The 63,395-nt window shown below is 43.5% G+C and overlaps 1 protein-coding gene and 2 long non-coding RNA genes across 3 annotated transcripts; all 3 read left to right on the top strand.

The window, feature by feature from the left end:
* The first annotated feature begins 14,203 nt into the window (after positions 1 to 14,203).
* Positions 14,204 to 27,248, top strand: LOC129380341 (uncharacterized). Its single transcript, XR_011891366.1, has 5 exons — positions 14,204 to 14,326; positions 19,496 to 19,604; positions 22,028 to 22,168; positions 24,227 to 24,633; positions 26,965 to 27,248. It is a non-coding gene; the product is annotated as an uncharacterized lncRNA (long non-coding RNA).
* A 6,192-nt stretch (positions 27,249 to 33,440) lies between these two features.
* On the top strand, positions 33,441 to 36,225 carry LOC140214434 (uncharacterized). The gene is made up of 4 exons (XR_011891368.1): positions 33,441 to 33,657; positions 35,106 to 35,302; positions 35,481 to 35,576; positions 35,669 to 36,225. It is a non-coding gene; the product is annotated as an uncharacterized lncRNA (long non-coding RNA).
* A 1,718-nt stretch (positions 36,226 to 37,943) lies between these two features.
* LOC140214448 (snake venom metalloproteinase trimerelysin-2-like) lies at positions 37,944 to 55,194 on the top strand. The gene is made up of 9 exons (XM_072285805.1): positions 37,944 to 37,995; positions 39,980 to 40,051; positions 42,212 to 42,339; positions 44,470 to 44,519; positions 46,795 to 46,903; positions 48,307 to 48,447; positions 51,056 to 51,212; positions 53,221 to 53,343; positions 55,041 to 55,194. The coding sequence occupies exons 2-9, from the start codon at positions 39,992 to 39,994 to the stop codon at positions 55,071 to 55,073; spliced, it is 801 nt and encodes a 266-aa protein (XP_072141906.1). The 5' UTR covers positions 37,944 to 37,995; positions 39,980 to 39,991; the 3' UTR covers positions 55,074 to 55,194.
* The last annotated feature ends 8,201 nt before the right edge of the window (positions 55,195 to 63,395 follow it).

Raw genomic sequence — 63,395 nt, 5'->3', positions numbered from 1 at the left:
ATAAATTATAACATGAACTGCCACAAGTGCCCGAGCTGTGATCTGGTTGACGTTTTCGCTTCTATTGTTTAGACTAGTGCTTGACAGAATAAACCATTATTTTCGCTGCAATAGAAGTGTCAAAGCAGATTTGCGACCATGATGAACGGAAGGCTGAAAAATGTTTAGTCAGTATCCACAACTACACTCGCACGCGGTTTCAGCGAACGGTCTAATGCGCTAAATATTTGCCGCCTGTAGCGAAATGAAACGAATTTCTCTGATGCTTTCGTTCAATGCGGATGCGTTATCTTCACTGGAGGAAGGAAGGAAGGATTCTGCCTCCTGAAAACAAAACTGCGGGTATAGTAGGCAGTAATTTTCGCCTGTAAACCGAACTGTCTCAGCGCCCGTCAAAATTACGTTCTTGATGATTGAGACTGTGTAGACCTCCAATCAATTTCTCTAAAGGCCGGGGGAGCACGGGCGCGCATCACATTCACCGCAGATAGTGCTCAAAATATAAAAGAATCAGAAAAAGTAAAATAAAAAACGAATCAATAAGATCAACTTACCTGAACTTCGCGGCATGATGTGTCTTTATGGCAGCGGACACCCCGAATTCAATTCCCACAACCTACAGTTTCTCATGAGGGACCTAATTTTGTTTTCCCTCTTTCCCATTCCCCCGGTGTAGCGTAGCCAACCGGACGTTATTCTGGTTAAACTCCCTGCCTTCTACTTATCTCTTTCCCTCCCACCTATTTTACGTGAGTATCGCTCAGTAAGTTTCGCGTGCTAGATATAGAGAATAATTTGCTCCATCGGGGTCCGTTATATTCGGGTTCGAATATGTGACAAATACTACTTCTGGCAGCCAAGAATGTTGAAGATCACGCGCACAGGAGGCGAGTCATGCAAAGCGGATGGAACAAAGGCAGAGAAAGCTTTTCCGCCACAAATGTCACGAAATTGAAGAAAGCTTGAAGGCAAAGCAAGAGGAAAACGCCTAAAATAAGATCAAGTTGAGAAAAAGCTGAGGACAGGGGAGGACAGCTTGGACAGTTGGCTGAACAGCTTGAAAATTTCAGCCATGCTGAAGTTTCTATGCGGCCTCCCTCCTCCATCCCCCCCCCCCCCCCCCTAAGGTTTTTTGGAATGATTTCTGTCAGGCCACTTGCACCTGCCGTTGCTGCTGTCACCTACACTAGCTGCCATTATCGATGTAGTGATGCATGCCCCGTTGTTAGGCGATTTATTATGTAAAAAAATGTGTAAACTTTTTTCAACATTCTCGATGGCAGTGCATGCGCAATAACGTTCCTGGCGGTTTGTCTCTGAAAGTATACTTAGTTGCAAATGAGCGTCTTTCCTGTCCACGTCTCCTTTTTCTGCAAAGCTGCGCTGGCAAACTTTTATTCTGTCTCAGACGTCAATGTCATTACACTCGAATTGTGTCTTGAAGCAGGAGCAATGAAAATAAATGCTTCTTGCCACTATGTCATTAAAAATTAAATTATGAGGTTTTACGTGCCAAAACCACTTTCTGATTATGAGGCACGCCGCAGTGGAGGACTCCGGGAATTTCGACCACCTGGGGATCTTTAACGTGCACCTAAATCTAAGTACACGGGTGTTTTCGCATTTCGCCCCCATCGAGATGCGGCCGCCGTGGCCGGGATTCGATCCCGCGACCTCGTGCTCAGCAGCCTAACACCATAGCCACTGAGCAACCACGGCGGGTGTAGCCATCGCTAGGTTTGTTATTTAGACGAAGGGCATAATTACCGTTCCCTACTTTCTTTTGGGGCGTTATCTCCAATACTTGCGCATATATTCACCTTTATAATCACCCTATTTTTTCGCAGTAATTTCTACTGCAGCCGCTCTTTATCACGGAAGTTTCCCTCCCTTCTGTAGAATTGTAGAGACAAGCACCTCCTAGCAGCTAAATGCCAAGTGCAGCGGCCTATTGGGCAAAATACGCACCTTTTCTATTATTGTTTGTTTCACTCCCAAAAAAGTTTTCCCAAATATGACGTACTTGCAATGCTGCCAACTGGGGTATATACCGATTGACCGTGTGCTGTTCTTTTCGGGCTTACGCCAAGAACATTTGCACAAGCTGACTTTTGGCGAATGAAAATGTCAGCCTTTCCTAATAATGATTACAGTAATGCTCTAGAGGTCATTTGCGTGCGATGAAAAGTCACGGCCAAGTTATCTGCGACATTTCGTGTTCTTGATGGTGCAAATTTAGGGGCTCTAATAGTGGTACAAAAGCACCTTTGTTAAGCTCGTGAGCACTCAAACCAAAGAATGCCAAATGAATTTAGGTAATTGTTGCTAAACTACAAGAAAACATTATGTGAACTCAAATTGATAGACTAATGCCCAAGAACGTCAATTTTACCGATAACACACGGCTTCTGGGCAAGAAAACGAAACACACTTCCGCTACCTCTGTGACAAGAAGAGGTTCGCGATGACACGATGTGAAGTTTATATTTTGTCGACGGTGCGCAACCACTGATGATTAAAAAAAAAAGAGATAATTGAATTTCATTCAAACCAGGAAGAAATACGCAGCTCGCCAATTTTAGTTTTTGTTTTCTACACAAGGACTCATTGATATGCTACCTGTTAGAAGGATTTGTTGGCAACCTTAGCTGTCCAATGGCACCGTCTTCTTGATCCCTATAGTGCGGTAGCTCACGGCAGACGATGACATGCGAGATCATCACAGCGACGCAAACTATTAGTGCTGCTTTGAGCAAAAGCCGGATATTACTACAGAAGTCGGGAGTGTTGTTGTCTATATGCCATAGTAGTGCAACTGGCCACCCTATGTGCCTTTATTTTTGTTTTTCATCAGAGTGAACATTAACGCTGCTTACTGTCCATGCTAGCAAAAAAAAAAAAAGAAGACTAGCAGATGTACTGTCTTTTGTGTGTTCAATAATATGCCCGCGAGGAAACGTACGTATTTATTCTCAATTTTCATTCGACACTGGAACTTTGGTGTTGTTGAAGAGAATTGGGCCATTCAGAGCAAACCGACGGCGTGGCTTTATGGATATGGCGTTCTGCCGCTAAGCACAAGGTCACGGGTTCGTTTCGGAGCAGCGGCGGCTGCATTCCTCTGAGGGTGAAATGCAAGAACTCTCGTAACTTCACGTGCACTAGTGAACATACGAAGGAAGCCAGTAGGTAATTTGGCGCTTAATCTTGCCGGCGTCTTCTTTACTGTTCAATGAAAGCCGAGCACTCGTTGACACATGGACTAACAATAAATTTCACAGACACGAGCCTTCCTCTTTACGTTCACTTGTTACACGTGTTCGCGTCCCTCACTATTAAACATAAGCAGTGTACTTTACTGTATATTTAGGATGACATTAAAGAACCTTAGGCAGTCAAAATATTGCGTTGCGCCTTCCAATACGACGTCTGTCGTAACCCATTATGGAGTTTGGGATGTTGAACACATAATTTTTGTGTAGCGTCTTGCTGCACTTTGGACGTAAACAATCCAACGTCTACCGACTGCACAGCTGCACGCTGACGTCACAACGCCGCGCCCCCACAACTCATGAAAACTGCACCGCGACATATATCCAATGGCTGGTTATGATCCCAGTTCCCTTATAGCGGGGAAGCCTGATGATTTAGCAATTAGGCCATGGCTGCATGCCTAAAAAGACGGTATGAAACACCCCTACGAAGTTCCCTCGTGCAAGCAAGCGCTGTGAGGCGCTTGACGCGTCAGTCGCGTCGCACAGCAACAATTAATGTATAAGAAACAGCGCGCGCCTCTCATAGGCCTTTTCAACGAGAACGCCGAGGCCGATGCCACAACGCCTTCTGAGCTATGATAATCGTGCGTGAACACCCGTACCTGAGCATTGCAGATGCATGCCGCGCGTGCCTGTGTGCTACCGCGCCCCAGTCAGCCCAGGAGATTATGATAGCAATCTAAAAAAGGAAATGACGCTTGATTCTGCAACCTCTGAGAGAGCATGGCGAAGTGCCGAAAGTAGGTTATCGCTCTCACCGATAAAAACGACACGCAGGAAGATAGCTATTGTGAAGAGGAAGAGCTAGCACTATCTTCTATAACATGAAAACGACAGCTAAGATAGAAGTTTTGAGTGATAGCGTTCTCTCTCGACTGTGGCACCGGATTACACAGGCACGCGCGGCAGCGTCTGCAATGCTTTGGTGCGGGTGTCCACACGCGATTATCACAGCTCAGAAGGCATTGTGGGGACACTCGCGTCGTTACCGTTGAAAAGCTCTATAGAAGTTACTGGACGCGTTCCGTACCAAAAATTTGCCATGCTTCTTTCATTGTGCTGTACTACTGTGGTGTGTTTATCCATGGTCGAGCATGTAGTGTATAATGATTCACCACCGTTTTAATACAGGAGAAAACTTCCGCTTGCTCTTACAAGGCCCACCACGGCGGCTGAGGGAAGCGTTGATCGCTGAAATCTGCAGTGCGCCTCATGTCGTAATGCACCATTTTGTCTTACGGGCTCACGAAAGTCTCGTGTCCAGGAATTTTGTACGTTGGCCGTTCGGACACCGCTCAAACTTTACCGCAGCACATCAGCGTAACCCATTGGGCACCATAAAAAAACGTATTTGAGGAGGCCGGCCGAATTTCAAAAACTTTCAGTTAGTAACATCGAGAGGATACTAGCGTGCGTATTTACGGCACTTTGTCATAGCGTCTTTGCTGCGCTATAGCAGCGTTTTGGTCAGGATTGAACACTCCTATAACGCAGCGTGACCCTCACGAATAAGTGCCGTAAGTACGCTTCTTATTAGCAGGGCGTACCTTCTCGACATTGCAAGTTGAAAGCTGATGAAATTACCGTGCCTTTTGAACTATATATATTCAAAAGGGTGCCCATTCAGTTACGCAGGTGCGTTGCGTAGAAGTTTGACAGCTGACCACAGGGGCCATGTCGAAAATTCACCAATATGCGCATACGCCAATTTGCAGAGTGCATGGGTTCTGCATATCTCAATTTTTTTTTCAGAGGGTGAGTGCATTGGCAGTCGTTCTGTGGCTGTTCATTTACGCAAACTGGAAGGAAAAATGGTATTGGACTCGAGTAGCGGCAATTATTAGCCCTATCTTAAGAGAAGGTTCCTGTCGGAATTTAGGCGGGTGTTCGGGGTTCTGTTACTAAGGCATTTCAGGCCCTCTCGTGGTAAACGGCACCGACAAATAGAACAGAAAAAAAGTCATGAAAAGGCAGCCCATGCGTAACCGTGAGTGGTATCTCGGCAAGGTCGTACTGGCAAACAAAACAAAATAATGTACTCACACTGTATACAGATTGTTTGCGACCTGGAATAATGCGATATTTCGACAAACATGTGGCGGATGTGTCGCGTCCACCGAGTGCGACATTCTGGTCCACGTATATAAAATACCAGGGAAAAAACAACATAGCGCGTCGTGAAGATGGCACGACAAGACAAATGGCGTTGTTGCCGTTTTTTTTTGCACTTGAAAGGTGGTATGGGGCATTGTCTTTTCAGGCTATTCCCAAAAAATATACACTGGATGCAATTTATAAACGGATCTCATGGCTTCCGCCTTTATGTGTCAGTGCAGTATTGCTGCCTTGTTTTACCAAGAAGATGCGACTGCCCGCAGTTCACTCAAATGTCTTAAGGACTTCCCCAAAACGTTCTTCGAAAGAAGCTCTGGCTACAAAAATTGGAAAATATTTTTTCAAGGTTCTCGTTTGGAGCGTTCCTTTGGGTGACTACCATTTTAGTCTCATTTTTGCTTTCCAGTCTTTTACTGTCTGCTTTTATTTTTGTAACGTAATATTGGACATGGACAGTTACATTCTCAGCACCTGTCCAAGATAATGACTTTTCGTCTAACATGTGCAACTGAGTTTGACAGAGGCAACTAACCAGACTTGAAATACCCGACTTTAATTTTTACATGAGAAGGGCCTGTGAGAATTGATTTACCTAGCTTTAAATGCCGCATAGGTATTGTTTAGAACAAACAAACCAACAAACCAAACAAACAATCAACAAACAATCGAACAAACTAATAGACATGCGTTAAACGTTTAACGAGTCATAGTCAGCGCCTCGCATAAACGCAAACGACTCGCATAAACAGACAGGACGACAAGCGTTTGCCATGCATGTGCTCACCATCAAACCATCGAGAGCAGCTGTACTACTACTACTACTACTACTACTACTACTACTACTACTACTACTAATAATAATAATAATAATAATAATAACGAACATCCCGTTTCATGTATGTATATTACGAGGGCCTTTTCCATGGATTGCCGAGTACCCTTGTATTGCGCCAGTTGATAATATATTATGCCTATAAACTTTTTAAATATTTTCACGTTTCGGTCACTGTAAATAATAAGGCGCTGCTAATGAAGTGACGTAGGAAGTCACCTTTTTAATAGGTGCATTTGTGCCCATAAAAACACGTAACACTCAGCACGCAACAATAGCGGCTAGCACAATCGTCGGTCTTGGAAATCTGATCGATGTGGTGAAACGTCCGTCAAGCTTTGATGCATGATTAGTCGTAGATCCCCGCGCAATCACTGGTGATCGCGTGGGTTCTAGAACGTGCACGACTTTTTGCTTCGCGCGTGCGATCTATTTAGACAAGTTTGCTTCATGATGAGAGAGAGAATGGTTTAATGATACAAAATCCAGAGTGGTCGGCCTGAGGTACATTCCTGTAGCGAGCTACTCTGCGTTTGGGGAAGGGGAAGAGGGAAAGAAAGAGGGAAGAAAAAGGCGCATGATGGGTGAAGATGATGAGGAAAAATATAAAGCACACAGTAGGCTGTTTGGACAGCTTAAAGGCTACAGTCCAGGCCCGTGCTCTTCAAAAAATCAAGTAAGACCCGGATAGCCTCAAAACTCGGTTTAAAGTCTGACCCAGGGCCTAAAATACCGCCCTCCGACAGAGGTGGCCGGCCGAGGTGCGTAAGGACAATGTTCAACTTTTGACGCTCTTCCATGCACTGAGGGCAGCCACACGGCACGCGACCTACTCTTTCACACTGCACAGCTCACAGTCTGGAGACTCGCTGCGACAACATTCGCGAAAGTTCCCATATATGCAAGCGCGCCTTGCCCTGCACGTTAACTTTAACATTCGTTAGGAGGAGGAAAACGGTCACCGGAAGAAGTGTGCATATAATATGCACGTGTCAGTGCTCCTCTCTGAAAAAGCATCGTCCCGCTGCTGCAAAAAGAACACAGAATAAGAGAACAAGACAACAAAATCCGCAATAAAGAAAATTTGAGAGTTAGTTGGCGCGCGTAAAATGATTTAAGGCGCACAATATGGCTGACTTTAAGTCAAGAGCGGGCCCACTGTGATTGCGCAAATGCCATTGGGCACGACCAGATAGTCCAGCGCACTAATACATCGTAGTACCTTGCACGGTCCGAAATTTTCGCTGTCAGTTTCTCGCCAAGTCCACGTAGGCGTATTGAGTGCCCAACGCTAAACACTGTCACCGGGCAGGCATTCCGTGCAGCGCCGTCGAGAGTAATCGTGACGGTTGTGGATTTCCTGTTGGTCCATGATGCGCACGCGGGCGAGCTGTCGGGATTTTTGGGCGAGCTGGAGATAGGCGCGACGTCGAGGTTGTCTGCGTCGGTCACGCGCGTTAAGGCGCACTCACACTAGGCCATCCCGACACCAATTTCGGTCTGCCGACTGTCGGCGACACTGTTTTTTACCTTCGTGTGGGCGTCTCTGTTACATTGTGCCGACATCGAGCTCTCCGCCGATTTGTCGGCGTCGGTACAGTGAGACAGAGGCGCCGACGCGAAGGAAAAGAACACTGTCAGCGACACAGTCGGCAGACCGAAATCGGTGTCGGGTCGGCCTAGGGGGAGTAAGCCTTCAGCATGGCGTCTAGCGTACTCGCGGTGTTATCTTTGTAAACGAGCTCGAATGGGCGCCTTCTGAGCTGTGATGATGACGATATGACAACGCAGAGACAGGGACAGAGTACAGACGGTGAAAGGATTACGATAGCATAACAACAAAGCAATGATGACAATGCCACGAAGGCGATGAAATGACGACAGAATGATGACGATGGCGTGTTGGTAAGTGGAAACCGCAATGAAATATACGTACAATACAAAATGGAAAATTATGAAATATAAAAAAATATCATGAAAAATAGTAAAACAGAACTGTCCACCCACGAGGACCTCATGAGTAAAGCAATTTTTGACACATGGAACCTATCTGCCCGTGTTATTTACGTTATGTGCAGTTCGACGACAGAAAGTCAATGTTTTAAATTCATAATTAGCATGTAGGCGTGGAATCGACACGTTCAATATGTCGGCTAAGGTATGATATAGAATTGTTTTGCTTAAATTCGCAACATTTTGCAGGGATGTACCTTTATTTACGAGAGCTTATACCAGAATACGTATTTATATCGTTGAATTGTTAATAATGCAGTTGCCTGCATCCACGAAGAACTAGTTGAGAACAGCATTGAAGTCATCCCTCAAGTTTACGAAGGCAGGCAAGACGAACCCGAAAAAATGCTTATAGTTGAACATGGCCACTCCCTGAACCTAAGAAAGGCTTCTGTGCTAGCTAAGAACCTTCTGCTTCGAGACATAACTGAAGAAGGTGTTCACGACAAATATGTAAGTAAATTTCGCTCAACTTCACTTTTGTTTACTTGTTTTCTGCTTTTGTGTTTTAATTGAGTGCTAATCATTGACTCTGTAAGAACAACTAAAGGATGTAAGCAGTGAAGCGTTCATTTCAGATTTCAGCTTGATTCCACTTTGACGTAGCTTAGTTCTGTCTTTCAAATTGCGCGTTATCGTATACATTCGTCGACTTTTGTACACTATATGCAGTTAGCTTTTTCCTTCAATCCAATCAACTAGGTACTCAGGGTTAAATGAGTGACTAACGGGCATACAGTACAGCTGAAAATGTGTAGTAGTGATAGCTCAAAGAAAACTGAGTCATTGTGACACAACTCACTCTACTGCCGCCCTGATAAACAACCAAGGTACACTAGTCTGTGAAGCTCGGTTATAAGGCTTAAGGCTCTTTTTCCATTAAAATATAATGGCTTCCAACGAGTTCCCAGCCATATCTTAGGCCACTAAGAACGCGAGTAACGCAAGGGCCCTCGTCAGGTATGATCGTTAACACGTTAATAACGCATTTTACCCCTTTAACCAACATTTTTAACTTTTTCTCCCCTTAGAACAGCATCTGTCTGCAACCAGCTGTTAAAATTTCACTAAACATCACAGGAGATCTTTTAGAGTGTGATGATGCTTCACTTGCAACTGTACTTCTGTTCATGCCATCATGTCACGTGCGCCTTCAAGATTACGTACGCTTTGTCTGGGTCGTCTCTAAAAAAAAAAAAAAATATTTCAAGCACCACCACTCCACCACTCGCACCACCACTCACGACCTTTCTCAAGCCCGAGCTTGAGAATGGTCGCGAGTGTTGAATATGAATAAATAAATAAATAAATAAATAAATAAATAAATAAATAAATAAATATTGCGGAAGATGCTATTTCGAAAAATGTGTTATTTGACCTACACTGGGTCGTACTATCATCTTCTGAAAAGGGCGTATCCATTAGTTAAGAAGTGGTGCTTGTTTGATGTGTTATATTTTTATGTGCACCGCTAATTCAGTACGCTGGCTCGTGGTTATCGTCAGGAAGAAGAAACAAACTTCCATGAGAGTAACATAGTGGTGGAGGGCGGGAAAGCAGCGGTGTAAGGCACAGTTAAAAAGACACCTAAAGTGGTGATTGCTCGTGCGCGTCACGTAACGGCGACTTATTTGTGCCACTGTCGCAGTTATGGCACTACGCACGACATAGTGTTTAGCGGGTATGGTACTTCGGTGTCGTTATAGCGGTGCGGTGTTCGTGTGTGAATTGTGTGGCGTGTGTGCACGGGAGTGAAACGGTTTCATTCAGATAAAGGTGTGTGGTTTTGTGTGTGTGCATGCGTGCGTGTGTTGCAAGGAATGGCTCATGAAAAAGCGCACTTCGTGAACTTTTTTTTTCACGAAAGGTTGATGGCGCCCTCTATGAAGCGAATTTATACGAAGATACAAGCAAGAAAGCTTCGTTGCTCATTGAACCTCTTCCAGATGGAGATTATCATATTGTGAGTTAGATCGTTGGCATTGACGAATTGATAAATACTTGTACGAGACAAATTGTTCAGTTGTGCCAGTTTCACTTTATGCAACCATTTTTTTACAGGTTGGCCTACTGAATTATACTCACCGAATCGAACCTCTAGCCCGCATGGAAAGATCTGGCAGAACCGTACACAGGGTCTCGCAGCTTGCTAGCAACAATGGAGCATGCGATGCCATTGACGTAGTTGGTGAGGATGCGACTGTGATGTGGTATACGTTGCACGGGTGTTTTTTATACGTGCACAAATGAGTCGCTTCGTACGCAACCCTTGTAATCTGGAGTTGCATACCAGGCGCATTACCACGCAAATAACACCATAGTCCATCAAAGAATGTATCTCTCTCTCTCTCTCCAGACTGAGTTAATACCATCTATATTATTCTACCACTAGGCGAATTCCTTAGAAAATAAATTAATGGTGCTTGAAAAGAAGTAATATTTCTCCCCGAGCTGACGACAGGGCGGTCGACATGTCTAAGACGTATAGCCATATGTACGCTGATCTTATAGACGTGCTGGTGTCATATGATATAATGTAAACTGAGCCTATCACAGATATGATGAAATTATTGACCTGACCGATCCAGAAGACACGCGTCTGAGTATAAACTGAGCCGTTACCGGAGACAGTATAATCCGCGGTCGTTTGGGTCACGTGGTTCGCGAGTCTAGGCAAGAAGTGGCGCCTCGCAGGGCCGACAGGTATTCGCGATTAGGGCTGTGCGGACAAAAACGTTAGAGGCCAAGTTAAATGCGAATCAACCAGTGGCAAAAGTGAATCGATTCGAATCAAATATCGTAAAGCTTTTCGAATAATGAACTGCCCTTCTCAACAGCGGTCTTGACATCCTAACACATTTACAGGGTTAGCAAGTTTCTGTCATTAAACTTCATGTTATGAAGCATTGCTCATTAAAAGCACAAGTGGAGCATTAGGAGTAAACAAGCGGCTTTTAGCCAAGTTAGGACTCATTCCTGAGTGCGAATGTTGGCGGTTTAGCCTGAACAGGCTGGCTCCCTGAGTGACACGAAATATTACACTTTAGTTGTATAAATAGCTTATAGTTGTGGCGTGCGGCAACCGAGAAGCCGCACTCCAGAAAACGATGGTGGCCGGTGCAGAACAAAGAATCAGCCTTTATTGCTTTGGGCAGGCTTTTTTATAGGCAGCGGTTGCTTATCCGCTGCTGATATCAGTGCCAGTGATGACGAAGTGGCACGGCATGCACTTCACCTTACGTCATCAGAATAGTAACAACAGATTATTTCGTGAACAAAGCTGCAGGAAGTGACTAAGCCCAGAGGAAATGGGGGCTACCAGATCCTTTTTGAAGGCTTTTTCAATATATCTAATTTTTTGTTTTGTCTAGGAGGCCGGCTTTATGAGGAGGCCTACCCTGGCACAGGTGCGTAACGAGGAAACCTATTCTTAGGAAACAAAAGGAAAAAGGAACTATCGACAACTGTTGCTTTTATTACAGAAGCCAGCACTCTGTCTGAAGGCTTTGCTATAGAATTGTACCTCATGACTGACTACGTGCACACAAGGCCATTTGGAAAACGAGATGAACAGAGAGTTCAGTATGCAGCAGCACTCATTCACTCGGCAAGTATGGACGCGTCATTACGCGGAATTGATAGAGAGGTGCGCTTGAGATGTTTGCCCGAAAGAGAGAGAGAGAGAGCAAGGAGAGGAAACGGTGGGAGAGGTTGACTAGACGAGCGTCCGTTCTGCTATCCTGCGCCGGCGATAAGGCAAAAGATAGGTTTACTTCGGTCTGCTTCTGTTTTTTTTTTTGTTACAAACCGAAGAAAGGAGGAAAACTGTGTTACACCACGAAACACCCAGCCTTCCCGTAAAAAAAGAAAAAAAGAGAGAAAGAAATCAAGCCGAATAGGTCTCTTGTAGCGGTGCTGCTTGCATCAATCCAAAAATAAATTTATTGACTGCAGTGCAGCGTACAAGACCCCCCATGCAAGGCAAAGTACATAAACTACGAACGAGAGCTGAAGATAAATGAAACAGCAAGTAAAAAACACGCAGGCAAGCCATTAATTCTTGACGGCTAATGGTGCACTGCGCAAGCAAAGGACAGAAATAACACGAAGGGAACGAGGGCACGGTGCCGCCTTCCTGTCTTGCGTCCTCGTTGCCCTCGTGTTTCTTCTGTCAATTGTTCGCGTAGTGCACTATTCGGCATCATGACTGACCTGTTCCAACTTGCCCGATTTACAACCCCGTTACGACGAACCACATTAAAACTAAAGCTCTTAATTACAATGCCATGAAGACACTTCTTAAAACGATGTATACGGATTGTAGTTTTTATGTGCGAGTTGTGTATTTTAAGTGCGAGTCTTTATATACTGTACCACGTTTGTGGTCTGTACGGTTGACGATATGTGTATCGAAAGCTGTAGGCAACGTGCACGACTATGTACTTTTGTACAAACACTGTTTTCTCTTTATTACATAAAAATATTGTACGAATAATTAGCTTCGTTTTATGTGTATGACGTACGTCCGACTGGTACTGCTTGAATACATGTCTACCACTCTTACTAGAACTTATGTCTTCAACTGCATGTAGCACCCGTTGCTGCAGACTATAAATGAGCCAATGGTTAGTAGCAGCACAAGTGGTTTCAAAAACTAATAGGTGACACTGCATGCAAGAGTAAACGAGGGTGTAATGTAGCTGCATTTTTACTAAAGACGATGTGGAATTTTTGAAATTGTTCATTATAACTACCGAATATGCTATTTTTGTGCGTAAATAATAAATGTGTTGAAACCACAATCAATGTTCCTCGAGAACTACTAAAATGTCATTGCATTTCCTTGAACGAGTGAAGTGTCGAAATGAAAGGCTGAAACTGCCATTAGCAGACATGTTCTTGGGCATGAATTTAACAGATTATTTTGTTTGCGACGTTGATTCTGCCTCATCCTTAGCAAGAACACTAAAAAAGATATTTCCGAGTTTTACGTGCCAAAACAAAAATCTAATTATAAGGCACGCCAGAGTGTTTGACTGCGGATTAATCTAGTTTCACATGTGGTTCTTTAACATCCCCCTAAATTTATGTACATGAGAATTTTCTGGCAATCAGCATTCTTAGCATTAGCAATAGATAAGCATTCTTCATGTACTTTCCTCTGTCCATCTGTCGGTCCGTCTGTTATTTGTTCTCGCTTCTCGCTTTAAAACGGCGATTCAAGCATCATTTACCGTAAGTAAAAAAAATCTGGCTCTGCCATAATTGAGAGTAGACGCAAGCATGAAATGGCTGCGGGCAAAGGAGATTGGTTGGAGAGGATACTACAGCCACAATCTTAAAATGGGTCTGGTACACGTTCGCAACGGCAAACCGCCCCATCCCACACCGCTCCACAGTGCAACACGCCATACCGTGCATTGACCCATATGAACGCAATAGTTTCCTGTCACAGACAGAACCTCATTGCAAGTCTCGTCGCCGTAAAACAGCCATTCGCGAAGCGCCTGACGCTGCCGGCGCGCCGGACGCGCCGTGGAACTCACGGACCGCTGGCGTTGAAAAGAGCACTAAGCGACAAAAAATGGCAATCAAGTGCATAATGCACCGTATCGGCCTTTTGAACGACGCAATTGGAAATGACAAATAAAACTTCGGCGTACTAGAAATTGCAGCTTGAGTGATATTGTGAAGAAAAATTAGGGAAAACTCGGAAGCAATATTTTTGTAACTTGTTTGGGAAGTAACTAGCGTATGTAATGTGGTCGTGTCTGGTTGCCCGGATGATCTTGCTTTGTTCTCGCAACTTGCCCTGACGATGTCGTTTGAGTGCCCGGATAACGGCTCTGGCTTTTGGCTCAGGGTCACTTGAAGGTCATCGACGACGGAAGCTAAAAAAATTTCATGCAAAAAACGGGGGGAGGTGGGGCATACTCCGCGTCTGAGCAAATTTTTATTTTCAGATGAGGGAACCCTACGTGCAGTTGCTTGCAAAAGACCTCGTCGGCTCGAATACAACAAAGTTGTTACAACAGCATATTCAGACTAGCCAAGCAATGCTGCAGTCGGACATGGTGTTTATGCTGACCGGGTAAGTGGATACTTTTCACTGCACCTCGCATAACATAGTCTGACAGCGCGTGCAGCCTGGAAGCTGAAGTTGGGCTACTGCTGCCGCAGAAGCATTACGGCGTGCTTGCGCATGTATAAAAACATATGTGCAAAGCCTAATGTTCAAGTGTGCTTAGCAGACTGTCACGCTCGTCGCTTTTCAGAAAATTACGAGTCATTAACGTTCAGCATATTTGACGTTTTCTGCGAGCTGTGTGCCCTCATTTATACGGTGTCACTGTTTGACAAATCGCTTCGGCTATATCTAACCGCTTACCTTTAGCTTGCCGTAGCCTGGCATACAACTTGACCCCCTTTTCTGCCTGAAATCTGACATAAGATGTAAAAAAATATGCACTAAATAAATTGTGTGACAATTTAAAACAAAGAAACGGGATTTTCTTTTCACGTTTGCAGGCGAGATATGATTAGCGTCGTTAATGGCAACAAAAGTTCTACATTGGCAGGTAAGCATGACTTGAAACCGAATAAATAGAATAAGAGAATTCTAGCCAGCTGCTCCCAGTCTGTCGTTATAGGTGATCACTGGTCAAACATGTACAGGTGTTCCACAAGGTTTTGTTCTTTGTCCTCTTCTTCTGCTAATTTGTATCAACGACTTAGCGTTGGATCTAACATGTTCAATTTGTATATTCGCGGACAATTGTGTAATCTACCTTACTGTCAGTGATGCTTCTGACCACTTCACCCTTCAAGCAGATCTTAATCATGTACATAAATAAAGCGAACATTTGAAACCTAGAAGTTGACGAAAACTCGTCTGGTCGGGATTGCTCATAGTCAAGGGTAAAATGGACGCCGACTAAAAGCATTAAAAGAAAAGGAAAGCAAGTCGTTTCGGCTCCCATACGCCTCCTATATCGGGGCCCCCTTATGAGAGCCGAAACGTCTTGGTTTCTTTTCTTTTAATGTTTTTGGTCAGCGTCCCCCTTTTACCCTTGACTAAGAGTGAGCATTTGTTACTTGCCGACATAGTCCTCTTATATGTTCTATTCAATTGCTAACGTGCACGGGAAACTAGTAAGCTCGTTTAAATATCTCAGTGTTATCTTCTCTAATGACTTGTCTTGGTCTGCAGACGTTAGTACCTTCATTTCATTAGCTAAACAAATGCTTGGGTTCCAACAAGGTCATTTACGGCATGCACCACCACACGTAAAGGGACCCTGAACGCGCATCTACCATTTGGGATCTAGACCAAACATAAGTAACAACACACTTGAGTCAGTTTAGAATCGTGCCGCCAGATTCACCGCAAGATAAATCAAGATTCATAATATAAGTGTTACATGATATAAAGCAAGGTTTAACCTCCTATCCCTTTCCCATCGCCACCACATTACTTGTCTGGTACTGTTCCATAAGATTTACTAACCATCACTTCATGGCGCGCCTCACATCTCAGCCCCATCACGCATACCTAATCACATGGATCATGACTTTCAAATTGTCCGCCCATGTACGTGGCCATGCGGCGACATTTCCAGCAAAATTTGATTCATAACGAATGAGACTGACGCTCTGAAATCTTGAGTTATGAAAATTATTCATCGGTACTTTCATTTATTTCTATATGCTCCTCAGTGGGTAAAATGTACGCATCACAACGTTTCTATCAAGCATAGATAACATGAGTGAAGTCATCTTCTTCCAGCTTCTTATAAGTCACCTCCAATGTGTTAACTACGCCTGGTTCCATGTAGTGTTGCATGTCAAGGGAATATCCTATTTTGGTGTTCCCCGCAGCATCATAACAATCCCCTCACCCGTTTTACAGTTCATATGCGGGACTCTCCGGCTCCTTTATGCACCTCAGTGTAAAAAGGGATAATAATTTGACAGCATACAGCGTTCAACACACGAACCCTCTCGAGAGGAGCTAGCTTAGCAGGACTCTTTGAGGAATTACAAGACATTGCGTGGGATATTATTGGCCTCAGTGAGGGTAGGAGAACTGGTAAAGCTTATACGGTGCTGACTAACGGCCACGTACTCTGCTACAGAGGGCTGCCAGATAAGAGACAATGCGGGTATATAGGATTTTTAATCCGTAAGGACATTGTGGGCAACATTGATGAATTGCACATTGCAGGATGCAGAATTGTTAGGTAGGGTAAAGGGCAGTGATCATAGGTTAGGGATGTCTAGGATTTCCCTTAATATGAAGAGAGAAAGCGTAAAATTAGCTGAGAACAGGCCAACCTAGACGCAGTAAGGTTAAAAGCAGACCAATTTAGGCTGGTGCTTTCAAAGAAATATGCAGCTTTAGAACAGAGATGAAGATGACGTAGAGGTAATGAATGAAACCGTAACTAGGCTGATTTCAGAAGCAGCAATTGAAGTGGGAGGTAAGACACCAAGGCAACCATCAGGTAAGCTCTCCCAAGTAACAAAGGACCTAACAAAGAAACGACAAAGCATGAAAGTGCCCAGCTCAAGAGACCAGATATAGTTCGCGGAACTGTCAAAACTAATCAATAAGGAAAAAATAAGGGATGTTCGAAATAAGAATGTCAGAAAGACTGAACAATCAGTAAAAAATAGACGCAGCCTGAAAACAGTGAGAAGGAAACTAGGCATTGGACAAACGAAGATGTATGCGCTGAAATATAGACAGGGTAATATCATGAGCAATCTCAAAGATGTAGTAAACGCAGCGGAAGATTTCTATACTGACTTGTACAGTACCCGTGGCATCCACACTACCTTCATTTGAAGTAGTAATGAACAGGATACAGATGCTTCTTTTATAACTAGCGATAAAGTTAGAAAGTCCTTGGAAGATATCACCCGGGGAAAAGCGACAGAAAAAGGTGAAATAAAGTCGATTTAATCAAAGGAGGAGATATTATAGTTGAAAAGCTTGCGGCCCTTTATATGCAATGCTTCACGACATCAAGTGTACCAGAGAACTGGAAGAATGTCAACGTTATACTAATCCACACGACGGGAGATGCTAAAGAACTAAAAAATGATCGGCCCATTAGCTTGCTTTCAGTATTGTATAAAACATTCACCAAGATAATTTTCAATAGAATAAGGGCAACACTTTAGTCAATCACGAGGACAGGCTGGTTTCCGGATGGGATATTCTACAATAGACCACATCCATGCCATCAGTCAGGTGATTGAGAAATCTCCAGAGTACAATCAACCTTTCTATATGGCTTTCACAGATTACGGAAATGCATTTGATTCGGTAGAGATACCAGCAGTCATAGAGGCATTACGTAATCAAGTAGCACAGGAGACATACGTGAACATATTTTACCTTTGTTAATCTTGGGAAATATCTACAAAGATTCCATAGCTACCTTTGTTCTCCACAAGTAGAAATGTACCTATTGAGAAAGGAGTCAGGAAAGGAGACACAATCTCTCCAATGCTATTCACGGCATGCTTGGAAGAAGTATTCAAGCTATTAAATTGGTAAGGCTTATGAGTGAGGATCAACGGCGAATATCTGACCAATGTTCGGTTGGCAGGTGACATTGTCCTGTTCAGCTACACTGGGGACTAATCACAACAAATGATTGAGGAGCTTATAGCCTGGCAAAGGAAGAAGAGTTCAGGATCGCCAGTCAGCCTCTAGAGTATGTAAAGGGAGCACGTTTATATAGGTAATATACTCACAAGGGAACCTGATCATGAGGAGGAAATTTACAGAAGAATAAAAATGTGTTGGAGCGCATACGACAAGCGTTGCCATATCCTGACGGGAAGCTTACCACTATCATGGAAAAGAACAGTGTACAATCATTGCATTCTACCAGTGCTAACATACAGTACAGGAACTTGGATGTTCACACAGAAATTTGAGAAGAGGCAAGGACTGCGCAAAGAGCGATGGAACGAAAAATGTTAGGCATAACGTTAAGAGACAGGAACAGAGCGCTGTGAATCAGAGCAAACGGCGATAGCCGATATTCTAATTCACATTAAGATAATTAAATGGAGCTGAGCAGGTCATGTAATGCGTAGGATCGATAACGGGTGGACCAGTGGGGTTAAGAATAGGCTCAAGAGAAGGGAAGGAAGGCAAAAACTAGGTGGGTCACCGAAATTAGGAAATATGCGGGCGAAACTTGGAATCAGTTGGTGCAGGACAAGGGTAATTAGAGATCGCATGGAGAGGCATTCGTCCTGCAGCACACATAATAACAGACTAATGATGGTGTAAAGACATTATAGGCGATGTTGACGTAGGTGTCAAAAAATAGGTTGGTTATTATTACGTAGGCCGGGAAGAAACGGCGGGACGCGTGCATTTCCCTTACTGGGACTATATAGAAAGATAAAGGTGCTAAAGAATAATTTTCATTACTAGATTTCAGAGTTCTGTCTCAATTTATTGACCAGCCCTCATAATATCGTCATGTTGTGCCGTAAAAGGCTGGTACAACACAAGAAAGCACAACAGGTCTAGTACATACGTATGCAATTGGATATTGATACCCATAATAACTTGTATTATATTATATTGTAACATATGCAAATACTGAGGTGATACACAAGGAAAGCACATCATTAAAGTTTCATAACTTTTAAGCTTCAATGGAATATTAATTAGAACGTGGTTCGATTGGTTGATTATATTGCTGATATTATTGAAAATGTTAAATTAGTTATTGGATCATTCATCGTGAACTCGTCGGGGGTCCATATTTTGCTTATTGCTCTCTTCATTTGAAGCACCCGGCATTTTACAAGCTCTTCTTATAATTTTCGGTGCTGTGTCCTAGGTAAAAAAAGCGGTGTTGCACTTGTGAACAAAATTTACCCGAAAATGTGGTGAGAAAATGTATTTATGCAAGAGAAGTACTTCCACCGCCAGGCCCTTAGATTGGTCGACAATGAAGAAAAGAAATGAAAACGAAGAAAAAGGCGTCATTCTTCTACCGGGTAGTTAGTCCTGCGGGACTGATTTCTAGCCATGTATCGCTAATTCCTTGCCTCAAAAGGAGGCTACAAGTTCATTGGAAGTTGGAGTCTTGTAGCTATAGGTGGACCAGCGAAGAGAGATACTAGTGCGACAAGTTGGACCAGGGGCTTTGACTTACTTTGCCAAATAATTCCTCGACTAACGTATTACGGTGCTTCAGGAACGTGTTTCCATGTCTATGCGCAGGTTTGGCATACACGGGTTACGCGTGCAGGAGTCACAAGGTCGGACTCGCAGAAGACAAGCCGGGAGCGTTTTCGGGAGTGCAGTACGTCGCTCACGAGATCGGTCATCTGTGAGTCACTCCGGAATTAATTATAATCGCATAGTATAAAAGACATGCTTCAAACGACCAAGTCAATTAAAACAGGCTTCGTGGTTTTCTGCACGGACTGCAGTAGAGCAGACACCTTGGCCGATCGCTGTAGCATGGCTTAAATTTGTGAGGACTTGCGCTGAGACGAAGGACACAGAAAAAAGCGATACACATAATGCACTGCGCGAAACATCAGTTATTCTATATGGAACGTAGCTGCATGTATTTAAATTTCGTACATTTTGAAAGGGAGAGAACAATATATTTAAGTGATGGCTCTAGGCATACTTGGGCATGCGATTAAAATGAAAGGGAGCTAAGTTCGGCTGGCTATGGAAGCTCCGCAAGCTAAGCTCCATGGAGAGTTGAGTGTGTATCTGACGTTACGGCGTGGCGGACCCGGTCCTTAAACGGTGTCACCTCCTTGGCCCGTTGCACATTCCGGAATGTCTTGGGTCCTTCACATTGCTACAGGAGGCGATGGACCTTCCTCGAGCGTGCACAATGGTTCGCTTGCGGAGGTGATTGCGAATGGGGGAAGTTCCACTTGGCGTATTAGATATATGGAGCTACGGTTCATTAATATGACCTGGTATCTATCCACATATATATATATATATATATATATATATATATATATATATATATATATATATATATATATATATATATGTATATATATATATATATATATATATATATATTCCAGAGGGAGGTAACACATAAAGTAGATGCGCGCACCATGACATACACATTACAGCACAAAGGTTAGCAAAATTATTAAACCCCTAAAGAATTAAGAATACACAAACCTGCTGTTAGCATACAGGGAATATTACAGTAGACAGTAGTATCTCATTAATCTAACAAAGTCTAAAACGAATCGGTCGATCTTTCTTCGACCACTGAAAATTGCAGCATTCTGGTGCAGTCTCTTCCGCTACCGCATTGTTTTCGAGAAAAAAGACATTCTGAACCACTCTGTGTGAAAAAATATTTGGCGAGAATTATCAGATATCGATAGATACAGGTATGCGGAAAGGTGTTCAACATATTCCCCTTCCACACATATCTTCCACACATCTGTACCTATATACGCAACACTGTCACACACATTTCTATGAAACCACGTATATTAAGAACACTTTGTCCTGAAAAATTGGTGGTATTGATAAAATGCCGAAATGTTTTGGTAAAGGGTATACACAGCCAGTTAGCGAGTAGTTTCACCTTGGAAAAAAAAAATCTATCCGCGATTGTGAGCTGCTTGTTGTGAAGGTTGAGAAAATAAACCCAGTGCACAAATACGGTGATACTCTCCCCCTCGAATTTCTTGGCCTATCTCACTAACCTGCAGCTGCAGGGAACATCTCTAGCGTATTGTTCTTAAATTCTTTAGAAAGTTTGTTTAGAGCAATGGTATACTTCATCCAGTTCTAGATGAATTCCGGAGCTGTTTGTCTACGTGTGCAATTTCCGGAGACGCTGCATGATCATGCTCAAAGTAAAAATGAACAGTCCCAGAGTGGCGGAATATTTATGGATTCATCAAAGGCATTTGACTATGCTTCCCGTGAAAAATAATCTTATGCTGGCTTCAGCATGAACCACCGGTAGCTGAATGGATTGGTAGTTATATGTCTGAGCTTTAGCAGGTGATGCAATGCGCTAATCGTATTTCTGATATTCTGAACCAAGACACAAATTCTACTAATTAGCAAGAATTGAATAATTAACGTCTTAATTACCTACTTTGCTACGGTGAGTTTTCTAGGCGTACCCCCTTCGAATAAATTTCCAGGATGACCCAAGTTCGGAGGTATGCGCCATGAAACTCACCGCGAACTTGCATTGTTCCACTTTTATTTTTAACAAAACGATCTTTCATGCGCCCAAACGCAAAAGTAGCAGGAACGTCCGTGTGTTTCGTCCCATACTTTGGGAAATAATATCTCGAAACTGGTGTCATCCGTTAAATTCATTTTAAGTGGATACGTCTTGGAAACTCACCCGCTGCAGTTCGCCAATTGCAATACGTGCCTAAATTAACTATTTAAGAAAATGAGAGAATTTTTGTCAATTTGTTGAATATCTTTTTCAATTTCTCGTGATAGTAATGTCCGCCTCTTCGAGTAATCCAGCTAAAGGGCAACGCTATCTGCCACAGCCGATTTCTAAATATTCCACAAAACTTAAATGTGATCACGCTGAATACTGGTCGCGTGCATACATTAAAGTTTCAGTTGGTAGATGGTTGCGTATCTTCTGTGGTTGTGCAGAGAGATCGCGAACGTATTTCAACTCACCCGGTTCGCGTTACCAGTGTTTACATATGAAGATAAGTAGTAGAATGGTCTATAGGACGCCCAACTCGGGCTTGAACAAATTTTCCTCCCATATAGGCTAGGTTCACCACACGACGGGCATGGCAGTTCGATGAGCTGCAGCGCCACAAACGGTTACTTGATGAGCCCAACTGCGGGAGGAGCACGCTCCTTCTCGTTTTCAAAGTGCAGCAAGGACGCAATTAGTACGTTTCTGCGGTAAGTGAACTCAGAGCCGTTTCGGTATACCGCCTGCTTTCTTTTTAGTCCGAGCAGATCTTTTTAGCAATTACCCGTGCTAGTGCCGTCGGCGCCTCTTGTCGTTTGTTGCTCCAAGAGAAAGCACTTATCTGAAGGAGAAATACAAGTGTCTAGGCAGCTTATTAAAAAATACATTATTTAAATAATTCACTTATTCACTTTATGGCAGGTGGTGTAACTTGGAAATCAAATGGTTCTGGATGGAGCAGCACAACGCGGATGCTAGAAGAAACGAACAAACGTAGACAAGCGCTGTCAGCAAGGATTTATTTCCGATCCCGTACTAACAGAAGTGCGCGCGCGCGCACGCACACGCGCACGCACACGCGCGCACACGCACGCACACACACACACACACACACACACACACACACACACACACACACACACACACACACACACACACACACACACACACACACACACACACACACACACACACACACACACACACACACACACACACACACACGCACACGCACACACACGCACGCACACGCACGCACACGCACACACACACACACACACACACACACACACACACACACACACACACACACACACACACACACACACACACACACACACACACACACACACACACACACACACACACACACACACACACACACACACACAGACAGACATGCAGGCAGGCGCACAGCGATATCAACCTCGATGTACGTACATGACGGCATGAAAACTTCTTCCCTCATTGGGTTAGTGGTTTTACATAAGGTACTTAGCTGATTTTGAGCTGAAAAAGCCGGTGTGTGACAAGAAACGCAAAGGTCAGTTTGTCGGATGCTATGCAGGGGTGGTCTATCGTATCCCGCTGTTTTGCGGTACATAGGCCAAATCGGAAGATGCATCAATGAGCGCTTAAGAGAGCACAGAAACAAGGTACAATGTGTATCAGGTGTCGGTTTTCTTGCGTTTTGTTGCAAAACGTGTACATGTCGCCCTCTTCTAAAGGACACCGCTATTACAGACAGGGATAAATAAGTCCTAGTGTGCAAGAATAATTATACAAACTGCGTAAATCTTCTCGGCCGCTGACCAATGCATCAGCAAGCCGTCACCATCATGGCCGCGAGAGAACTGGATTATTTTCGCATGCCATGAAAGCTTACCGCATTTGCAATGTATCATTTAGGTTTCCTTGGTGTTTTCTTGGCGTACCGGTTTTATATTGTTTTTATGCCGTCATGTATGTATCTTCTAGGTTGATATCGCTGTGCATGTGATTTTTTGAGTGTGTGTTTAAGTACGACCAATCCTGGAAATACGATATCGTTGTCTATAGTTAGGGCTTCTTTTCATCGGTTCGTTTCTTCTTGTGACCGTGTTTTGCTGCACTATCCAGGCACCATCCAATGACGACCGACCAACGAGCCCGTATCACCACCCTCGCGGCAAATCGAGGCTGAGCAGAAATGATTTCACGTCTGCTCAGCAGAAATCGCAAATCTCTGTAGCATCACTTTCGGCATATTCGTTCTTAAAATGCGCTACACATTGCCGCTCCAGGTTAGAGTTTCCTAACAGTGTCCCTTTTGAAGCGCCGGACAATCTTAACTGGAACATCAGTGCATTTTTCAGCAGACCATGGAGACGCTTGATATCTCGAAAGTGGTGGAAGTCTCAAGATAAGCGGCCTTCAATTTTGCAATTGAAAGATGTGTCTTAAAGGAAACACATCAGCGATTAGTGAAACTTTTTTGATTAGCCACCTGGACATTGCTATTTTCGACGCATGCCTGCTGTTTCGATTAACATACTTCAACCAACACCGTCTACTATTGTCTGATCAGGGGAAACACAGAAAAAGAAACAAAACAAAATGTTCCGTTGTTTAAGACATCTTGCAAGCGAAAGAAAGCTCTTTCAATATAAATTTTTGCGAAGGACAAATTCATTGTTTGCCCTTCGTTTCGAATGTCATTATGAATTTGGAACTTCTACTCTGGAGGTCGTCCAATACATAACGTAGCCTCGCTTTTTAACTATACACAGATTAAGTGGTTCTGCGTGCCTGAGAACTAATACAAATCCTGAAGTCGTTGTACTGCCTAGCAACAATATTAAACTGCCGGGAGAGCTGTTGAACGGAGCAGAATTCTGTAAGAAGTATTTCTCTACATATAAGAACGTCGCCTACGTTAAGGTAAGACATACTATTTGCCTCGATAGTCATTTCGTCGTCGCGGCATTCGTAGCACAACTTTTCTTAGCATAACCGCTTCTATATATATTACCGCTTTTATATAACCGCTTTTTATATATTAAGACCTTTTCTCTTTTGCCTACAGCGTGATTCTGACCTTCGTAGGTGCAGGTTACGATGTCAATTGGGGCCCCGAAGTCAGACGTTCAAAGACGCACTCGACGGGCATCCTTGCGACAGTACTCGCCCGGAAATGGTAACAAGCTCTTTTTACAGCCAAGCTGTGCGTAGCTACCCTCCTGCGGTCGGCGGCGTCCGCCCGTCTACGTGTCGCGTCGACACGAAAAAAGCTTCGTCTCCAGTTTCTCTCGAATGCTCTGTAGCTCTCAATATAATGCAGGTATCTTGAAAAACATAATGCTGAAATTGGCCGCTAAGACGAGTCTCCCTACGGCGAGTTTCATTTACTCGTCAAAATTAGTCAAAATTTACTCGTCAAAATTAGCGAAGTTGTAAACGTTACAGATTTCCCATCTGCTGTCAATACATGGCCATCTGCGGAGGGAGTATGGTAACAGAAAATGGCTTAACTCGTGTTTCATCGAAATTATCCCGAAACGATCAACCATACCTAAATTGGCCGGTAAGACGGCTACAACATTACGCCGAGTTTCATCTACTTTTCATAAGTACGTAGTTCACAGTGAAGTTGTAAATATTGTAGAATTCCCGTCTGCCATGCGGCGATACTTGCACATGTCACTACTTCATAAAAGAATAAGAATAAATCACTCCACAGTCGAATGATGTATTCGTTGTCTGTGTCCTTCAATAATAATAATAATAATAATAATAATAATAATAATAATAATAATAATAATAATAATAATAATAATAATAATATTACCTAGATATACGTAGATGCGTCGAATGAGGCAAAAACACACCACAGTTTCGCTGCTCGTTATTCTTCACAGAGTGGAAGGGCTAATGATTTTTTTTAGTTTAATCATATGCACTATCAGAGTAGTTCAAGGAAAAAATTGAAAGCTAGCTCTTTAGCAAGTGCGATATCCTTAACTGCTACTTTTATCTTTACTTAGCAGCATCATAATAATTTCAGCTGCCGTCTAAACTTCACTACATCAAAAACAAGGGCACCTCGCACTTTCTCGCCAAAAAAACCCTATTCTACGCTGGCTTCGCCCACCCAAGTCCGGCCTATTTCCTAGGCTCATCTATCTGAAATTCAATATATGTTGCTGGTAGCAGTGTGTCTATGTATTCTTCAAAACCCTGTTCTTTTACTAAACCGGCAGTCATCTTTCTTACATGTGGACACACGTTCAAAATGATCTATCTTGTTTAATCTTAGCTGCAATACAGAAAACCCCAAGGAGTTCCCCGTTACATTTTCTCCACATATTTTTAAATCGCTACACCTTTAAATCTGCTTTTCACTGCGTTTCACGCTGTCCTCGGTATCCCAACGAAGTGCCACATCCTTGCCTTCCAAACACACAAATTCAAAAGCGGGGACGTTGGGCTGTTTGCTCGCCTTAGCGACAAAAAGCGAGAGAAACGAAGTCCGAGACAGACACAATATGAGCGATTAATACCAACTGCCTTTGTTTATAGCGTCGCGCGATAGATGGGTTCCGTAGAATTAGAATAAGTTCCACGGAAGTTATTAATCGGAACTTGCTTACGTGGAACTTACATGTAGCCTAATTGCTGCGCGACGCGATAAACAAAACCAGTTTTCAGCTCTTGAGTGTTGTCTGTCTTAGTCTCAATTTACTTCCGCACTAACACAAAAGGTTAAGGGAAAATAAGACATCCACCTAATCGTAGCGATTGCTACAAAGGAAACCCATCCGTGTTTCTCGAAAGGAAAGCCTCACAATTGAAGAAAAATTCGTCCTGGTCCGGGACTCGAACCCGGGACCACCGCCTTTCCGGGGCAGCCGCTCTACCATCTGAGTTAACCACGCGGCTAGCAGATAGCAGGGCGAAGTCGAATATGTCAACAACTCGAAGCAAAGGCAAGGGTTTCACGTAATAGTTCTGCGGAAACCTGCAGAACTACTACGAGAATTGCTACAATTAGGTGGATGTCTCATTTTCCCTTAATCCATTCTCTCCACCTTGCGGGTTTCCGCAGAACTATTACGTGTAACACAAAAGGTGTATATTTTTTTTGCCAGTGTCCAAAGAAGCTAAAAAGAACTTGCCGCTTTGTTCATGCATAAATACTTATTGAACAGAAAGAAGAAAAAGCGATACATAGGCCATAATCATAGACGTTTGTATAGCTTTGTCATGGTTGCTTTAGTTGCTTTTCTTGCGTTTGTGCTTTGTATTTTGCATGCTTGTCTACCCCTCTCTCCGTTCGGCACACTTACACATTACGATCAAAAGTAATAAATTGTAAATTTTGCTGTACACTCTGTGCCATCTAGTTTGCTTGACAGTGGACGCTTGTCCGTTCCTGGCGTTTTCCCTGTCCTATGCGCTGTGACTTGTTTTATCTATAATGCGCACTAACCAGCCCACGTTAGCTCTGTTTCTATTTTCACTTTTTCAGAAATGCAAGGAAGGTGTCTGCAAGCAATGGTGATAGATGACTGCCTCAAATGGAGTAATTGTGGTGCTATAGTAAAGGTCCACACCCTGTCTGCTGATCAAAACATATTAAGGATATACGGGTTAACGGAAATATATAAAAGTGGACCTTTCTCCTTATAGGCACGGAGTTGAGCAGTACGGTGAAAAAAAAAAGACGCTAATCAGCGCTGTAGTAAAAGAGCTACGCAGGAAACTGTTCATTTATTTTGTAACGACCTCGTAACAAAAAAAGCAAGTAAATGTCGAAAATAATAGGAACAAAACACTCTAATAAAAGTTATTACTACAATAAATGCTGTTGCAATTTTCTATCTTTAAATTGCTTCTTTATTTCTTTCTTTCGCTGAAGCAATAACTTCCTTGTGTCGGTTATAGCCTTTTGGCACATGCAGTTTGCTGACGTCACTGCGGTGCATTCAATCGCACCGTTAGGCTGAGAAGGAAGTAGGGTGCCTTCTCTAGTAGCCTGAATATTTGTCACATGTTTATGTTTACTAGGGGCTCACATTTTCCGTGACATCTATGTATACGTCGACATCTGCATAACTAAGACCAAAACGTAAGTGTGTAAAGTTAAACCGAAACTCTCGTACTTTGCATGCTCAGTTTCTATTGTTTTATTTGTACTACGATAATGGTGAAATACAGTAGCTCAGAAATTGTCAAACTATTCACCGATCATTCAGCATGCCTTTTTAAATACGCAGAGGCCCTAACTCTCATTTTCTCTCGTTTACGAAAGCTCGTGTCAAATGAAAGTGTGGTAGGAAAGTGAAGTAAAAGCGACGCAATAAAGTTAAACACTTCGTTAACCAAGTTGACTGGATGTCGTATTGCAACGCATACGAGTGATTAAATGAGCACCTGCTGAACAACTGCAGTTGTCACAATAGTTCTAGGAATAATTTCTCTATACAGGCATTCCCAAGAAAAAGATTTTAAAATGTTTAAAAATTTACTCGCCATCCCGGCCCTGCAAAAATGGGTATCCAGCGAAGGTGTTGAAAACTACCACGACAATTGTTGAGGGGTGTATGGAATGTTTTATCGCTTCGTAGTAATGGTATTAACGGTAATCTTTTACAGCACACCGCCACCCATAGTGGTCCTGCATCAACATTGAAATGAGATGCTAGGCTAGTTATTTTATGTACGAAATGCTAAGGACGTTACTCCCCACGTCGCAAGCTGCCGTCGCCGCGGCAGCTTTCGCGACAGTATTTTTACTGGGAAGCGCATGCGGGTAGCGCTAGGTGATTGGCATTGTTTTTAGCAGCGCCTTATTGTCAATTATGTAGTTTGAGTGCTTGGTTTGCGCTTTTTCTTTATTAAAACGTATGCTGTTCTGTACGTTGTATGCATTCTACCAAAGAATGTATGCACTGTTCGTTTCACTTTGCTAAGTGCTTGAAGCCTCAGCTTTACCGAGGTACGAGCCACTGCGCCCGGCCCTGCACTGTCACTAGGATCGGCCCACATGTTTGCTAATGGGCGCGAACACGAAAAATAGCGACCAACTATAGGCTAACAGCGTCGCTGTAACAATAGGTAGAGAGGTTAGCGTATTGCGACACGCCAACCGGGTAAGATGGTGAGGGATGAAAGAAAGAGAACGAAAAAAAGAACCGACAACAGCGACAACAACAAAAAAAGAGCACGCAAGCACCAATGCGCTAAATATGTATTTATCGTACATTAACGGCCCAATAAAGAAAACTTAGTAAGGGGGTAATATAGTGACAAAAAATACAGTGAAGGGAAATAAACAGGCCTATACATACATACAGGCACGACAGCACTACATACTTGCATACATACACATAAACCTACCGCGGTAGCTTAGGGGCTATGGTTGAGACCTGCACTTCGACAGGGATGAAATGTAAAATCCTTTGTGTACTTCGATTTAGGTGCACGTTAAAGAACTCCAGGTGCTCAAAATTATTGAGGAGTCCCTTACTACGGTGTGCCTCATAATCGGATCGCGGTTTTGGCAACTAAAAGCTTAAAATTTTTCTTCCATCCGCATACACTACCGCAAAAGTTATTTACAGAGTTTTGATGAGGCTTGTATCCCGCGGGAATACCTGTGTCGTGTCTCCAGTGATGTTCCTTTTCTCCTTCTCGCTTTTTTTCTTCTTTTCTTGGCAGTAGAGTGATGTGTGCTATCATGTTCCATAATTTGACCTGTTCCTACGTTAGTCGAATACGACACCGGGAAAAGGTAACTGACAAATGTTGAGTCGGCAAGTGCGAAACCTTTAGTCTCTTTCAGACCGAGGTCTGAAAGAGACTAATAGTGTGCGTCACTCTATTTCATTTCAGACATGCGCTGTGAATTTGCACATTATTACTACAGGTCTACTTACGTACGACACTAACTCGCCGACACGCCTCGCTTTTTGTAACACATCAGAAACAGTCAATGTCTAGTTGCTCCTCCTGTGACAATTCATACGTTTTTGTCGAGCAATTTCTCATGAAATTGCCGCAATATCATCAACAGCGAGTCCGTTTGCCCGATTAGTTTAGCCGCTTGAAGGTACTCGATCAATTTTTTTTCCAGCCAAGATACTCAGTGTACAAAAGACTGGCTGCTTGGGCTGGTTGGTGAGATATTGTTTAGACATGGAAAAAAACAACCTTTTTATTGCGCAGTTCGTAGGAAGGAAGGAAGGAAGGAAGGAAGCGACAAGCCAGAGCTCAGTGCATTCGGCCGGTTGCCTTCTTTCCTTCTTACAAAATGCGCAATACAAAAAGGTTTTTCCCTTGCCTAAACTCAATGTACAGTCACGCCCTACTAAACAAAGATGTGCTTCGACAGCCCTAGCGGTTTTTCTTGATGACAGCAACCTAATTAATTGGGTTTGATTTGCATATTTTAGAGAAATGCACTCACATTCAGTGTTTCCTCTTACGACTACTAAAACAACGTGACATACGTCGGGGTGCGTAGAATACTGTTCTTATTGGGCATTGAACTTGAACTTTCATTAACTAACGCGTATGCGTGGTGGGATGTTTTAAGCACTTTTTTTTTGCCTTGCCAATACTCACATCTTTTTTTTTTACCACACTTACAGCTTAATACATTTCTGTGTCTGTGGTATGTGTATGCGCTGCCTACGGGGAAAGAGCTAGCCTCAATTTGATGACTGTAAGTTGGGATAGCCGCAAATGATGGAGCCGGATATAGCTTCGTGTTTCTGAGCAGTTGTTAAATACCACAATAAGAACTGTAAGTTTTATTGTAAGGGACAATAAAAACAATAAGACTGCAAAGTAGGTTTGGGAAGTAGCGCTTATATCAACTATGGGGTCTATTATGTTCACTAAGGCAGTATAGCGCAAACGTAGAGCCGCAGATAACGGACGAGGGATAGAATAAAAATCTGATGAAACGCTCGCCTGTGATTTAGCTGGGACTAACAAAAGTCTCTGGGCGAAAGACAGTAGAAACTACGTTAGTCTGAAAATAACTAGTCGATAAGACGCACAAAGCAAGATGCGTGAACTGCTTCATCTAATCTTGCCATGGACCACGCAATTCTTGCTGCCATCGATGTTTCAACGGCACTTCCAGTCAAGTGACAACGGTGATCCCCATCGAATGCTTCAAATGAGAAGATTGCAGTGAGAACTGATACGAACACGGCAACGTAAAATAATTACGACGCCCCTATTAAATATTCGCTGAACATACATAATATTTTCCCGTGTTGTTGTTGTTGTTGTTGCCTTTTAACTATGTTTTTGTCATAGAGACCCAGAGACTGAACTTGTCTTCTTTCTCCCTCCTTCCCAGCATGCCCTACAGCTGTAGTGATCGATCAACTCGCACTATAGTTCAAGCATACACTATAGTCGAGTCATTTACCATCTGCGACTTATCTCTTGACCTAACCTTAACCGCAATGGCCTTTGAGGTGCATCGCACGCTTTAACAATTATTGCTCACCTTATTCAAGAGAACTACTTGGAAAAGTCTGCATGTTTCCATCTGGATATACTGCTCGCCTGTCTTCATATCAAAAAAGTGAAACTGACCTTCGCGAGCTTGATGTCACTAAATACAATAGAGCATCGTAAATAACAAAGGAGCATAAACGTGGCGAAGCAAACCGAAGCCATGAACTCGATGACTTAAGGTAGGTCATCCTACTTTACCGGCTTACGGAGATTAAAACACTTCCGTTAACTTGCTAGCACAAAAATTACAAGCGAGACCGAGTAAGATCAAAACAGGCAGTTACTCTTAAGCAGGAGAACAACGATATCAGAAAAAGATTCAAATTTCTAGAAAGATACAAACTTATTACACACACAAACACACCCATGCATAAGTATATATCGGGCTGTCTATTTCCCACTCCTCCAGAACAAGATAGTTCATGATTTTCTGATTTTCATTGGCACTATAACGATAGCAGTCGCAGCGGAAAGAAATCGCTGAGCGTCATTTTAAGTCGGCACATATTATGGAATAAGCATGCTGGACGTGAAACAGCACACATGGCAAAAACATGTGGCGTGCTTTGTGGATTTCTAGATGTCCTTCTGTTCCAAATTAAGTAATAAATAATGCCATATTATAATAGTTTTGCTCATGTACAATACAATTACTCAATTATATAATATAGCCCTGATGCAATGTCACTTTTGGACCCTTGACCTATAAACAAATAATATATACCACAAGTAAGCTATTTCAGGCAGCTAAGGTATTACAATTTTCCTAACATTTTTTCAGGGTGTCGCTAAAGTGCGACAAAGATATTAAATTTTTGGTAGGGTTTGCTTAAAAGTCGCTGAAATGTCGCCAAATGGGTAGATTGAACTTTATATAGTATAAACGCTTTTCAAACAATATAATAAAGGATAACTTGGCTTAAGGCATGTTCAGGAGTATTTCGCCTTCGTCTGGTTTTCACGTAGGTGAGGAACAAACAGGGAATTCACTAACCCTGTGTAGATGTCTTCTAATTTACTAATCTATTAAATATACCAATAACAGCTGAATTCCTGCGTTTACCTTCAGTTTCTAAGTTTACAAATCTATTGCGCTGAAAAAGACACGGGTCACCAAATTTTTCTAGCACAAAGACAACCTTGGTCCTCGTTATCCTCGCTATGTAAAGCCCCGTAAAATTAACATACGGGGCTTTACGTACTAAAACCAGCATCTGAATATGAGGTACGCCGTAGTGGGAGACTCCGAAAACTTGGACCAACTGGGGTTCTTTAACGTGCACCTAAATCTAAGTACACAAGTGTTCTCGCATTTCGCCCTCATCGAATACTGCCGCTGTGGCCGGAAAATATTCTAGTTTTTAGCGCTCGCGATATCAGAAATAAATTATGCGACACGATACTGGTCCTGTTGTTAACATGACGATGCGATTTATGCGACCTTTATACGCGTTGAATACTACACTTCCAGCCCCTGATCTACTACCTGAAAGCTTCGTGCTGTATTTGATATGTCCGAAAGCCATCAAAAAAAAAAAAAAAACGGAGATGTTTCCTTCACATTCACACGAAGGAGCCCAACCTGTCTGATATGTACTCCTTTCTACAGTTTACCCATCCTATTTTTGACCTGGTGCGTTTGAAGTTTAACAAAAATGTTATTGCAATAACCATGGTATGCTAATTTAATGGTACGCTTCTGAAACGTTGATTGATCGAATGTGCTTTGTGCTTCCTGAGGCGTTACCACCACGGCTTTAAGATCTCTTCTAGTGGTTCTTATAAAAAATTACATAAAAGAACATGCATGCTCGTGCCACAATATGAAAACTGTTTGCATCGGTTGTATTAACGGCAGCGTATAACAGATCACAGTTGCATCAAAATGGTCATGGAGCCCACGCGTGGTACAATCTATTTTGCCGCTATTTTGTTGTGGTTGAATAATAAAGTGCGCTCTAGAACGCATGTTTGAAAGCAAGTTTTATAATATCAACATCGCTAACATGTCTCGAGCTGTTCTGCCACGTCATTAGAAAAAGTATCCGGTCACTAAATACAAGAATTTCTCGCTAAACACAGCGAAAGGTTGCCAAATCTGTCGACAAAATCACTAAGATGGCAACACTGGCTAACTGAAATAAATGTAATGAGATGCTACTCGTCACAACATGTCTATCTATGACATTAATGACTTTCCCTGAGAGACAGACGCATATGGTAAATTTTTACGCGATCTATTAGCACGAAATGTTAGGATCCCAAACGATGTGATCTCTCAGAATGCTTTTTTACGATGGCTCTTACCGATTGGATTGGGCATTCGCATCCACTTAACCAAGGCGTTAGGTAGACGACCCCACAAAAAGACGCCTCGACGATGGCCTTTAACCGCAATGCAAAAACGCCGGACAAGTGAAACGTAACCTGTGGTTGTGCAGGTAATACCGGGACATTTGACTAAGTATGTAAGATGTAAACAAGCCTCAAGGCTCATATTTGTGTTAGTTAGCACTGTGTTAGTTCAACAGCACATGACAACACACAAATAAAAGGAACAGTCTTGCGGATGATTTAAATATAAAGATGGTTAGACAATCCCGTAAAACTTTTGTTGCAAACGCCTCTGGCTATAAAAATGTAGGAAATTTAATTAAGTTTCTCGTCTTGAGCGTCCCAATGGGTGAGTACCATTGCATTTTAAAGCTTGGATTCATTCACCAGATATATTGTCCGATGTTTAGGTTTGACTAATAGTATATGGGAGCTCCTGTGGCACTCTGCATTGCTGCAGTAATGCATGAAATGGCTGCCGTATTAAAGAGCAGGTGGGCGTTGAACGTATCTCTCGTAGTACAAGAACTATGAATGTGTGAAGAGAAACATAGGCAACGGGCAAAAATGGCACAGCGCATACCTTAGGCAAAGTACTATTGTATATTGAAGTGGTTGCGAATTGCCTGCCATGCTGCGAAACTGCCCGGTAGAAATCTGTTGAATGCCGGTTGTGCGAATTGAGATAAATTATTCAACCGAGCCGAAGCATAAAAGGGAAGCAGCAGTTCTGAACTGTGCGGTCGCATGAATGCTGCGACTGATTTCTTCATTCTGTTTATTCTGATCACTTAGAGTATATGGCGCCCTATAAGCATATTCTCAATAATAGTAATACGCAGGCGGAGGCGCAAGAAAGCCCATAATAACCGCAGGACACGTCAGAGCCTAGATGATTACAGCGTCGAGTGCAAAGATCAGATGCAAGCTTTGTGACGATTCGCAGATATCTAGAAGAAATGTGCAGCGGAACCCATCTGCAACGATCCTCTAAGTTATGCGTGAGAATTCACGTAGCGCAAATGCTTTGTCCACTTTCCACTAGAGCCGATCGAACGGAGCGTGACGGTGCACCCGTTCGACTTGGCCGGTTTTGCAGCCAAACGCAGTGCGCGCCTCGGGAGGCCTAACCATCCACGGACGTATGCGTGTCCCACATTGTGGTACAGCACGGCGGTGGCACAGCTGCGTTGCTTTATTGACGCACGTATTCCACGCCCCTCGTAAACTTCTGGCGTGGTGCCGAGAATAGGCACCGCTCCACTATGCTGCAATCCCGGGTGTCGTTCCTCGTAGGGGCTAGATTTTCAAAATTCTTTTCACGCGGTCATCGTATGGAGACCGCAATGGCCAGACCAAAGGTGGGGTGGGGTAGCCAAAGAAATATTCTCCCATTAAAAAAACAAAGGCACTTTCCTGCGTAACAAATTACGCACGCACGCACGCGCGCACGCACGCGTGCTCATACACGCAATATGAAGGTGGTGCGATTTTATGTTAAACATTCAGCAAGGATAAACCGATGAAGACGTGTGAAATTTTTAACATGATCACACACAAACTGGATCAGTATACATTACTTCTTAGTATGCTTTTAGTGAAATAAATAAGCAGTGCGATGAAAGGGCAGATATTGTTTCGTGCTGTTTCGTTCATAAGGTTATGCCAAACAGCCCAAACCATCATCTTACCAAGTGTGATTGTCAATGTGGCAGCATTTTCCGCCACAACGCTTATAGAAGTTTAGTTTTGTACACTTGTGCAAAGCAGACGCGCATTGTTGACATTCCTACGCAGTTATGACTCTCCAAGAAGAACTTGACGAGGACGGCCTTAAAGTCATTCCTCAAGTTTTCGAAGTTAGACAAGTCAAGGCCGAAGAAAAGCTCCTCGTAATTGAAGGTGGACACTCCCTTAGACTGAGGAAGGCTTCTATGCTCGCTGACAATCTTTTACTTCGTGACGTTATTGAAGAAGGTGTTCATGAGAGATACGTGAGCACACTTTGTTCATTAAGCGTTTTTTGATTGTGGTCTTGCAGTGTAAATCTTATGTCACTGAAAAAAAAAAAATAGTAGAGCGTGTCCTAAGATGCTTTGATTAATTAGAATGTGCGCGTACTCTGACATATTTGATTGTGTAAGCTAATGTTACGCATGCACTTTATTTAAGGTTAACGGAACCGACTATGAAGCGCATTTATATGAGGATGAAAGCAACAAAGCCTCGTTGATCATGGAACTTCAAACAAGAGGCGATTATCATATAGTGAGTAAAGCCTTCACATAAAGCTGCGAGTTAGAAAATGCCTCGTTTAAACAAATGACGAAAAAACATCACCGCATGCCATATTTGCGTAGACTGGTCTTCTGAATGACACTCACCGTATTGAGCCTCTGGCAACTACAGAGAGATCCGGCAGAACTGTGCACAAAATATCTAAGATTGTAAGTGACGGTGGAACATGCGATCGTGTAGGAGACGGTGGTAAGTATTTGTTTTTGCTTTTTCTTGTTTTTCGATTTTAACGAGGTCCAAATGTTTTTTTTTTCCGATTAGTTTCAAGTTGTTTATTTGTGCATAATAATAAGGTTACAAATGGGAATTATACATACGCACAGAGGGAGGTCCCAGAGTCAACAGGCTGTACAGGGGACCTCCCGTGAGAAAGCAGGGAAGATATCCATCAACAGTAACTGTAAATACACAGCACCTGTTTATACCTTAAAACAGGATTTTTAGTTAGCTTTTGAGCGAAGAGTACATAAAGACAATCGAGTGGCTAGACCCTTTGTTAATTGCAACAATATCAGATGGAGATCGCTTGAAATGGCTGCGGCGCACATCATTATTGTTACATGTTTTGTTTTGCAGGTGATTGTATTGTAATGATGGTAATAAAATAACCATATTTGCTGTTATTGTATTGGTGCGACTGACGCAGATTGTGAATCCGATATATCTTATTGCCCTTTCTTTTGCAGTGGGCAATAAATAGGCTGGTGATGATCATTGATGGGGATTTGAAAAAGAAAGTTGGAAAATCCCAAATAGCACTTACAGACTGAAATGAAACTTGTAACTTCACATCTACTTTCAGCGTTTACTTGATCGCTAAGTACTCTTTTGTAGGGAGCCGGCTTTACGAAGAGGAGCTTCCCGAGATTGGTGCGTGACTTGCAAAGAATTGTTCCGCGTCGCTATAGCTGCCTACGACGCAGGATCGAAGAAACTAACGTGGTTTTCTATTCTTTTCAGAAGCCAGAGATGTGCCATCGAACTTCACTATTGAGGTCTACCTCATGACCGATTTTAAGCACACAAAGTTCTTTGGAAATCGTCAGAGGCAGAGAATTATGTACGCTACAGCGTTAATGCATTCGGCAAGTACACAATGTTCTCATATACTTAACTTAAAATCGGGAGTTATAATTTAATGGAAGTTCGATCCTGAGCGACACTATAGCCTCAGAAATCGGTAGCAATTTAGCCAAACAGTACTTACAAGCATTGCTTTCCATGGAAAAAATGGAAAGAAAACAAGCCTTTTAAACCATTGTTAGGTCACGCTGTCAAGTTTAAGCGTTCGTGCGCCATATTGAGGGTTCACATTTCGTTCAAGGGCATCTCTTGAGAGTGAGAGAAGCAAGGAAAGACAGGGAGGTTAAGCAGACGCTCGTCCTGTTTACTACCCTGCTCTGGGGGAAGAAGGTAATGGGGTGAAAAGAGAGAAAGATGGGAAGAGAGCACTAGTTGCGCGCACATATGAAAGTGTGCGTGAGTCTATAAACGGCTACACAGTCCAGAATACCTCAAATACAGCAACAATGCCTTCGTTGCTTTCTGCGCCAGCGACGCGTACGACCATGTTCCAAAAAATCTAGGTTTTTGAAAACGGTCTTGAGTCCAGCCAGTTTAATGCTGTCCGGAGAGGGCGGGTGTGGACGTCGTAACGGGAACAAAAGCTCAGGACGTGTTCAGTAGTTACTTCGGTCTCGCAGAAGTCCCACTTAGGGATGTCTGCCATTCCAATGCAGAACATGCAAGCTTTCATAAATGCCACCCCAATCTAGGGGTGGCATGTGGCAAACGATCGATGTAAGGAGTAACAAAGTAGCGACGGAGCGGTCCGCTCTACAAGCTTTCTTGTGCTGAAGGCTGAAATCCGTTGGCGGAGGCGTCTTTAATAGTCTTCCGAACGCCCTCGCTCAGGTAAGGGCCGATTTACGCTCGAGCCGCCCATCGCCGCAAGCCGCACCGCACGCGTGCGGTCGCGCGACAAATTGGACGTATCCAGCAATTGTGCATAAATTACCACTTACACTGTGTGCACAGCGTACACCTTACACATTGTAAACCGAAATTTGTGCACAAGTGTTTGATACATGCAATCTTTCGCGCGACCGCACGCGTGCGGTGCGGCTTGCGGCGATTGGCGGCTCGAGCGTAAATCGGCCTTAGCTCAACCGATTTTCCAACTGCCACTGGTGCAGCCGAGGAAAAGGCACTGACGTGTATGCGCAGACCCAGTTGTCCTCTCCCTCGATGTGGAGCAGGAGGAGGAGGGAACGTGCACACGAAGCTTTTAACCGTCTCACTCGCTGAAGGGAGACAGCACTGGCGAGAGCACACAGACATCGGCGTTGCGGCCTCCCAGGCGTTTTTCAACGGTTGCGGGCGGCTCGAGGTAACTGAAACGTCCGGGCTTTCGCCGTGGCTCTGGTGGCGTGACACAAATTGTTTATCACACAGGCCAGTCGTAACAACCGGTAAATTCATGATTGTAGTTGTAGTATACGTGTATGCTAAGACATTGTTGCAGCATCTGCATCACACAGGGCTGCCCGCGTCTATACTATGCGATTTTCGTAATATTTTGTTACATATGATTTGCGGAAGATTCTGCCCCCGTCCACCAAGAAAACAAAAACGAACGAAATTACTATAAAAAGAGAAAATCTTTTTTTTTATAACTAATGTGTTTCACTAGATATTTAGAATGAATTGCGCATAAGAACAAAACGCAGATTTAGAATTAGAGTATAACGTGCAGAAGGTCGGCTTACTGCGCAAAAGAACTTTTCTCCATTTCTCTGGAAAGAATTCGTGAATGGAACTGTAAAAGGGGCGCTACGTTTCTACTCTGAAGTTGCTATTTCCTTCTAACACGTAGTTTTTCTCTGCATGCTATGGTCATTGAACGCGCTTTGGTATATGCGCTAGCAACTCGATCGTATATCACGTGCAACACATGACTGGCGGCTTTACAAGTCGTTAAAGATAGATTCGTACGCCGGAACAAACTCTACGGACGAGCATTAAGTCACCCAGTGCCACCCAATCAAGTTGCAATCAAAAACGAAGTAGATAAACTGTCGGCGACGCAATTCGTTGTCACTCAGCCACGATATGCGCCATCGAGGAATTCGGTTTGTCGTGTAAAGTCCACTTAAGTTGCCACTGCTAAGAGTGGCATCAACGTTCTCTCCGGGGCATAAACGCATAAGGGTCACACGCGTCTCGATGATCTTTGGATGCAAAGCTCTTGTTAGGGCAGCTTCACATGGAAAATTTATTCTGTCATTGTTGTATTGGCCCGCCGCGGTAGCTCATGACGCTTCTCTGCGGAGAACGAGCTCGGGGGACACGGTTCTTGCTACGTAGAAGGAGTTGCCTTGCATGTTAAGTGCGCAAACATGTCGCACCTATGTACAGTGAGAACACCATTCCAGGAGTTCAAGCGTTACGCTAAACCTTGCTGTCGCTGCCAATGCTTCGCCCTTGAGGCAAGACTGCCAGAATTTCTAAACGTTAATTTAGAATATATTTATCGTATCATTTAGTATTTGTGTAGCCCCACCTTCATATAATCTGGCAGAAGCAAAATGTTACAGCGAAGCTGTATATAGCTACGATCCCGGGATTCTTTCGCATCCGTCGACAAAAAGAAAAAAAAAACTACCATCATCACTGGCTCATACCCCCGTAAGCACGCATACCTCCTAAGGCAGAGGCTACAAGCACTCAGCAAAGTGGAGCGAACCGTGCACACATTTTTTTTTGGAATCATGCATACATCATACAGAACAGCATGTCGAAAACTATCATCATCAATGGCTTATACCCTCTAAGGCAGAGGCTACAAGCACTCAGCAAAGTGAAGCGAACAGTGCATATAATTTTTAGAATCACGCGTTCAACCTACAGAACAGCATGCATTTCAATAAAGCTAAAAAAAAGCATCCGAACCACATAACCGATGATAAGGCGCTCACAATTGCAATGTGAAGCATGTAGCGCTCTTCGCACACGTTTTCCGGTAAAAATTACTGTTGCGAAAGCTGCCGCGGCGACGGCAGCTTTCGACGTGGACTGTGGGGTCCCTATAGCGTGTCGTATGTAAAAATGATAGCAACTGATTTCAATGCTGTTGCAGCCCCGCTATGGGCGGCGGCGCCTGCCAATATTACCATTACTCCCATTCCTACCATTACTCTAATATAGCACTATTGCCATTACACTAAAGCCATAAATCACTGCACGCACCCCTCAGCAGTTGCAGTGGTGGTTTTCAACAGCTTTGTTGGATAACCAGTTTCTCAGGGCCGGGATTGCGAGCTTTTTTTTTGATCGCTTAACTATTTTCGCTTCTCTGCACTCTTGTTTCGCAGGTCAGCCTTCGCATGCGGCAGCTTGAGCCCCCTGGTAACATAATTTTAACGGCAATCGAAGCATCGTTCACTGTAAGTAGAACGCATTGACAGGTTTGCGTTCGCTTTTCCTGGTTTGAATTCTATGCCTCTGAAGAAACACGCTTATATTACGTGTACCTAAAGCAGCAAAGAAAAAAATAACAAAGTAACTAAACATTTTGCAGTGATGTTTCAGCGATGTAGAGGTTAGCCTTCCGTCATGAATTCAGTGCTCCTTAGGGACCTTGTGAAACAAAGCTTCAAGCTATTCACTTTTCGATGACATGCGCCTACATGCGACGACAGACTATTTACATGGTTGCCTAAGCAGTGTCACATGCATTGTTTAGTGGACTGCTAAAGAAGCGGAAGACTGGCTGATGTAGTTATTGACATTAGAGACCTTCGTAACATTCGTCACCAGATTTTTTTGGCTTGTAAAGAAATAATACGGTGCGCACAAGTTGGCTGTAAGATAGATGAAAGGTACTGACGTGCGCGAGTTTTCCGCATCTATTAGTTTCTGCAATGTATCCTTAGGTGCTGCATTAACACAGCTTTCTTTTCACGTTGCAGTCCAGTTAGTACGGTATAGAAAAAAATGGAATGATGGTGAGCAAAATAAAAGTTGCCACCCCATAATTTTCAATGAAAGAAAGAAAGTTCGTTGATAAATGCATAATCAGTAAATGTGCGAGATGGAACAGAGCACATCACTGAATTCAATATGTGCACGTCTCATATTCGTGTCTACGAGAGCAATTAGCGAAACTATGGTTAATCTTGGCAAAGTTAAATTTATTGTTCCGCAGAATGAATAAATTATGTTTTTTTTTTAAGGAACGAGCACGGTACATCATCATCGCTTAAAAATTTAAATACGATAGAGCAGTGAGTATTAAATTGCGTCAGTAGTCTTTTCGATGAAGGTAAGAAAGCTTTATTTAAAGGTAAGCCGTGTAAATGGGCATTTGAGGCTTCGGATGATATGGTGCTACTGCGCAGTTCATGTGCTGAAGCGCCATGACCGTAAATCAATTGATGATGTGTGTATTTATCACAGCAAATATAATAATTGGCTGCCGATAGCTGCGTTTTCGACGAACATATAACAAAAAGACGATGATAGAGGAGGGTTTTAAAACAAACGGTTTATTTATTCATTCGATTACTTATAAATAATTTATTAATTTGCATACTCATAGGGCCCTATAGCCTTGTAGAAAGGAGCGGTTAACAAAATATATCATTTAGTGCCTTTCTGAAGGCGGCCGCATTATACTTTGCAGTGATGGAAGCGGGAAGGCGGTTCCAGTCACGCTATGTTCGTGGCTAGAAATAAGCATAACAGAAATTAATCCACCGGGACACAACTTTTACCTTGAATTACTTATCGTTCACGAAGACCTATAGGATGATCACAGAAAGAAAAAGATATTTGCAAGAGCTGCGTTACTGTAATTGCGGTGAAAGGATCCTAAGCCGGAACCTTTTCAAGGCGTGGTTGAAGTGTCGGTAGACCTACGCATGTTAATTTTCATTGATGAAACGTCTTGGTAACGAGAATAATAGAAAGTATCTATATAACCAGAGGCACGGTTCTAAACAGATTCAAGGGCACTTATTTGTGCGGAACTTGAGGTCTGCCAGATGGACCGCTATCACAGTGTTCGCATATACACGTGAAGTGCTGCATTAAAGTGCGGTATCGAACGTCGCGAAATATGCACAGTGGTTTACGAGGGACACCGCAGGGGTGGGATGCGGAATAATTTTGACCTCCTGAAGCTCTTTAACATGCATCTAAATCTAAGTAAACGGACGCTTACCCCTGTGAAAGTCCGTTCGCCTCGGCCGGGGATCGAACCAGCGACCTCGCGGCCAGCAGGACAACGCCATTGCTAATGAGTCACCATGGCGGGTCTATACTTCGACCGTCAGTGAATGAAACAAATAAGAGATGTCCATCGCAAAGAGGACGAAGACAAATCTCACCTCAGGCCTGGCGACAAGCGTGAATATTCGCGGTATTTCAAGTAGCACAAGTGGTCTGAGGCAATGATTCGGCATGAACAAAGTAATCCAAGTTTGTATATTTCCTGTAGTCTGTTATCTTTATCTTTTTTTATCTTATATTCCCTCTAAAGCATTCGGACTCCTGGCGGGATCACTATAATGGAGATCTTTAATAAAATTATTTTTGTTTTTCAGACAAATGAGCCATACGTGAGCTTGTGGAAGAAGGATCTCCTTGGCTTAGAAACATTGAAGAAGCTACAACAATACATGGTGACCAAGCCATCAATGGTCAAATCAGACTTGGTGTACCTTTTATCAGGGTAAAAGGACATCTTCGCCTTGAAGCATTTGAGAACCCTGTTCAGTACAGTCTTTCTTTATGTGACTAGCTTTCTTTGGCTCTGTCGCCCGCTTTCGTGGTCGGTGGTTGGACTTCACCAGGCGATAAAAAGGCGCAGATGCAGAGGGCTTTCGCGTAACTGAGTAACGCTGCGGTACTGCTGTACTCGAGTAATGATGCCCGTTCTCTTTGTGGTGGCTGCTGCAGGAGAGGGCATTCCGTGGGGGAGAGGTGAATGGCAGTCGGCTTCCACGCCAGTGCTTACTCCGCTGCAGAAAAGACACGTATGACGAACCGGCTTCTATGTTATAAATTAAATTCAGGGGTATTACGCGCCGAAATCACGATTTGATTATGAGGCCCACCGTGGCGAGGGACACCGGATTAATTTTGACCACCTGGCGTTCTTTAACGTGCACACAAGGCACAGGTGTTTTTTGGATTTCGCCGCTCCCATAGCAATGCGGCTGTCGTGGCCAAGATTCAATTCTGCGACCTCGTGCTTAGTAGCACAGCGCCAAAGCCACCAAGGAACCACGGTGGACTATGTTAGTTAAGTATACTATTGCTGCAGATGTGCTCCTTAACGACTATGTTTTCTGCAAAATTACGCGAGCAGACAAAGAGTGTTACCTAAATATCTTAACTTCTTAACTGTAGCAAATATGCGCCTTCAAGCTCACCATTCCTTTAATAAAGTGAGTACTTTTCTAGAAGCTTTCGGCTATTCGCTTACAGCGACAATCCTCGTCGATGGCATCTGCACTTTTTCTCGCTCTCTGTTTTGTTTTTTGCGCGTCTCTTCCCACATTGCTTTTAATTTCCTTTACCATTTTACCTATAGTGTAGGGCAGCCAGCCTGTCTATGCATTGTTAACCACCCTTCCTTTCCCTCTCTCCTTCTCCTCTCTCTGCTATATTATGCGGTGAAGGGAATAGGAGGTGCGAAGTGCGATGCGGGGGCAGTGAAACGATCGCGGACGTTTTTTGTGAATGTCCTCGTTTTAAGCAGCAATGTGTAGCGCTGTGCTCCGCATTAGATCGGCTGGAGAGTCGCCTACACGCAGAAACTAAAATTCGTGGATACTGGCCAACGCAGGTATTAGCGCGAGCGGCTACATAAGCGCTCTTGCGTTATACGAAGTATGCTTGATTGTCTGCCAAATTGTGACTGTGTGAGGTGTGTCTGTGTAAGTAATACTGATACTGTGTGTGACTAGGCGGCCACGTGACAGACTGTCTGACAGCAAACACGCATTCTTACGTTGTTCATTCGCTTATTTCTTTTCGTTCTTTTTCTCTTATTTCTTTATTTTTGCGTATCTTTCGAACCCCCTTTTTTTTCTCCCCGTTTACGAGTTGTTTGACCACACGTATGCTCTGGTTAACCTGCACGTCCTTACTTTTGCATCTCTATCCGCCACTCTGACTTCGGTGGCTGAAACTGCGGCCACGTTAGGTGCTGCGTCCTGTGTAGTAGTTAATGGAATGGCTGACATATTCATGAATATATGTGCTTCTTCTCAGTATATATCATGCGCATTCGCAGTCGTTCTAAGTTATTTAATCTTGAAGGTAATATTATTCTACAATAGGACTTTATTAGCCCTACTGAGCAAAGCGAATACAGAATATGTCTGCAAACTTTCTAGTCTAATCTGATCACTTCATGCAATCCTCGAGCTCTGCATCGTACCATCGATCGATTGCGTTTCTTTTCCACTGGCGGGCGTTATTTTACTCGACTAGGGCACGGACATTTGCTCCGCGCATTCAGTTGCGTTTCCAACTGTCTACCAATTTTTTAGCTTTGGCTAGGAAAGGTGCCCATGTTCAATCTTCACCTAATATTCCCGTCTCTCTCTCGTTATGCAGGTACAGGAGCATCCCACTTTCTCTCGAAATGACTGTTCAATCTTATTTTGCAATCACACAAAGGCATTGGGCAGTTTTCTCTGTATTTAGAATACCACATAAAATGTGCTGTTGGTTTCGTTGCCACTCAAGAATACTAAGGCGGTATATTAATTTTTAAGATGCTAATGTGTGTGTGTGTATGTAATGTGTGTGTAATGTAATGTGTGTGTAATGTTTGTGTGTGTATTTGCAGGCTAAATATGATTAAATTAGTCAATGGGACCAAGAGTTCCGAAGTTGCAGGTAAGGACAACGTGCATACATTAAAGAAATGGCACACTATAAGTGAGTCAGCAACATCCAATCGTGAACATTCAGAATGACCACCAATATGATTTCCAATGAGGCTAATTTGATTTCATTCATCGCAACAGCAAGAGTACAAACTATTCTACTCTTCCCGTTCTTGTCAGTTACGTGAACATGCATGTGATATTTCATAAAGAAGACTATTTATTTATTTATTTATTTATTTATTTATTTATTTATTTATTTATTTATTTATTCATTCATTCATTTATTTATTTATTTTCAATACTCTAAGAATCATAGACATTACAGAGAGGAGGGGCATGCAAAATCGGCGGCGGTTTTCTTAAATACGTTGACGTCGGTGACGGCAGCGACGAAGGCAGGGAGATGGTTACCGTCATTTCCATCTTCAGGAAGAAATGAATTCATTCCAAGGCTAGTTCGAAAGTGCGGTATGCCTACCTTGAAGTTGTGATAAGGTTCTTCTAGCTATTCATATTTATCTGGACTCCTGAATGATTTTGCAATTTTCGGGCATGCGGCACTGCGCTCCAGAGCTGGAGCGTTTGTCGATTGCATTTGCTTGGTAATCGGGGCATGTGAAGGAAGGGTAGACAGCGGTTAAACTTACGAACGGCAGCTTAGCGAGTTGGTATGAAATATGGTGTGTAATCGAATGATTGTGTTCTTTCAAAATGTAGGGCGAAATTTTAATGGGAAGGGGGCAGGGGGGGGGGGGGGTGGTGGGTGCTCACTGCATAGAGAAGGAAAAGGATAGATGCGTGTACGTACCCTCTATCTTGGTCAGGAGACCGAAGATTAGAGCTTACGAATATTGTGATGTAGAAGTGGGCCTCTATCTTTTAGCAATGCCTTACGCTTGATTTTACGCCAGTCTTACCCACCTCTTTCCTGCTTTCCCAGTTCAGGGTAGCCTACCGGACTCAGCCTGGTTAACTTCCCTGCCTTTCCCTTATGACTTATCTCTTTCTCTTTCTTATCCACCTCTTATGGCAATCTGATTCTGACGATAACGCACCGAGCCTCGCGCTTACCAGTGACAAATGTGAATAGCGCGAAAAGACATCAGCATCCGGAAAGGCATCGCTAAAGAATCGCGGCCCAGGTGCCAGATAACCTTACGATGGCCCCTCATATGCTGTATCCGCGATTTTGAGGCAGAAAACATGTGCATTATTTTTTTACGAGCTTTTCTTTACTTTCTTTAAGCGGCGTAATGTAGACAGTCATACATCATCACTCAATCTTTAGTCATACGATGGCAACGTTTCAATGGCAATAAGTAATTGGTGGTTTTTGTTTTAGAAATTGTAATCTATATGCCTTTACACAGGCTCTCCGAACCACAGACCGCGCAAGGGAAACAATTCACGGACTATAAACGGCTTGCTGTCATGTTCCGTCGTGCCAACCCGGTGTGCTCTTTCAATTTTGGCAGTCATATTAGGCACCTTCCATGATCAGCCAACACAAGACAGCCCACGTTCGCGCTTAGTCCCCAAAACGTCCAGCATATTCAGATGCTAACGCTGATTAAATACTAACACAGATAAATACTAACGCAGATTTAGAGTGGGCTAACAGGAGACTCTTTATAAACTTTGCTTCAAAACTAAAAAAAAAGAAAGAAGGAAAGGAAAACAAAGATTCGCACATATTATCACGTAAAAAGAAAGTGCAACATGAATCCCTTTTAGGCAATTTTAGTTTTTAAGATGAAGGGCTCATAAGAAGCAAACGAAATCAAGACACTGAAACCAAAGAAAGGAAAGAGAAAGATTTAGCTGAAACGTTGAATAAAGCAAAAGTTAAAGCTGTCAGAAAGATAACATGCGTGCTCTTAAGTTCACGTGCTATATACGTGACGTCCGCTGTTGGAGTGATGCCGCCCAGCTGACGCCATGGTCCCGAGTGTCGTAGGCTAACGCTATCAGGATATATATATATATATATATATATATATATATATATTACGCGGGGTAAGGCGCCGCTATATGTAGCTCAATTAGTAGACAACAGGACGCTTCAAGCCGAGGTTGCGAGTCCTGCTTTCACCGGCGCCACATGTCTTAAACCCAATTAGTATGCACTAACTATGGAATACTTTCTATTTTTGCCACGCAAATGCGAGCAATTAGCTGGAATACGAAACCACTTACGCGCTTCTAATTGCGGTGTTCGTAAATTGAATATCGGGCTTAGCATATTACGTTGCTCGAAAAATGCGGCGCTTGTCTTCACGCAGGGCTGGCCTTCAAAGGCCAAGCCTGCAGGAATCTCAAGGTTGGAGTCGGAGAGGACAAGCCTGGGTTGTTTACGGGAGTGCAGTACGCTGCTCACGAGATTGCACATCTGTAAGTATTTATATAGCCAGCAGTGAATGAAACCAGTCATTATGAGTAAACTGCTTGCTGCGCGTCGTTTCTGCGGGAAAGTTTAAATAGAAACCAACGCAGCTGTGGCATCAAGAACTGTAGTTGTTTAGAACTATACGGATAATGGTGTACGTGTTCAACTGGTGCGTAAATAACGGTTTGTTATACTTTTTCTTGCTTCAAATGAACACGAACATGAAGCCCAGTAGGCCAACCTTTGAAAACAAAATAAACAAATTGCATGGAATGTCAGAAACTTCAAGAAATCTGAAGTTTAACCAAGGAACAGTTAGAAAGTTCATGATGTCGGTATGTTTGGTGACGGGAAGAGGTATGTGGGTTTGGAAATTCAATAGAAACGCAAACAAGAACTAATTCCGAAAGAGTATTCAAAATTTAACTGCCCGCCACAATTCGCGTAAGTAAATTTGAAGGAGCAGCTTTTTAGTGTTTATGGTTCCGTGCTTATATTGTCCGTAGATTTATTGAGGTGCCGCTTAAGGGGTTTCAAACTCTTGCAACCTGTGACAGAGTTCAGCAAAAGTACTTAACCAACTATTCAGGCTCTTTTTCCTGTCATTTCTTTAAAGGGATCTTAATGCATTCTGACGCCGTTTTTCAAGGAATGAAGAATGTGCTCGCTAGGCGTTAGCATTACCTGCAGAAGTTTGGGCAAAACCGACAAGTACAAAAACGAAAAAGATGATTTTAGGTCAAGGAGGAAAGAGCAGCAAGCCGGTAGAACACTTGCAAGACAGTTTATTTACTGGTGGGCGCTGCATGGGTTGCGAATACTAGGCGACTTGACAGTGCGTGTCACAAACGCGACACTGCTTTTTAGTATGAGCTTATCGTAATTTTGCAAAGCAGGTGTTACTTAGCGACAATGAGCCGCTATGTCGGTACGCTCATAAGCTCGTTCCACGGGAGTTCCACTAAGTAGAACATATATGCAATTATGTTCCACTAAGTGAAACTTATGCGGAACGATGGTAGGATTGATAAGCAGTATAACCTAACAGTGTCAAGAAGTTCGGCCGAAGGAAGAGCCGGCGCTTGAGGGCATTCGTTCCCCATAGGTTCCAGTTAGGAAGCGAAACAATATTGCAAATACGTTCCAGTTGCTAATGTGCACTCTGTTTGGAACAAAATTAGGACTACCATCCGTCGGTTACTCGTAATTTCGTTCCACGTTAGCTTCATAAAGTGGATCATTTTTCTCAAATATGTGTCACTTGATGTGACCTATGTGGAACGAGATTTTGAATGTACACACAACTGCTTATGTAAAAAAATGTATGTACATTTCTTGACTGTTCCGTTTGAGAAACGAAACCATTTCTGTATGGCCGACTTCGGCTGTGAATATCCTTCTTTTACAGGCTTGGCTCTGATCATGATGGTTATACCACCTCAAAGAATTGTAGCGTTTCGGACGGCTACCTGATGAGTCCCCAGGCAGGAGGGTCACGCTCCTTCATGTTTTCCAGCTGCAGCAAGCAGGCCATAAAAACATTTTTGAAGTAAGTTATCTCTACGCGTCTGCGTTTTCGGTTTTAATTTTCTCAATGTTCGGCGCACTTTGTTTTTAATGCGCTGCCTTATATGGCACGTCTGACGCAAAATTTCGTGTGAAACCCTTTTCCCAATACAGGGCGAGAATGGGCAGCTTAAGCCCATTGTCTGCGCGGTCGATAGCTGCCATCCGTGGTACAGTGACAAACGGCAGCTTGTCCGCGATACCAATGGGTGAGCCGGCCCAAGGCATTTTACGAGGCCGTTTACTTTCGCCGTTCCCCACACGCCACATCTAGAAAGGGGGTGTTGAACCTATCGGCCACAAATACCTAAGCCTATACTAAAACGAGGGTAGTAAAGAGTGTGGGACGCCCAGGTAAACACCCAACCAGTGAGGATTCAAGGTGACTAAAGAGGACCGAAAACGAGAGGATGCTCCACTCGAGCTCTCCCCCTCCGCTGCCTATGACGTCATTAACGCTTTGTTTGTGACGCGTCGGGCATTGCGCAAACAAATTAAGCGTTGGAACCTCCCTGAAAGGGAGCTGTCGAAGATGTACGTAGCACTAAAAGCCGGCCGTCGTCGTGCGGAATCCATATGTTCGGCAGTGTAAATTTGTGCACTCCTCTGCTTGTACTCCTCACGCATGTATAAATAAATGACGCATAAATACATCAGCATAACCTCCCCCCCCCCCCCCCCCCCCACACACACACAGGCACACACATTACCACGCATAACACATTCCGCACCACCCCGACGACCATCTACTGCTACCTATATTTTGGGCAGTTCCAGTTGAGGAAGGTTCCGCTTAATGTTTGTTTCCACCTTGAAGTTAGTTTTTTTTCTCGTTGAGTATATTTTCCGAGATTAACTATCACCGCATTTTTTTCAGTGAATAACTTCTTGCGTTGAGCGTACCGTCCTTTCTATTTAGAGCTGAATGTTTCGTCGACTTGTCGGAGTCAAAAGGCGTTGTATACCCGAAAATTTTGTTCTTCAGCATTGTAGCTGCATCTAATGCACAGAATAACAATGTTTGCAAAAAAAAAAGTTTTTATTGAAATGAATATTAGGAGAGGTTGGGGCCTTTCGGTGGCACCGGCTACTCCTTGTCACTTGGCAACGGAAACAAATTTGCGTAAAAAGGCAGAATAGCGACACAAAATAGGGCACTCAGTAGAACACTGGATCAATAAAAAATATATAGTACAACAGTATATGAGTCGCAAAGCTTCGTGCATTAGTTCAGTCCCCATACGCATATATAAAGTCAGATCTTTTGAACAGCCAAAACACACAACACATGTAATACACTGCAAGCACAGAACAGAATTATGCATATTGCGTAAAAGTTGCGATCACCCCATAACCAATTATGAACCACGAACAATGTTTATGTTACTCATTTAGCGTATTCGGATCATCTGATACTTAATATTTTCCCAAAATGTTGGTGTCCTAAAAGGACAGTCTTCAGCAAGTGTACGCGCCACACGGCGACGGATGCAGGAACTGAAAGTCAGTGCATCAGAGAAGCAGACATAGATAGAATAAGACTTTATTTGAAACGTTCTGTGGGCACGGCGTTCCAAGAAGAAACAAAGGAACATGTACAAACAATTAGATCATGTAAGCCATTGTGCAAAAAAAAAAAAGAACAAATAACCATAAAACGGTAAAAAAAGGGCTTCAGAAGCGAGAATTGACGGTAAGGTTTAGTCAGCTCATGATTACATGATTTTGAGCCTCGCACTGTCGGCAGTGCAAATGTAACCTCGTGTTTTCCCAGTGTCAAACGCTGTTCAAGTACCCAGATAAGACAGCGAGAGCCACAGTAAAATCATTTGAGAATGAACGCTCCAAAGGTGTGCTAGCAGTTCTTCCTTAAATACATGCGCGATGAAAATGGCTCAAATAGGCTTTCTGTATGTCCTGCTTTTTTTTTTTTGTAGCCATCTCCCATCATTGGTCTTGTTCTTTGTGCATAATTGAAATTCAAGGCGTTTCACTAAAAAGCACTGGTCAGCGCCATCTGATGGCCCCTCGTTTCTTCTCGTCTAATACTGCTGTTTTCACTAATAATGCTTTAAATGCAATAAATGATGCATTAAACAAACCTCAAAATTTGGTATTATATTCCGCCCTGTGTGCCTTAACCACATAAACTATTTCATAACTAGGGCGACAGCACGACGCGAGGCTGCCTGCATCGAACTCCATGCAATCATGCAGCTGCGACCCGTGATGGCCGTGGTAAATTGCTCTGGCGAATTTGTCTTTCACAGATGAATTTCTGTTGAAACCGATTTCCGCGAAAAAAAGATAGCATGCCAAATAAAGTATTTTTTTTTGGTTTAAACAGAAAACACTGAGTCCTATAGTATATATTTCATACTGTATTTGAAGATAAATTTATTTTCTTTGGGAGAAAATTTTTTAGGGCCTTGTTAGTAAAGATAAGTTACTGTAAATATTATTTTGATATATATTTATATATTCGGATATAGACATATATATTCGCTTCAAATGACATGGTGACTTCGTATGACTTGTTCTTGGTTGGTTTCGCGGCAATTAATTTGATATAACTTGCTAACTATGCTCAGATTATCAGGTTCTGCGTGTCTCTTGAAAAACACGAATCCCAATCCGCAAATCGCCAACCTGCCTGACAAAGCAGTGAGACTGCCTGGAGACATCACGAATGGGACGCAGTACTGCAAGAAGTATTTCCCTACGTACCCGAAGGCTTCCTATGCTGAGGTAAGACGATTTAATTGCCGTTGACAAATCTCTACCGTCAAGAATAAATGTTTGATGTGAGTATGCAGAGTTACGTTTCCTTTTTATTGCAAATTATTTCACTTTTCTTGTTGACATACGCTTGACTGCCCTTAAGCGATAACAGGCCTAGGTATTGTTACATTCTAGTTTTCATGAAGTAAGGGAGTATCTATAAGATGCTTAACTCTCTAGAACCACGAATTCTGTTTCCTCTTTCAAGCGTGGAATATACGCACTACTGGGGATGCGGCAAGGAAGCGGCTATTTGAGGGAGACTGAAAAAAAAGGAACTTAAATACGGAAGTAAGACAAAGAAAACTACAACCCATACAAATAATATTAAGACATAATATTTATAAGGGGAGTGATCTTGTTGGGGTCAAAAAGCGGACGATCTACAAAAGGTTAGCAAATTTGGAGATATTATTATTATTACCGAAATTCAATCCGGAATTTTGAGAACGAAATCAACAAGGCACCTTTTTTTTTTTTTCTGGCGCAGATATAGTCTCAAACAACCAAGCCAAGCATTATTGTGGCTGAGGCCAAATGCAGAGTGGCCGAAGGTGTTAAAATTTTGCGGATTTACTGACTGTGGGGATACGTCGATGCAAGCTCCTTCGGTGCAGATGCTCGCCATCCTGACAATGAATCGGGAGCGCACCGCGGTGCCTACGTCTCCTGCTTGTCTTTGCCTGCTGCCGCTGAAATACGCCTAAACTTTCCTTTTTTATTCACACATGTGATGCTATATCGCTTTCACGACGGCGTGATAATGATAGTTACCGGGCAGTCACTACGATACTACGATAGGTATTTGATAGGTGCGATAGGTATATAGATACCACAACAATAGGTACTCTCTCCGTATTGGGCTTTATGGTTTCACCAGGCTATCCAAGAGACTGGGCCATCCTTAGGCGGCATACACGCCAGCTAATAGCGCAGGTCGAGCGACCAAGTTGTTCGCAATGCGACGGTCGCAAATGGTCGCTTTCGTCGAAACGTGACCGTTGCGGATCAGACGCTCGCGATTATATTTTACAGCGAAGCTGTTTACCTCTACCAACCAGCGATTCTTTCGTGGCAGTCCACAGAAAACTCGGCTTTCTAGAAATCGTCGATTTAGCGCAAAAAACACATGTAGCGTACGCGCACACGGGCGGCATGGTGTCACCATGCGGGATGGATCGCGGCAAGAGTCACCAAATAATAAGTTGGCGCTGCTATAAGGTACCTGCGTAGAAGCGAGTGGGCGTTAGTGCGAGTTGCATCTGAATACGTATGTCTCGGTTTACGTATAAAACCACACATCGTATGTAGCGTCTGCACGTGGTTCAGTTAGAATATGAGCTGTGGGTAGGACCCGCAAAGTAAGAACTCCCGAGGAGCAACTCGAATATGATGTGCGTTAAGGTTAAATGGATGGTAATAGCTTCGCTGGTAATCCACCTTCACAGAGTGGATTGGGCCTTCAGAATTTTTCAGCTCCGCAACTGGAGTCGCAAAAATGCCGAACCGATCAGCGGCGCAGGGGCAGGACGTCGTTATACGCCTGCACTTCAGTGGCGCGTGGCAGCTGCGGCAGTCCGAGCCGACGCAAATGGCGCGATTGCTGTCGCGAGACATTTCAGTGCGGAGACAAGACAGGCGGCGCGGTATTTGGCGGTGCGACACATCAGTCACCTCGAATCGCTCCTTCGTCGCCAGTCGTGGTAGGTCAGGCCACGTCTGTCAACCGACGGTTTCAATGCGCCCTTAGTGACACTCGGGGCCCATTCGTTTTACCGAATGATCTAGAAAACACTTGTCCATCAAATGCATCGCCTTCGCATGCAGACTCCGAAGAATGTCCAAAGTCTAGCGCGTCGCATGAACGTATACTTCATTGGTTGCTGATTTTTTAAAGCATCTTCCCAAACGTTCGTTGCATTGAACATACCTACATTTCGCTTTCGAGCTAAAAGTGTTCTCTCTTTCGCTACAGCGGGAGTCTGACCTGCTTCATTGCAAGTGGCGGTGCCGTTTGAAATCCGAAGGAGGACTGTCATATTACGCGCTCACAGACGCACTCGATGGGACCCCTTGCAACAAATCTAATTCAAAAATGGTAACATCCCATTTGTATTTCGTGTTTTAGGCACGCAGTTTCATGGACCATGGGACACGTAGCACCTAGTTCACTGGGAAAACTCAATATCTGCTGTTGCTAATTTTAACAATACCTATCTATATGACAATGAACATAGTTTATTTAGCCTACTAAAGATAACGGCATCTCTTAGTTTTCATAAATCATACCTCATCGACCTCGGCCAATCTAATCCTGCAAGGCTCCCTGATTCATTATCTACACGAACGTCAGCCGCATGAGATATCCAGCCTACAAACAACGGAAGCGCAGGAAAATTATTTTGGGGGATGGAACTGCTGGTGCCATGTTTACACTATTCATTAGCTTTTTTTTTGCATTACGCGGTAGTGTAAGCTTGCTGTTATTGTGTCCACTTGGGGGTAACCTTCTCGTTCACGGGATACATAAATCATGCAGATCCCATGCATTAGAATCCTACACGTGCTCGCTGATCAGGGTTGAAAACTCACCCTCAGGGAGGTAGTATATATATTCTTTAATTGAGATTATCCACTCGGTGAGACTGACGGTGACGACACGGCAAATCTCGGAGAAGTGAGCAAAGATTTTTTTGCTTTATAAGTTATAGAAAATGCAGTTGAACGTGTGAGAAGTGCTTACTATCGAAAAAAGCAGCTGCCACCACTTCCTTCGTTCTATGAGCGACACAAAGCCAAGCGAGTTGGTAAAAATTAATGGTTTGAAGAGCTGGGCGTCTAAAACACAAACAGAAGGAAACGTTTGTGTTCTCATTTTCAATTTTCACTGCCCGACTGTTCTAAGTTAACTTTGCTCGAGCGTGTTTGACTCAATGACTGTCTGAGCACGTCCCTATACCCCTTCTCCCTCTAGCTCTAGCTACTATGGCGTACAGACAGTTTTATTCTCTAGAAGTATGGCAGCTTCTGGTCCGCTACTTCTACACATGATCATGTTCAGTAAAAACTAAAAGTACATTCCTCTTCTTTAATAAACTAGCGCATGGGTTCTGAGGTGGCGTTCTCTCCATCTTCCTCCTTCCATTTTTATCCATCTGCGTTTGTCAGACTATCTTGGCGCATGCGGTTCGCTGACCTCATCATGGTACATTCAGCAGCCGCAACAGATCGCGTATTGGGAGGCTCCATCTTGGTTACAAGGACAGCGCCGAATAAAACAACACACGAAGAAGGGAGACACGAGACAAGCACGTACGCGCCTACGTGCTTGTCTCGTGTCTCCCTTCTTCGTGTGCTGTTTTATTCGGCGCCGTCTTTGTAATCATGCTTAACCAACTAGCCCACCAGCACACGCTCAGCAACTCCATCTTGGAAACGATTAATGCGCCTTCTCTAGTTCAATCATTGATTTACGATTGTTTTAGCTACTACATTCACACTCGCTATGGCAGCGTCATGTTAGTGACTTTGCTTCATCCCGACATCGGCTTCATAAACTGCGATCAAACCGGAGAGTATACGTTTTTCGCCGGTAAAAGTTACCACATATAATTACTATAGTTACCACATATAATTACTATAATTTCTGGAAGATGAACCGAAAAGATTATGATGATAACCGACGAGTAGGAGCTCGATTTCCGAAAGGACAACGCTCAGAAAATCGCGCACTCAGGATATACTTCTATCTTGATCTTAATCTTTTGTTTCATGTTTTCCTTTTTTTTTTTTCAGAAATGCAAGGACAGCATTTGTATAGAAAGTTGATGGTGGTCAGACATAAAATAATGTACGTCACTAGAAACATTTCCAATTGCAGTTTGTGGTGAAAAGGGAGTGCATTCAAGCGACATAAATAAATAAAGAGTCGTTCTGGTTTACACAACAAGTGGGCTCTTTCTTCGTCTGTTTTCTCTTTGCGTTATGTTGAAAAAGTTGGTTGCTTCTAGGCAGTACTGGCAGTCTTACGTGTACAATACAATATAAACCGTAATATAAGTCGAGATTTGTTCCTGAAAAGAAAGACAGCGTATGTCATTCCTTGCTTTATATGGCCGTCTATAGTACATTGTGAATCATCGTCTGGCCAAGTAAAAAACAGGTGTAGAACTACATTCTGGGCAAACCTTTGCACCGGTTTATGCGGTAAATAACATCATGCTTTGCACTGTTATCGCACCTTTCTCGAGGCACGAGGTCCATTACATTCATGCTACGATATTTTAGGATGCAGCGTATGTCACATCACCCCAAAATCCCGGCCGCAGCAGCTGCATTTCGATAGGGGCGAAATCCAAAACACCCGCGGTCCCGTGCATTGGGGGCACATTAAAGATCCCCTGGTAGCCAAATTAATGTGGAGTGTGCCACTGCGGCGTGCCTCATGATAAAATTGCGGTTTTGGCCCGTAATACCCCAGATTTACATGACATATGGACCCCTTATCGTGCCACTGCTCGATATGATGTACGAAAACAACAAATGTACAATGCATTGCGGTGAGGAGCTGATCACCCACTATCCGTGCAGGCGCTACTGGAACGCATTCGCCACGGATAGTAGGCCCAGAAGACAGTGAAATGACTTTTGTGCTTTTTGAAAACGACTGGCCTGGCTGCGTCCCATTGACTATGCATGTGATCTCCGCGCGCGTTCACATATTGACCTCAACTTCCCTTGCTCTCGCTCTTCTGTTACTTGCAAGCTCCCCTCTCCCAGCGTAGGGTAGCCAACCGGATGTTTTTCTGATTACATCTCTGCCTGCTCTTTTTCTTTTTTATCACGCTATTCGCGTTCAACCGAGCTTTCACAACGGCAGTATATGGTTCATTCTAGCATGCACACTTAAGATTGGCGCCATAGACCGGAGACCATAGAGCTAATCTCCACCGCCACACTCGCCACCGATTGCACGATGGTGCACCGTTCACTGAAACCAACGAGTACGCGTGGTTGACTTTAGGGAATGCGGGGAACCTGCGCTTTCTACGAGGTGCCGATTTGTGCCGAGCTTGCAGTGCGGCGCTTCGTTCTTGTCAGCAGGCGCCTGTCCAAGGTTCTGATTTTCCGGTTTGGTAATCTGCCCTCGTGCTGAATCAGACACTCAGCGATCAAGGCAACGCTAAAACATACTTCTGCGTTGAAGAAGCCGAATATTACACTGGGTCAATATGTTTGCGAAATAATACGTACGAAATGCCTCGACCAAGCCTTCCTATCTGCCTCAGTGGCTGTGGTATGCTGCGGCTCAGCGCTAAGTCGTGCTTTTGTTTCCCGGCCCTAGCCAGCGAAAAAATCTGAGCCAGTTTTCATTGTGACCGAGCAGCGGTGATGCTCATGCTGCAGCTCGCGTAATGTCATCGCGCCGTGTATGGAAGAGCAGCACTGACGGAGACTTTTCACTGGCCCCGTCAGCGAGCTCATCAAGCAGTTCTGGCACGACACTCTCCTCCACAGACCTGGCTCTGCCTTCTGCACTCTCGCATCTCCTCCTCCTCCCCAATTGGCACTACCCGTTTCCGAGGCTATAACGACGGTGATAACCGGGAAAAGTAAGCAAACAAAGCTATTGACAGGTTCCTTCAATAGCAGTATCCCCCCAAAACATTGAAACACCCGGCTAACGCTTAAGAATTGCGGATTTTTAGCGGTATCATGCTCTAGAATGAGCAGTCCGTAGGCAACAACGGAGCTTAATGGCAGACCATACTCCACCATTCCATACAGGTTTCACTTACCTAGGAGAGTGCTTTCGTTCATTGCCTTTCACTGTTGTCCTTAACTGCCTGCCACATGCACCCGAACCATTTATCTGCCGGAAGATTTCACGCGCAGAGTCATTCAATCGCAAAAGTCATCGATGAGATTTTACCTTAAGTAAACATACCCCTCACTGCTCCAAGAGGCCGGCTACAGGTCGCGAACGCTTGTTTTTGTTAACGGGTTGTTTATTAGCATACTTTAATTTTCTACGTATTATTCTTTAAAGTGTTAGGCTTACATTTTCCCCGTTTACATCTTGCATCATTTATTGTGGGTCTACTGTAGCGCAGCGGAACAAGGCAAAGTCTTCTGTAGGCCACAGACACACAGCGCACTTTAAGGAGCGCTGCTATTCTCAAAATGCCTTAGGCGGGCACATTCAGCTCTATGACCATGGTTCGTATTTAGGCGACGGCTCTTCGTGTCCGCAGTAAGGACAGCCACCGCATCTCGAAACGCCTCTTCGATGGACATTCTAAATGCAACTCAGAAGTTCACGCGGTTCATGCGGGTTAAGTGTTTGCAGACAGCTGCCGCATTTGCCAAGAGGAAGCAAGGTGGCCTTGAGCTACAGGGCGTTCCCATATTACTCCCAAGTGTAGCGCTTGCACGCTGCGCGTACAAAGTTTTCAGGGTTCTCTCTAACAACTGCCCGTAAAGCGGCCTGTCGCCATTGGTCCATCGCTAAGGATTGAAAGTAAGCCGCGATATTTGAAACAGCTGGTTCGAAATAAAAATGTGGAAGTATGAGAACGGTACGAAGTCCAACACGACCAAAAAACATGATAAAGTGCAAGTCATTGTTGCAGTGGTCAGTTTCTTTTCTCTTCGGAGTAGTAGTTGACGCTTTCATAAAGCAGTTACAGCAATCATACAGCAGTCGTACGCAACCGCGACATCTTAAAATGAACGAAAAAAAAATCACTAAGGTAGTTCTAGCGTGGTTACGAATTCTTTCAATTTGATTTCTTCGCAGGAAGTAAGGTAGGTTACTGGTGCAGAAAGTGAAAGCGCGATATCGCTTTCCTGAATTTCACGCTCGAAGTGATGTGGCCGGTGATGGGCCTGTGGCGACATCGGTGCAGCTATTTTCTTTTTTTACTTTATTTGTTGTTTACAGTGTTCTTATGGTATTTCTACATATTTTGGTTGACTTTTTCCACATGAAACTGTCCACATGACTTTGCCCACATGAAAATTTGTCCTTTACATTTTTAAAGGATAATAACCTGTCTTTGTTGGAGTTAGCCTGTCGCAGAATTGTTTTCTTGAAGAGGCACGTGCTGCTGTCAGTAAGAATTTTATACATTTGCTTAATGTCGCGACGAGGGTCAAAAAGAGGGCCTTGACACCATGCCAGGATTTGCATGTTGAAGGCCTCAGGAAGCGCAGGCTAGCCACGAAGAAAGGCACCTGTCAATGTTCTTTTCCGCTAAGACGCATAAAGTAGACGTTTCTCTAAGAGCAATTGTAACTGAAAGAGAGTCTTGGCAAGGGGAAATGTCAAAATTTCTTTAGAAACACCTTGAAAGGTTGCATGTCAATGACCCGTTCGTTTTACGTAACTCTAATGAACTAGTTAACTACCTTTCGGCGCATGAAAACATCGGGAATCGTGGTCCGCCTTCTCTATTGACGTGGAAGACCTTTTTTTACTCCCTCGCCCAGGCTGAGCTTTTAATTTCCGTCAGGGAGCACATCGAAGAGTCTGCTCCCGCTGACTTTCGAAATTCCCCTGGCCTTTCTGTTGACAATTTCGTTGAGATGCTAAGATTTTATCCCTCTTATACCCCTGTTGCTTTTGACCAGGGCACTTTTGTCCAAAAAGATGGTGTCGGCATTGGATCGGTCACAGCGCCTCTTTTAAGTGATTTGTTTTTATTTGTTGTTGACCATCATATTTTATCATTACTTGACAAAACTTTTGTAGCTAAAAATTTCAGGTATGTCAATGACTTTCCTGTTGTGCTGAAAGGAGTGAAGCCTGAGGGGAGGGGCTATGCTGTTAAAGACGTTTTGGGTGTTATTGAAAAGTGCGGAGTAGGTCTCAAGTTCACACATGAGTTGCCAGTAGATGGCCGCCTACAACTTCTACATATCTGTATCACTATAAATGATAGTTCCCTATGTTGGATCTGCTCTCCTAGGAGCAAAAAGCCCTTGCTTGAATACCATTCGGCCCACTCCTAGTTAGTAAAAATAGGTACAGCTACTAATTGCCTGAACGCTGCTCTGGTTAAATCTCGTGTGCACCAGGTTTCCTGCGGCGTTAAGAAACAAGCGAGCCGTTTACGTATAGCGCCGGGTATCCCGATGACACCTTGGTGTCAGTCACTGAGAGAGGTAAAAGCTGACCCGGGCAGCCACTCGGGGCCATAACGCACGCATCGCAGGGGGGGGGGGGGGGGGCTGTGCCATACGTACATGGGGTGTCCCACCGCCTAATAAAGGTGGCGAACAAGTGCGACGTGGGTGTTGTTTTTTCAGCGCCACTCAAGCTCGCAAGAATGTGCAGGCTGGTAAACAACGCCGGGAGTCAAGGTACATGCACTAAAGACCCTGTCACCCGCTTTGTTGACTGCAATGTGGGGGTGGTGTACAAAATTCCATTTCCCTGCGTAAAGTGCTATATTGGACAAACAGGCAGGGGCCTTAATGACCGGCTTAGGAAGCACCGGAATGCTGTTAACGCTGTTGCAAGCGCTGGGCACATGGCTGAGCACTGCCGTAGATGCAAACAAAAATTCTCCCCGTGTTTTCATAATACGCAAGTGCTCAGATGGTTTGCCAGGCAGTTAGATAGGGAAATATTTAAGGTGTATTAGATTTCAAAAGCGGCTGATGAATGTGTAAGCGCTCCGTCACTGGCACTCATTGATAAGTAGGCATTGTACTTTGAGGAGAACCTGATCAATGCTTTGTAATGGCTTGCTGTGAGCACCTATCGGCTTCGTTGCGCATTTGGTTTTCTCCTACGCGGCACATTCGTTTATGCGTCCGTTTGCGCCTTTATTTGAGCATACGGTGGTTTCTTGCATATTCATTTAAAATAAAGCTGTCAGTTGAAGTCTAGCACTCTGTCGTGTCCCACCTTCTTTTACGTTAGTCTTGCTAGTGCTAGTAACTATATCACAGCATACTCTTCAAGTTACAGTTGAAACTATCACTTGCCGCTCTTTCTCGCAAGCTTTTAGCTTCTTCAACGAATTCTTAAAGAAGGGACTTACCAATATGGTACTCAGCACCGAATCCAAGATAATTGGATTGACTTAGGCTAATTTTTATCTTTGTTCTTCGGCGAGTATATCAGTTACACGGAATTGGTGCTGCAAGGAAAGAGATGCGGGAACGAGCGAAAGACGGTGCGAGTTGAAAGAAAGCGTTATATTGCAGTGACTGCTAGAGTATGAGATTATCTTTTATGAAGATTGGCGTACAGGCATTAGGTGCAAACAATGCTGTACTCAAGCTTAGAAAGAAGCTTTTTTAACTTACAATATTGATGGCGTTTGTTTCTTCACTGTTACTACAATGCTTACAATATGGTTTGCCATTCTACAACGACAGCACATGTATATTCAGTTTTGAAGATAGAACCTCGTGCCCTAACTGTTATTACTTGCTTCGTATTGCTCATCCCTTCATGGAATGTATGTTGCGCCAGAATACATGGACATTGTTTGTTTCCAGGCAAACCTACGATTTGCCGAGCCAACCCTCCCGAAGTTTACGCTAGTGCTTGTCGGCGTAGAAAAAGACGAGGTAATATTTCAGTTGGATGTGAAGCTCGTTCAAATGGAGTTATTTTTTTCTGGTTATGGCGTTAATGAGCTCTTTCTTTTTCACATTTAATAGAAATAATCATACGCTGTGTTATACGCTCGAGTCTATGGAGGAGTACGTTTACCTAGGTCAACTAATCACAGAGAACCCGGACGATGAAAAAGGAAATTCACAGAAAAATAAGAATGGGTTGGATTGCATACGGCAGACATCGTGAGCTCCTGAATGGGAGCTTACAGTTATCATTGAAAATGAAAGTATGCAATCAGTGCATTTTACCGGTGCTGACATACGGTGCGGAGTCTTGGAGACTGACAACGAAGCTTGAGAACAAGTTAAGGACCGCGCAAAGAGCGATGGAACGAAGAATGCCAGGCATAACTTTAAGAGACAGAAAGAGAGTGGTTTGGATCAGAGAGCAAACGGATATGGACGATATTCTAATAGACATTAAGAGAAAGAAATGGCGCTGGACAGGTCATGTAATGCGCAGAATAGATAACCATTGGACCATTAGGGGGACAGAATGGGTGCCAAGAGAAGGGAAGTGCAGTAGAGGACGGCAGAAGACTAGATTGTGACGAAATTAGGAAATTTGCGGGTGCTGGTTGGAATCGGTTGGCGCAGGACAAGGGCAATCGGAGATCGCAAGGAGAGAGAGCCCTTCGTCCTGCAGTGTACATGAATATGATGATGATGATGATGTGCTATATCGCGACGGTGAGTTGTATGATGAAGAAACAATAAAATGGTTTAGAAAATATGCCGTAAACGAGAAGGCTGAGTACGGCAGTCCCGACCTTGTAGCCTTGCTAACCGGGTATCATGTGTTGTGGATGCCTGTATTCAGGTCACTGGGCACGTTTTTCCAGACGTGTGCGAGAGCGCATTTTTTCTTCGCATATACATGCATGACATATTCACCGCACACGAAGGCAAAGTTAAAAACGCAAGATTAGGTAAGCTAAGAACCTATGCAGTGGATGGGGGGGGGGAGGTTGCTTAGTAGAAATCAACCGCTGTAAAAGCACATGCAATAAAGACTCCATAGAATAAGAATTAACGAAAATCACAAGATTAAATGCTTACAATACAACTGCGCACATTCGTAAGAATAGCGAAGCATATCCACACATGGTACTTAGGCCAACATTTATAGTGTTACTTGAATTCATGTTACAGATCTAAAGAACTACACATGCTTGACAATAAGCAGCGTTATCTAAGATTCATTGCACGCACATCATTGTATAAGAAAGCGAACATGCACGATTATTCAAAACGATTTATTTATACGCAATGTGGCAACGTATTCGTTAAGAAATTAGCTACAATTTTCTGCTAGATAGCTGCAGTGCGACGTTACCTGTTGCTTCATTCATAGACATTGTCATAGTTTCATTGAATACAAAGGCTGACTTTGCCACTAATGCTCTATTACTAGATGCATAGACTTAACACAATCTGGTGGAACGGCAACAGAAAAAAAAGAGAATAAAAAAATGACACTTAGTAGGATAATAAAACATGCGGTATTCTGGGAAGAGAACGCATCCAGGAATCACATATACATTCATTGAATATTATACGAGCCTGGTCGACAACCGAGCAAATGTTACTATTTTGGACGTTACCGTGAGAAACTCTTCACACATTTGACGGTCTGGCGTGCTCTGTTTCTGCCAGATAAATTCCCGCACATCGTGGTGGTGGTAGTTGTAACGAAAAACGTTGCCTTTTGCATCCAGGTGAGAACAGCGACACGTAAAGTACGGTGCACTTACAAGAAGTGCATATATTACTGTTCTAACGCACATGGCTATTACAAACGCAAGTTCCAGAAGGAGGCAGACGACCTAGGCTACAAAAGTTATTATTAACAAGTATTTATTTATTTATTTATTTATTTATTTATTTATTTATTTATTTATTTATTATTCTACAGCCTTTCATTGAGCTATCTCAGGAGTGGGAAAATTATGCGAAGCACGCAGACAAAGTTAAATGTAAAAAAAAAATAAGCCTTTCCAGATATGTGTCAATCTGAGCAACTCGTACATCAGAGACAGCCAAATTGTTAAGCGACTTCACAGTTTTAAGTAATTCTAGGGGTTCCTTTCTACACTGACCGAGATCTACCAGAGACATTGAGACGCCTTCAATGCGCGAGTAGGTATAACTGCATTTTGTAGCAACAGCGCAAAAAAGGCACGACACAGGGGCTATTGAAACACAGGGATCAGTCCCGCGAAGCTGATAGCCGAAACAGTTCAGATTGCAAGCAGAGATGTTGACTGCATCAGCCAGGCTTCAATTTTACTGTCGCAGAAATGAACGGAACTACCTTGACAGCTGGTTGTAGGAAGGATACTATAGACACGTACTTTTTCTCGCGCATATACAAAGGATCTAGATTACCTCTGGTGTGCTCGTGGAGTATGAATAAAGCTCAGTTGCGAACCTGTGATTGTTCAGTGGCCTTCTCCATCTATTTCTTCCCCTTTTAATTCTGGGGTTTTACGCGCCAAACCAACGATCTAGTTA

Source organism: Dermacentor andersoni, unplaced genomic scaffold (genome assembly GCF_023375885.2).
Source record: "Dermacentor andersoni unplaced genomic scaffold, qqDerAnde1_hic_scaffold ctg00000044.1, whole genome shotgun sequence".
Taxonomy (NCBI): domain Eukaryota; kingdom Metazoa; phylum Arthropoda; class Arachnida; order Ixodida; family Ixodidae; genus Dermacentor; species Dermacentor andersoni.
Note: the sequence above shows the minus strand (reverse complement) of the source record. Positions and strands in the feature narration are given on the sequence as shown.

What these genes read in the sequence shown, in the direction of transcription:
- LOC140214448 (XM_072285805.1), top strand. Translation starts at nt 39,992, where the DNA reads ATGCGGCAGCTTGAGCCCCCTGGTAACATAATTTTAACGGCAATCGAA. An exon ending in CAATCGAAGCATCGTTCACT is followed by an intron (nt 40,052 to 42,211) that starts GTAAGTAGAACG and finishes TTTGTTTTTCAG; the next exon opens with ACAAATGAGCCATACGTGAG. An exon ending in ACAAATCTAATTCAAAAATG is followed by an intron (nt 53,344 to 55,040) that starts GTAACATCCCAT and finishes TTTTTTTTTCAG; the next exon opens with AAATGCAAGGACAGCATTTG.